The sequence below is a fragment of the Vigna umbellata genome, chromosome 2 (genome assembly GCF_029865625.1).
Source record: "Vigna umbellata cultivar VRB3 chromosome 2, Vumbellata_1.0, whole genome shotgun sequence".
In the NCBI taxonomy this organism is placed as follows: domain Eukaryota; kingdom Viridiplantae; phylum Streptophyta; class Magnoliopsida; order Fabales; family Fabaceae; genus Vigna; species Vigna umbellata.
Window position 1 is genome coordinate 26,420,215 of NC_142166.1, and position 72,089 is coordinate 26,492,303.

At 38.9% G+C, this 72,089-nt stretch overlaps 2 protein-coding genes and 1 pseudogene across 2 annotated transcripts; 1 reads left to right on the forward strand and 2 right to left on the reverse strand.

The window, feature by feature from the left end:
• Window positions 1-223, reverse strand: part of LOC148203707 (uncharacterized) — a 10,507-nt pseudogene extending 10,284 nt beyond the window's left edge.
• Window positions 224-8,220: 7,997 nt separating this feature from the next.
• Window positions 8,221-9,355, forward strand: LOC148203708 (uncharacterized). Its single transcript, XM_088106516.1, has 3 exons — window positions 8,221-8,538; window positions 8,629-8,737; window positions 8,823-9,355. The coding sequence occupies exons 1-3, from the start codon at window positions 8,221-8,223 to the stop codon at window positions 9,353-9,355; spliced, it is 960 nt and encodes a 319-aa protein (XP_087962642.1).
• A 5,850-nt stretch (window positions 9,356-15,205) lies between these two features.
• On the reverse strand, window positions 15,206-16,614 carry LOC148203709 (uncharacterized). The gene is made up of 2 exons (XM_088107561.1): window positions 15,877-16,614; window positions 15,206-15,259 (listed from the first exon to the last, which is right to left on the reverse strand). The coding sequence occupies exons 1-2, from the start codon at window positions 16,612-16,614 to the stop codon at window positions 15,206-15,208; spliced, it is 792 nt and encodes a 263-aa protein (XP_087963687.1).
• Between the last annotated feature and the right edge of the window lie 55,475 nt (window positions 16,615-72,089).

The window sequence follows — 72,089 nt, forward strand, 5'->3', positions numbered from 1 at the left end:
CTGCTGCTTTTGGATTCAGAACCATGGCTTTGTTTGTGGTGATGGATTCACGCATAGGAGAGCCACTCCTAGAACTTGAAGCATCTAAGGTTTTTTTTCCACTCTGCAATACTAGTTGCTGATCAAGGATAGATGTAAATTCCCTTCTTTTCTCTCTGATTTCGTTGCTAACCCATGTTACAATGTGGGCACCCTCTGGAATACTGTTATCATTTGGTTCCATCCCCGTTAACATCTCAAGAAGTACAACACCCAAACTGTAAACATCATTGTATCTTCTTCTGCTTTAGTTTTCAAAAGGGTTTCTTTTAGCCTTGTTTTTTAACGCAACTGATATATGAAATATTCATAGTGTATATGTTCTTAGTCCTCATTATATATATGTTGAACTGTTTTTCTTAGTCATTGTAAGGGGAATGACTGTTTAAGCTTTATTTTGGGTAAGAACTGAGTGAGAGTAACTTTGTTCTTCTTGAACTTTAATTTCACATCCCCTTCAACCATTATACCATTTTGTTTAAGCAATTGATTGATCAATAACTCAATCAGATTAAGCACATTTGTTTCTGAAAATCTTCCACCTTTGTTGATAATTCACTCAAATGTTGATACCTAACCAAATCCAATCACTGATCATTAGCAAGCACAACACATACCATCCCTACAAGCCTATATACTTCGAAGCTGATTTCTGAGATTAATTTTACAGCTTTCTCCATCTTAGAATTCTTCCATCTCTCTAACAACCTCTTCTCTTGACTAATAGGGTCTTCGACTAGCACTATCTTAGATTTATCCTTCACCCCAAACATGTGAAGAAAGGGCTTTGAATCCCTTTCAAGCTATTGTTTGATTATTTTGTTTGCCCAAATTAAATTCTGGATTATTGAATTAATGGAATGAAATCTAATGAACAAAGCTAACCACAAAAACAATTTAGAACTCTAAATTTGGCTATAGGAGTTGCCAATTTGAACATTTTTTCTTGCTGGACAGCCTCTTTGAATTGACAAATTATGCTCCTTCTCCACTTCCTAAGATGCCACATTAGTTGGAAAAGGTTTGTAAAACTAGACTGCACCTCAAAGTCTTTAGAACACCACAATTTCACACATAAATTAGCACCAAAGTAGATCAAAAACTGCACCAGAAGTGGTCACTGGACAACACCAAAATCTGACTTGAATTGGTCAATTTTAACATGCCAACAAGCTTAAAACTAATAGAAATAGGTGTAAAATAGAAGTATGCACTCAAATGGATTCTAAGAAAGGTTCTTCAACAGATGAAGAAAGCAAGAAAAACTAAAACATGTTTTACTCCAACCAAAATGGAATTTTATACCAACTTCATCAAAACAACACTTTGATAATACTTTCAGCAACTTTATTTCATCAATTTAAAGTTGTTTGAACTCTAATTGGGTTCAAAACCAAACTGTATAGCAGATTAACCCTTTTAGTTCCCAATTTCACTAAAAAATGAAGTTTGAATATGCAAATTGAACATAGATGAATTTGGCTTCAATTTGAATGTTCTAACAAGTTTAAAACAACAATTACGACTTGTTTAAACTGCCAAATAGCACAAAATCACTGCTGCACGAAAATTGACACCCAATACAACTTTTTCTTCTTCAAAATGACTACTAAAAATGCACTATAATGGTTAAAATTTGCAAACTGCACTAAACTAGCCTAAGGAACTTATAAGAAGCTGTCCTAACAAGTTTAGAATGGTAAAACGTAGCTAATTAGAAACTCACACTATAAAAACAACCTAAATGTCAAAATTTGGCAACTTAAACCCAAAAAGTGTACTAAATAGGTGAGAAAATGGGAATTTTTCTAAAGTAACCTAAGAATGTGTATTCTACACATCCTAATAGGTTTAAAGTTGTTAAAGGAAGGTAAGAAACATGTCAAAATAGACGAAGTAGCTAAATCTCAAAGTTTGCCTAGTTGAAACCTAAAATAGTAGATGAAGTAGCTAGAAATCACTACTCAAACCTCAAAAAAGGTGTACTACAATTGCAAATTGCACTAAACTAGGAAAATAAACTAGAAAGAAACTATCCTAACAAGTTTAGAATGGTAAAACGTAGCAAATTAAGAACTCACACTACAAAAAACTACTAAAACTCAAAATATGACAACTTAGAACATAAAAGTAGTACCTAAAATACACAAAAAGTGCAAAGAATGCAAATTCTATTAAAGTACTAACATCCTAACATGTCTAGAGTAGTGAAATGGACCTAGGAAACTATTGAAAAGCAAAGAATTAGGTACAACTCAAAATTTGAGTAGTTTGAACCTAAAAAGTGTGCTTATAAGGGTCTGAATTTGCACCCAGACCTAATGTACACTTATTTTAACTAATGTGAACATCCTAACATGTCTACAGTAGTGAAATGGACATAGGAAACTATTGAAAAGCAAAGAATGAGGCAAAACTCAAAATTTGAGTAGTTGGAACCGAAAAAGTGTGCTTAAAAGGTGAGAATTTGCAACCAGACCTAATGTACACATATTTTAACTAATGTGAACATCGTAACATGTCTAGAGAAGTGAAATGGACCTAGTAAACTATTATAAAGCAAATAATTCCATAAACCTCAAATACATAATGTGTGGTTCATCAAAATTTTGCATAATTGAGTCATTAAATGTCATTTTTCGTTCTGCTGTGATTCTGTCATGTTTGGAAGTTGAAACAAGTCCAAATTGTTGTATTAAAGTTGTTAGAACCATTGATATGAAGTTAGAATGACATGTATGCAATTTAGTATGTCAAACCATCATATTTGAGCCATATTCGGAACTTCCAAAGTGAATGTGAGTGGCAGTTCTGTTTTGTGCCTAATTAGAGTTCAAACAAGTGTGTTTTGAGTCAATTTTGGGAAGTAGACAAGTTATTTTGCGTAGCAGTTTGGTTGGCTTAAATTTGAGTTTTAACATGTTTGTTTTCATCAAACAAATTTCCTGAAGTGTTTAGTTTTGACCTATACCTACTGTTGTGTGATTAGCGAATCTCAAACCACCAATTTTCTACTTATTGCACTGGTCCAATTTTCCCATTTCTGAATCTGTATGGCATTTGGTAAATGGATGAACATCTTGCAATTTTATTTCCTTGCAGAAATTTGTTATCAAACCTGCAGCCCACCAGGGATTGGTTTGCTGATTGTGATTGTGTAGCTGGTTCTTCACCAAATTTGGTTTGTCACTAGATACTTTTATAACTATTTGATTGCCTAAAGGATGTTAAAATGTATTATATATCCATGCTTTTATAGATATTTGATTGCCTAAATTATGTTGATGTCTATATTGTATGTTCATGTATATTGTCTTTCATTTATTAGGCTACAACTTGATTAAGTTAAGTAGTCTTTCAAAATCCTATGGTACTACACACATTCTCAAAGCAATGAGAAGGGTAAAAATACTATAAACACTTAGAACCTACAAAATATTTGGAAGTACTCTAGATAAGAGAACTTCAGTAGTAATAAGTTGTCTTCTCCAACTTTAATACACAGCCCCTTAGGATGTCTAAGGCATTTCAATACTGAGGACTTCTCTTTGCATGCCCTTATTGAATGCCTATGACAATAGTGTTCAAATTGCCTTCCATGTTCGACTTGAGTAGTAATAGGTTTATTACTTATGTCACATGGAGTGTTGTTGTTTTGGCTAAGTTTTTATTTGTTTGGCTTGTCACAGAACATGGCCCATTTTCCCAACCATCGTGGATGGATGTACGACCGTTGTTATAGTGGAAGGAGAGGTTTGAAGGAATCTTTTGTGATTGGAGTTGAAGAGTTTGTGGAGACGGCCAGACGATATCAATATTATGCCCTTGATGGAGGGATTCGATGTCCATGCATGAAGTGCGAATGTACAAGGATTTTGAAAGATCATGATGTCAAACTTCACCTTTACCAAAAAGGGTTCATGCCTAATTACACCGTTTGGACATTTCACGGTGAAGAAATTCCTTCGACCTCCACTCCAGCTGAAAAGCGGCTTGCATCAGGTTCGAATACTATTGTACATACCTCTGAGATAGATCAATTTTCCTATATGCAAGAGATGGTCGACAATGCTCTTCGTCACCATGCTGAACAAGAAGCAAACGATAGTCATGATGAAGAGCCTCCAAATGAAACCACTCAGATGTTTTACAATTTACTGATAGAGGCAAATCTACCTGTATTTGAAGGTTCATTTGAGTCAAAATTGTCAGTGTGCATTAGACTCATGGCTGGCAAATCTAATTGGAACGTTCCCATTCAAGCAGTGGACTTCTATACAAAATTGATGTTAGATTTGACACCACCACACAATTTTATGCCGAAGAATTATTACCAAGCCAAAAAATGTGTTTCAAAGTTGGGATTGGAAGTTAAGAAGATTGATTGTTGTGTTAATGGATGCATGTTATTCTATGACAATGACAGTGGCAAAAATGATGCGTTGTTGGTTGAATGCAAGTTTTGTGGCTCACCTCGATATCATACGATGCATGCTGGACGGAGGCAAAAAAACCCAATTCCCTTAAGGTCGATGTTCTACTTGCCTATAATTCCTAGATTACAAAGAATGTTTACTTCAATGCAAACATCAGAACACATGACATGGCATGATGGTAACAAAACTAAAGGATTTTTGCGTCATCCTTCTGATGGTGAAGCTTGGAAGCACTTAAATCGTAAACATCCATCCTTTGCTAGTGAACCGCGTAACGTCAGACTTGGTCTATGCTCTGATGGGTTTACCCCGTACATTCAGGCGTCTGCATCACCATATTCATGTTGGCCCGTGATAGTTACCCCATACAATCTACCACCTGAGATGTGTATGACAAAGCCTTACATGTTTTTATCGTGTATAATACTAGGTCCATGTAATCCCAAATCATTGATTGATGTTTATTTGGAGCCATTGGTTGATGATTTGAAGAAGTTGTGGAATGGTGTTTGGACGTATGACGTTTCAAGGAAGCAAAATTTCCTTATGAGGACAGCCTTGATGTGGACTATTAATGACTTCCCAGCTTACGACATGTTATCTGGTTGGAGCACGCATGGTCGATTAGCTTGTCCACATTGCATGGAACATACAAAGTCATTCCAATTGAGTTATGGCTGGAAAAGTAGTTGGTTTGACTGCCATCGACGGTTCTTGCCCATTGATCACCCCTTTAGAAGAAACAAAAAGGCATTTCGTAAAGGGCAAGTTGAAACGGATATGCCCCCGCCAAAGTTGACTGGATCACACGTTTGGAGAAGAGTGAAAGATTATCCAAAAGTCACTGAATCTGGTCAGAATAGGATAGAAGGGTTTGGAGAATGGCATAATTGGACTAAAAGAAGCATATTCTGGGAACTTCCCTATTGGAAAGACAACTTGCTAAGACACAACCTCGATGTCATGCATACAGAAAAAAACTTCTTTGACAATGTCTTCAACACAGTTATGAATGTTATAGGTAAGACAAAAGATAATGAGAAAGCAAGAAAAGATTTACCTTTGTATTGTGGACGAAAAGACTTAGAGTTGAAGGCGCAAGGTAACGGCCGAATATTTAAACCAAAAGCAAATTACACCATGTCAAAAGACGAGTCAAGAATAGTGTGTGGATGGATCAAGGAGCTTAGAATGCCAGATGGATATGCTTCTAACTTGTCTAGATGTGCCAATGTTCAGAACGGTACTATTCAAGGGTTGAAGAGTCATGATTGTCATGTATTCATGGAGACTTTCATCCCTCTTGCGTTCAGTTGTCTGCCAATGCACGTGTTAAATCCACTGATAGAAATCAGTAACTTCTTTAAAGATTTGTGTTGCACGACACTAAAGGAGAATTCCCTTAAAAAGATGGATGAAAATATCCCAATTATTCTCTACAAATTGGAAAGAATATTTCCTCCTGCATTCTTTGATTCAATGGAGCATATTCCAATTCATCTTGCATATGAAGCTTGGCTTGGGGGACCGGTGCAATACAGGTGGATGTATCCATTTGAAAGGTTTATGGGAGAATCCAAACGTTCAGTTAAAAATAAAGCTAGAGTAGAAGGCTCAATTTGTGCAACTTACTTGCACAGAGAGACAACGTATTTTTGTTCACATTATTTCAAAAACTTCATGTTATCCCTCACTCATGTCAGAAATGAAATGCAATGGAAAGTTGAACCACGTGAAGGTGCATTATCAGTTTTCCGACAATGTGGCCGTCACGCAGGGAAAGAATTCACACATTGGTTAACTGATGTTGAATTCAATTCTGCTCATGTCCATGTCTTAATCAATTGCAGTGAAGTTAAGCCGTACCTTGAGTATGTCATCATCCATCTCTTATCTTTCCAACGACACAATTGCTATACACTAATGAATTTCATTTGTACCAGCTCATTTCTTGTGGCTGAGCAAGTCGTAGAAGGAAATACTTCTGCTAGAATACACTCTGAGTTTCCCCAATGGTTTAGAAATTAGGTCTGTAGTTTTTCCTACGTTTAGAAATCGGTTAATTTGACTCTTGCTTTTATAATTTTCTTAATGTCTTTGTAGGTTTTTAATCAGGCATTAACTCCCACACTTCAAGAGTTAAGACATCTCTCGAATTGGCCAATGAGATGTGTCAAAGAATGGCACACTTACTTCACCAATGGTTACAAATTCCATACACATGAATGGTCTAAAGGAAAGAAAACATCAAATTGTGGTGTGTATGTGAAGGGCCTAACAGAGGTTGTTATGATGATTTCTACGACATCATTCATAAAATATATGCGCTAGAGTACAACAGCACTACTTCTCCAAACAGAGTAGTACTTTTTTATTGTGAATGGTTTGATCCTTCTAGAGCTGGTACTAGAGTTGATCCACGCTTTAATATTGTCGAACTCAACCAGAGATTAAGATATAAACCGTTTGATCCTTTCATTCTACCAACTAATGTCAGACAGGTTTATTATGTGCCATATCCACCATTCCGCAATATTGACAAGCGTGGTTGGGCCGTAGCAATACAAACCAAGCCTAGAGGTCGCATTGACTCAAATGAGGTTGAGGAAGATGTTGCATACCAACTTGACCAAATGTCACAACCACAAGAAATTATTGAAGTTGAACGTATAACCGCATTGGTCGACCCTGATGGTGATGGAGATGATTTAGAAGCAACAATACAAGGTGATGAAGAACAAGAAGAAGAGGAAGAACAAGAAGAAGAAGAAGAAGAAGAAGAAGAAGATGATGATGATGATGATGACGAAGAAGAAGAAGAAGATGATGATGATAATGACGATGATGAAGAAGAAGACGATGAAGATGAAGATCATGATGACGACGATTAAATGTTGGACATCTATTGTAGCAAATTGAACTATCATTTGAATAGAGTTATCTAAAATAACATCTTAAAAGTTGTATGCAATTATTTACATATTGACTTTAAAAACCATTGATCCTTCCTTATTCATTTCTTTTTTTCCCTTTATTTGTAACCATTTCAATGCAGTAATGACAGGACAAGGTTCAGAACGTCCTGATAAAGGAAAGGGGGTAACAAGGCCTAAAAAGAGGCAACGACAGGCACCAAAGTATGTACTTAGGGTGCCTGCTAGACTACCTACCATTGCCTCCTCCGGTACATCATCTGTGGGGCCTCCTCCTACCCCTACGATACAGCCTCTTACCCATGCAGTACACCCTTCTCCTACTCCTGCAGCACACCCTTCTACTACCCCTGCAGCAGACCCTCTTCCTCCTCCTGTGATTATAACCCCCACTCCTCCCCCTGTGGTTATTACCCCCACTCCTCTCCCTGACCCTACTTCTATACCTTCCTCATCTTCTATACCGCCTTCTGAGACTGTCACACCATCTGCTGATCCAGATTCAAGTGGTGATGGTGAAGGTCTTGACCCGCCCCTCCATGATCGACCGTGGATTGAGCCGTATGGTAAAGGGTAAGATTTTAATCTCTTCATATAATTTGATCTTTATGCATTATTGTAATTGAAATGACTTTTATTATGCAGGTTTATTCCATCTAGGGTTGCTTCCCAGGCCATCACACGTTCAATTAAGCAACAGTTTTTAAGTCCATGGCCTACTTGGGGAGCAATACCTGATGACGACAGAAAGCCATTCTGGGAGCGCTTTCAGGTGAATAATCCATTAAACTAATTGTTCCTCTTATTTTAGTATGTTCATTAATCCATGTTTGTTCTGTTTAATGTTACAGATGAAGGTGCAGTGGAAACCTGAACATGAGACACAGATACACAGAAATTTCCACATGAAAGCATCTCATCGGCTCTCAGAGATGTTCAGGGATGCCCGCAATGCAGGAGAGCGCCCTTACTGGCTGGGCGAACAAATTTGGAACTCTTTACTGGCTCATTGGAATACAGTAGAGTTTCACAATAAGTGTGCCAAGGCGCAGAGAAACAGAGCATCTGAAAAGGGTGGCACCTTGCATACTGGTGGGTCGATAACCATTCATGAGCATGCCATTCGTATGGTAAAATTTCATTACATACTTTTTCTTTCATATATAAGTTATGTATTTTATATTTCATATGTACACTTGTAATTGTAAATTATGTTACAGGCACAAGCTCTGGGACGGGCGGTCCATGTTGATGAGGTCTTTGCACAGACTCATGTAAGGAAGGGCACTAATCAATTCGTTGATGAAAGATCTCGGAAGACTCATGTAAGCAAATAACACTATTACTATTACTAAGTTTTCATTTATGTTATTCTATCATTCCCTAACATTGCTTTTAATGTTTGAACAAGAAGAATTTTCTACGAGACTTTCACAGGTTAGATCTGAACATGAGTCAGCTCTTACACCGGATGATGGCAATAATGCAGAAGACGACATACGTAGGACACAGTGCTGGGTCGAGATCGTTGGTGGCAAGAAAAAGGGTCGACTGTACGGTGCAGGACAACTTGCTGCAAATTATACAGCATCGAGAGGAGGTACTCTGAAGCACCAACCTTCTTCTTCCACCACTGCTCCTGACGAGGTTGTTCTCCGCCTCACGCAGGCATTGGAGCAACGTGACCAGGAAATCACTGATCTGAGAGCAGAGTTTACAAACTTTAAGGCCCTGGTCATGAGAGTGTTGCCTGAAACATCACAGGACGTACAAAATATCCCTCCGACCCAGCCACGACCCTCCTCGTCACCCGCTGCCCCAATGCAGCCCACATCAGTCCAACCTTCATCAGTCCAACCCTCATCTGTCCAACCCACACCAGTCCAGCCATCAATAGAGGAGCAGGATGATGAAGATCATTCTGATGATAACTATGTACATTATTAGTTTCATTTCCTTATTACTCGTTATACAAACATTTGGATATTAGAACATTTAGAGTTTAGATCATTTCGATGTTACATCAACTGGGTGACTTTTGATGTTAGAACATCATTTCGTACATTGTTTTATGTTTTAACTATAAATACATGTTCCATGTTATAATGGATGTTCTATGGATTAATGGATGTTCTATGGATATTGATCAATGATTGCATCTTCGAGATGCACATTATGCAGGTCTGTATGTGCTTGAAAACTGTTATACAGGTCTGTTTGTGCATCAAAACTGTTATGCAGGTCTGTATATGTTATTGGTTTCATAACAAATAGAATTTTCCCGCACATTTCCATCCAACTTACCGAAGGCTTTTGCCCGTCGGTAAATAACCACGTTAGGTTATTACCGAAGGCTTTTGCCCTTCGGAAATTACCGAAGGCTTATGGCCCTCGGTAATTACCGAAAGGCAAAAGCCCTCGGTAATTGTTAGCGACAAGGGATTTACCGAGGGCTCGTTGGCTGTCGATAAGTGATGGACAAATTTATGAACACCAAAATATGATGTCACAAACTTGTTTTTCAATCGGCAAGTATGACCGAATCGTTCAAGTAATAAACTTGGTAAGACCAAGTATCGTTCTTCCCAAAGGACTCACGGCCTAGTTTAGTTATGTGGTTTCTTGATTAGCTAAGACTTACAGACGAAATATTTGGAGTTTAATATGCAAGACAGAAAATAAACATGTATGCATGAAGTTTTGATCAATGGCAAAAAGCAAAAGATAAACACTTTCAATGATATTAATATATGAATATGTTGTTGGGGGTCAATTTCATCTTATCCACTCTCATATATTTTAGGAATTCAACATTCAAATCATCATTGTTAATGCCACTCTCTAAAGTACCTTTCTAGAAGGCTTCTCCCTAATCACGAGTTCATACAATTCCTAGCATTCCTAATGATCAGTTCATAAGTGCAGGAGCTTAACGACAACCAATATCATATTGGGAGAAATTCCCCGGATCTAGACTTCCCCGTAAGTGCCCGTATCGACAAAACCAATAATCATGCATCGAATGAGTTAAACAATGCAAGCATTAAGCAAAGAGGAAAAACCCTAACTAATGATGAAAAGAAAGCATAAGTCTTAATTAAAAGATGTAAAAACAGATTCCATATATGAGAGTTTCACAAGATTACATTGATTCCCCAACAAACATACAGAGTTTAGTTCACCATATTCATGGTGAACCTAGATGAATTACAATGAAAGAATGAAAGAATAAACCCTAAAAAGGTGAAGAGGAAGCCTCAGCATCCAAGATCCTCCTTCAAAGGGGTGGAAGAGAGAGTGTTTGCTTCGTTCCAGCCAAAGATGCCTAACCCTAGGAAACCCTAAAGCTTATATATCATTCGTAAATTACAAAAAGTCAAGTCCAAGCCCATTAAAGTGCCGCTCAGCGGTAAAATACCGCTCAACGGTGAGTGCGTGACTTGTTTTCTCCCCTCAGCGGCCATTTTGCCCCTCAGCGGACCTCACGTGACTTCCAGAGTGCCGCTCAGCGGTAAACTGCCGCTGAGCGGTGACTTCGACTTCTCCTTTTTGCACTTTTTGTTGTCTTTTCTGATTTCAACTCTCTCCTTCTTCACTTCTTTCACCAAATTCACCTTAAAACCTGCACAAAAACACTGAAATCAAGCATAAACCTGTCCAGCTTTCTTATTTCCAAAAATATAAAGAAAAGCATGATTTCAAGCTAGTTTCTAAGTGTAAAGGTTGCTTTTAGTTTCAATTTTAATCATAAAAATAACAGTTTTTCAACTGTTATCAATAAGCCGTCTGTAAATACTATTTTCCGAGGGCTTTTGGCATTTTCCGAGGGCTTTTGGCCTTCGGTAATTCCCTACTTTTTTGTAGTGAGTAGAAGTGGTGTCACGGTAGAGGATAGTAGCAAGGTGATTAGATAGGAGTATATGTGTACGGTGACGCTGTAACGTAGAGTTTTAGCGGGTTTTCATTTTATTTTTATATGCTGGAACCGAGAAGAATTTGTCATTTTCTTTAGAATAGACACCACTTTCTTTTGATTGAAGTTTATTCCAGAAGCACATTTTATTTTCTTATTAGAAGCACACGGTGATTGATGATTTCATTCGGAGTAGTTGGCCCATTTCATTTTTAACTTTACTGTTCATGCATTTATTTTTAAGTGTTATGTCCGTGAATGATATGCGTTGTTATGTCTTCAATCAGCAATTCATTTCTTTAGTTCAATAGTTGCATTTTAATAGATTAACCGCATTCGCTGAATTGTACTTCTGCTGCGTTGAATTCCATAATGTTAAATGCATTTTCTTCCAAGCTTGATTTATGCTTTAATTAGTTCACACACTTTAGGGCAGTTGAATTTAATATTTTCACTTACTTTAATGATTTTATGTTCGGTTGTGTTTAATTTTCGGTTTCATTTTTTAGTCAAATTGCATTCACAAACCTTTCACAAAACCCCCTTCTAATGTGTTTGACCTGACACTCGAACCACATTTGGTCCTTGAGAGACGATCTAGGAGTTACTTCCTAGCACTATGATAACAGTTGAAAAACTGTTATTTTCATGCTTGAAATTGATACTAAAAGCAACCTTTAACACTTAGAAACTAGCTTGAAATCACGTTTTTATTCATATTTTCAGTAATAAGAGAGCTGGACAGGTTTATGCTTGATTTCAGTGTTTTTGTGCAGGTTTTAAGGTGAATTTGGTGAAAGAAGTGAAGAAGGAGAGAGATGAAATCAGAAAAGACATCAAAAAGTGCAAAAGGAGAAGCCGCAACTGCCGCTGAGCGGCAGTTTACCGTTGAGCGGCACTCAGAAGCTCACTGGGGATCCGCTGAGGGGCAAAATGGCCGCTGAGGGGAAGAAACCAACTCACGCACTTACCGCTGAGCGATACTTTACCGCTGAGCGGTACTTTACCGCTGAGCGGTACTTTACTGCTGAGCGGCACACTTATGGGCTTGGGCCTAAATTTTCTGTAATTTTAGAATAGTATATAAGCTTTAGGACGTCCTAGGGTTTGTATCTTTGGTAGAAACGAAGCAAACACTCTCTCTTCCACCCCTTTGAAGGAGGATCTTGGATGCTCAGGCTACCTCTTCACCTTTCTAGGGTTTTTATCTTTGATGGAACAATCGGTACCGTTATAGAGTCGCGCAGCGGAATAAAATATTTGAAAAACGTGTTACTGTCACAAATCAAGTTTTGATAGTCCGTTTTAGAAAAACAATTTTCTTAGAGAAAATTTATCAAACAGTTGATATACGTAAAATAATATGAGTGTAGAGAGCAAGAAAATTCAACACAAAATTTTTATCCTGGTTCGATTCAAAAGAATCTACGTCCAGTTGTTAATCACTATAAAAAGTGATTAACGTTTTCACTAAAAACAGTTTTACAAATTACAATAAGAGTGAATAAAAACAAATAAAAAACCTTCCTTCGACGAACGAACCGGAAGAAGAACACTCTGCCAACTCGAAGAGAACCGCTCCAACTATCGTCAAACGAAACACGAGCTTCTCCTATTCACGAGACCAGGCAAAGCACCTTGCTAACTCGAAGAGAGCTTGCTCCGACTATCGACACACGACACGCGAGCCTCTCCTGTTCACGAGACCAAGCAAGGGAACTTGAACTATAGCTTCTGAGAACTTCCTCTGACAAACAGTATTCTGCAAGAGCTTCTGTTCAACAACGTTACTAGTGATCTTCCCAGAAACCCAATATATAGCTAGCTGTTCTGAATATGTAAGGTTAAGTCTCAACTGCCACGAATAATCGATTATTGTAAGTGATAATCGATTATTCAAGTCCGTTACAGGGTTTTCAAAATGTGATAATCGATTATATGATGTGATAATCGATTATTCCTGTATGACTCTGTGATAATCGATTATAGCCATTCCATAATCGATTATTGCAGTTAAAAATGCAAGTTTACAAGGTTTACAAGAATTTCCTACTACATTTAATTTCTACAAATTGCTTTTAACTAATTCTAATATCTTCTTCAACTAAAACTTCTTGTAGCATCATCAAAACAAATTTCTTCAAGATTTACCAATACTCCTTATTGGTAACAATCTCCCCCTTTTTGATGATGATCAAAAATTCAATTTTAAAAGCAAGTTTGGCTTACCTGCAAAACATACAAGCTAACCAACAACAACAAGGTTAGCAATACCTGTAATAATTTATACTTCTCCCCTTGTATTATTCTTCTCCCCCTTTTTGATCAGAAGCAAAAAGATCGGATGTTAAAGGCTCCCCCTAAATATGATCTCCCCCTCAATTAATCAAAGGATGCATATAATCAAGAGATCATTTTATTTATGAAAATAAAGATTACATTATAAGAAGACACATAACAGACAGAATTATAACATAGATGAAATGGCAAGTAAACAACAAAACAGTCTAACATAGAACCTATATCTAAAACTCAGGACTAGGAGATCTCTCGGGAGGTTGAATGTTGAGATGATTCTCGATGTTAGATAGACGAACATCAAGATCAAGAAATTGATCAACCATGTACTCATCAACCTATATCTAGATTTGATTTCAGCAGTATTTGGGTGCAAAGGAGTGTCTAATAATCGATTATGGGGGGCTATTTATAAGAAAAATGGACAAACTAGCCGTTTATGGTCGTTTATAGCCGTTATGGGATGCTCCAACGGCTCTATTTTTGAAACTGTCAGCGTGATAATCGATTATGGCTCGTGATAATCGATTATCAGTTCAATAATTACTGCCCAGAATTGCATGATAATCGATTATGCATAATGATAATCGATTATCTGCTCAAGATTTTCCAGAATTGAATTTGATGCATGAATAATTGATTATAACTTAGTGATAATCGATTATGAAGCGTTAAGTTTACGAAAAATGCAAAAATTTGCATAGATTTTGATTCTAAGATATGTCTAACACTCCTAACTCTCTTCTAAGTTCATAAAGTAAAGATACTCCCTTAAATATGCAATTCAAATTTAGTTTTTAGCATACTCAATTAACCCACGAAATCAACAACCACTTTTCAAACAATTAAGATATCAATGATTAAGCAACCAATTTATAAACTAAAATGAATGCAACAGTAACTTAAATGGAAATGATCACAACTGCTACAGGTTTGACATGAAAGCATTTCAGCTAGCACAATTAGTTAAAAAAAATTAACTTTGACAACACAATTTACAACTTTCAAAACAACAACTATGATTCATGCACTCTCATATCCCAATCTGTTCAACCCAATGAATTCAACTCTGCATATAAAACAACATATATAAAAATTAAAACAACAATATGCAGTAATCAGATTTAATTCAATAACATTGTTTATCTTGGTTCAATGGATTTTATCCATGAAATATTGGCAAACCAGAATTTAAAACTGAAAAATTGACTCAAACAAGGAAATGCAGTTCCGACAACTGCTTTTAAAGACTATTCTACAGTGATTTTCACAATTTGAAATCAAGCTTTATGCGGAGCAAATCATAGCTCATATGGCATGCATATAAATAGATCTCCACAGAAAACATCTGTGAAACGGAAATGCCAATTCAATCATCAAATAACTTAATTATCTAAAAATGCCAATGAAAATCTATCAACCAACTCATTTAAATGAATATAACAGTAATCACATAATGGAAAATTAGAAAGATAACCAGAACAAAGTGCAATAACACAGTTCAAACAACACTTAGCTCAATCACATGGAGTTCGAACCAAGGCTTTGAATGCCATTTGATGGATTCACTTCCTGCTCTTAGATCATTATTTCCGAAAGCATAATACCATGGATCTCTCCTCTCCTTTTGAGAACTTAACCTGCAAAACAAAACAATAGAGTTTTGGTCCCCATAATCTCATTTGGGTCCTTTGAGGTTAGAGACAATTTACTTTATAACAGGAATCCAAACATATTTTCCATTTGGAACATCAAAATGTTTAATTCTACATTTGTTAGAAGTATGTCCCTTTTTCATACAATAAAAACAACAAACATCATGCACCTTGTTTTTCACAAAAGTCCCTTTCTCAACCCAAACTCTACGAGTTCTCTTAACTTTAGACTTTTTATGAAGATGCATGTTTATATTTCTAAGATTGCTCTTCCTAAAAACATTTTGAACATGTGAGATAGGCTTGATTTCTTTAGAAAGTAAATTTTCCAATATGTCAATGTCAAACATGTGACTTTTACAAGATAAACACTCAACAGGTTTTTCATTTGAATTAGATTCAGACAATTTTGTTTCAAGATTACTAACTTTGTTTCTTAATATGACTTCCTCATCTAATGTATTATCATACTTAATTTGCAATTGTTTAAATTCCTTTTTCAAATTTTTATGAGCAACATTCAATTTTTCAGATTCATCAAGCAATTCAAGAAAAGCTTTTTGCAAATCAAATTCACTAGATTCAGAATTAGAACAACTTACTTGGCTTGCAGTGTCATCAACATTAGTTGTCAAACATAAGTTTGTTTCTTCAACAGAATCACTTGAACTACTTGAGTCATTATCAACCCAAGCAATGTGAACCTTCTTTTTCTTGTGAAGTTTCTTTTCTTTTCTTTCTTTACTTCTTTTGTTGCTTGCACAGTCAGCTTTCAGATGGCCTCTTTCACCACATCCATAACATTTGAAACTTGAAGAAGAACCTTGATAGTCCTTCTTTTTCTTCAAGATTTGGCTGTCAGATGATTTAACGTTGGCCATCAAGCATAGATTTTCTTGCTCATTTGAATCGCTTGAGCTTGAGGAGTTTGATGTAGACCATGAGTTCGAACAAGTCAACTTAGCCACATTCAATACTTCATCATGAGTGACTCTTAAAAATTTCCACATTTCCTGAGCACTTTTATAAACAGATACTTTGAAAAAATCATCAATGGTTAGTGCAGATAAAATTATATTCCGAGCCTTAATATCAAATTGGGCTCGTCTATTTTCCTCAACAGTCCAGTTAAAATAAGGTTTTTCAGTCTCTACACCATCAACAGTATTCATAGGAATATAAGGGCCATTTTGTACAGCTTCCCAAATACCTCTATCAACAGACCCCATAAAAATCTCCATTCTAACTTTCCAAAAAGCATAGTTATCACCAGTAAACAATGGAGGTCTGTTAATGGAAGCACCCTCAGCATATACATGGTTTTGATTGTGACCAGCCATTTTCGCAAATTTTGAAAAACTATCAAAGCAAGCTCTGATACCAATTGATGGAACAATCGGTACCGTTATAGAGTCGCGCAGCGGAATAAAATATTTGAAAAACGTGTTACTGTCACAAATCAAGTTTTGATAGTCCGTTTTAGAAAAACAATTTTCTTAGAGAAAATTTATCAAACAGTTGATATACGTAAAATAATATGAGTGTAGAGAGCAAGAAAATTCAACACAAAATTTTTATCCTGATTCGATTCAAAAGAATCTACGTCCAGTTGTTAATCACTACAAAAAGTGATTAACGTTTTCACTAAAAACAGTTTTACAAATTACAATAAGAGTGAATAAAAACAAATAAAAAACCTTCCTTCGACGAACGAACCGGAAGAAGAACACTCTGCCAACTCGAAGAGAACCGCTCCAACTATCGTCAAACGAAACACGAGCTTCTCCTATTCACGAGACCAGGCAGAGCACCTTGCTAACTCGAAGAGAGCTTGCTCCGACTATCGACACACGACACGCGAGCCTCTCCTGTTCACGAGACCAAGCAAGGGAACTTGAACTATAGCTTCTGAGAACTTCCTCTAACAAACAGTATTCTGCAAGAGCTTCTGTTCAACAACGTTACTAGTGATCTTCCCAGAAACCCAATATATAGCTAGTTGTTCTGAATATGTAAGGTTAAATCTCAACTGCCACGAATAATCGATTATTGTAAGTGATAATCGATTATTCAAGTCCGTTACAGGGTTTTCAAAATGTGATAATCGATTATATGATGTGATAATCGATTATTCCTGTATGACTCTGTGATAATCGATTATAGCCATTCCATAATCGATTATTGCAGTTAAAAATGCAAGTTTACAAGTTTTACAAGAATTTCCTACTACATTTAATTTCTACAAATTGCTTTTAACTAATTCTAATATCTTCTTCAACTAAAACTTCTTGTACCATCATCAAAACAAATTTCTTCAAGATTTACCAATACTCCTTATTGGTAACAATCTTTCATTCTTTCATTATTATTCATCTAGTTTCACCATGAATATGGTGAACTAAACCTTGTATTGTTCTTGGGGAATCAATGTAGTCTTGTGAAACTCTCATATATGGAATTTGTGTTTAAACATCTTATTTGAGATACATGCTTTCTTTGATCATTAGTTAGGGTTTTTCCTCTTTGCTCAATGGTTGCTTTGTTTAACTCATTCAATGCATGATTATTGATTTTGTCGATACGGGAACGTACGGGGAAGTCTAGATCCGGGGAATTTCTCCCAATAGTATATTGGTTGCCGTTAAGCTCCTGCGCTAAAAGAACTAATTATTAGGAATGCTAGGAATCGTATGAACTCGTAATTGGGGATAGGCCTTCTTGAAAGGTAATTTAGAGAGTGGCATTAACAATGATGAAAAGAATGTTGAATTCCTAAAGTATATGAGAGTGGATAAGATGAAATTGATAACCCCAACAACATACTCATCCATATATTCCATTGAAGTGTTTGTATTTTGTTTTAGCCATTGATCAAATTCATGCATACATGTTTATTTTCTGTTTTGCATATTAAAATCCACTTATTTCGTTCTTAAGTCTTAAATAATCAACGAATCACATAACTAAACTAGGCCGTGAGTCCTTTGGGAGAACGATACTTGGTCTTACCGAGTTTATTACTTGAAACGATTCGGTCACACTTGCCGATTGTTCAACAAGTTTGTGGCGCCGTATTTCGGTGTTCATAAATTTGTCATCAAGTTTTTGGCACCGTTGCCGGGGACTTGTGGTTTAATTGGTTAATTTGTGTGATTAGTGATTATCTTTGACTTTAATTTTGAATTTCTATTTTTATTTTTCTGTTTTTATTTTATTTATTTTATTTTATTTTATTTTATTTTATTTTATTTTATTTTATTTCATTTTATTTCATTTTATTTTATTTTATTCTCTGAATCTTATATCTTCTCCTATATCTTTTTGTGCTAACCAAATATTCTAGGGTTTTGTGTTCTTGTGTATGCAGGAGATAATTCGAACTAGGAGCAAGATAACTGCAGAACCTCTTCTTGAAGGTTTAGACGAGAGTAGACGGAGGAGAAGAATCCGAACATCTAGAGAACTTTTCCCTCCTCCGGAAACTCTGTTGCAACCATCACCACAAGGTTCTGACCATAGCACAGAAAATATGGAGAACAATAATATCAGAAGAACTCTTGCTGATTACACCAATACAGCTGGACCTCAGCACTTTAACAGTATAGCTAGACCTAGAGTCAATGCAGCTAACATGGAGGTCAAACCAGCATTGATCCAACTGGTGAAGAGCAATCAATTCAATGGGTTATCTCATGAAAGCCCATATGAGCACCTCACTACATTTAATGAGATCTGCAACACAGTGAAAATCAATGGGGTGCCAGATGAAGCGATCAAACTTAGCTTGTTTCCTTTCTCATTAGGAGGCAATGCTAAGCTTTGGTTAAATTCTTTTCCAGAGGGAAGTTTCACAGAGTGGGAAGCAATGGTAACCAAGTTTCTAAATAAATACTTCCCACAATCAAAGGTGAATAAAGGCAAGCAAGAGATTTCTTCATTCAGGCAGGGCATGGAAGAATCACTGGGTCATGCATGGGATAGATACAAAAGCTTGCTACGAAAAACACCCACACATGGATTCAAAGAAGAGGAAGTAGTCCTAACCTTCCTTGGAGGTCTTGGTTCACAAATCAAGATGATGCTTGATGCCTCAGCAGGAGGAAACATTCAATGGAAAACTCCAGAGGAAGCAACAGAAATTATTGAAAATATGGCTACTAGTGACAACAAACTTAATATTGAAAGAGGATATCTTAGTCAGAAGGAGTTGTTACAATTAAATGATGCTTTGCTTATTCAAAATAGAATTTCTCTCAACAGTTGGAAGAAGTAATTATGAAGCTTTCACAAATACCACAAGAAATACAACAGGTCTCAATGGTTCAAGGGCAACAGCAAAAATGGCAAATGCAATCTACTCCATCTGAGAAGACAACAAAACTTGACGATACTTTCCAAAGATTCTTGAAGACGAATGCATCTTATTGTCAGAATGTGGATGCTGCATTTAAAAATATGGAGATCTATGTTGAGCGAATAGTTGACAAAATGAAACATGATAATCTCAGAAAGGAGTGTAAACCTGTTGTGACCAGAAGTGGTAAAATGTTAGAGGAGAGAAAAAAAGGAAAAGAGGAGAAAGAAAATGAGAGTGAGAGTGAAAAAGAAACATGTGAGTGGAAAGAAAGGGTTGAGAGAGAGAAAAAGAAAAAAGAAGAAGATGAGAGGAGAGAAAAAACAGAGAGAGAAGAGAGAGAGAGGAGAGACAAAAAGAAAAAGAGGGTGAAAAGCCACTTCCTTATCCAAAGAGTTATTCAAGGAAGGAGAAAGAAAAGCAGTTGGAAAGATTCATGGAGTTGTTTAAGAAGCTGGAGATCACTATACCATTCTCTGAAGCATTGCAACAGATGCCAACATATGCAAAGTTTTTGAAGGAACTTCTTACAAAGAAAAACAAGTACATTGAAAAGGAAACTATCAATGTACAGGGTAACTGCAGTGCAATCATACAGAAACTACCTCCTAAACTTAAAGATCCAGGAAGCTTCACTATTCCATGCATCATAGGAGATTTGAAAGTTGGAAGAGCATTGATTGATTTAGGAGCTAGCATTAATTTAATGTCACTATCCATGTGCAGAACAATTCAGGGTTTGGAAATCAAACCGACCAGAATGGCTCTTCGACTGGCGGACAGGTCTCTTAAATATCCATATGGAGTGGTTGAAGATGTTCTAGTGAAGGTTGATAAATTTATATTCCTAATGGATTTTATTGTGATGGAGATGGAAGGAAATAATGATGTTCCTCTTATTCTTGGGAGACCTTTTATGAAGACTGCTAGAGTTTTAATTGATGTAGAAAATGGTAAGCTTAAATTGAGAGTTGATGATGAAGAAGTCACTTTTGACGTATCCAAGGCCATGACATATCCAAATGATGACAAAGCATGTTTTCAATTTGATGAACTTGATGAAATTTGTATGGTGCAAGAAAGGATGGTGCGAAATATTTCTCCATTAGAGAAAACTCTCATTGATGCTTGTGAAGATTTAGATGAAGAAGAAGAGAAATTAATTGATGAATGTCTTATGGACTTGGAAACATTGAAAAAGAGTCCAGTGGAAGATCCAATCTTTGAAATAATTGATAAGGAAGAAGAAGTCAAAGTAAAGACGCCAGAATTAAAAAGATTGCCATCACATTTGAAATATGTTTTTCTAGAAGAAGATGGAACCAAGCCAGTCATCATCAATAACTCTTTATCTCTACAAGAAGAAGAGCAGTTGATAGAAATTTTTAAAGCCAACAAAGAAGCAATTGGGTGGTCAATATCAGATCTTAAAGGTATTAGCCCAACTTATTGTATGCACAAGATTTTTATGGAAGAAGATTATAAACCAAGTGCTCAACCATAGAGAAGGTTAAATCCTGTTGTGAAGGAAGTGGTTAGAAAAGAAGTGTTGAAACTGCTAGAAGCTGGTATCATTTATCCAGTCTCTAATAGTGAATGGGTGAGTCCAGTACAGGTGGTTCCAAAGAAAGGTGGGATGACAGTAATTCATAATGATAAAAACGAACTCATTCCTACTCGTACAGTTACTGGCTAGCGTATGTGTATTGATTACAGGAAGCTGAATAAAGCTACTAGAAAGGATCATTTTCCTATTCCTTTCATGGACCAGATGTTAGAAAGATTATCAGGTCAAGCTTTCTATTGTTTTCTAGATGGGTATTCTGGATACAATCAAATTGTGGTAGATCCAAAAGACCAAGAGAAGACGGCCTTTACTTGTCCTTTTGGTATCTTTGCATATAGAAAGATGCCATTTGGATTATGTAATGCTCCAGCCACATTTCAAAGGTGTATGCAGGCAATTTTTGCATATCTCTTAGAAAAATGTATTGAAGTGTTCATGGATGATTTCTCAGTTTTTGGAAATTCTTTCCAAAGATGTTTGGCTAATTTGAACACTGTTCTCAAAAGATGTGTTCAGACAAATCTTGTTCTTAATTGGGAGAAATGTCATTTCATGGTAACTGAAGGAATTGTTCTGGGGCATAAAATCTCTGCTAAAGGAATTGAGGTAGATAAAGCTAAAGTAGAAGTCATTGAGAAACTGCCTCCACTAACAAATGTAAGGGGGATTAGGAGTTTTCTCGGTCATGCTGGGTTTTATAGAAGATTCATCAAAGATTTCTCAAAAATTGCTAAACCATTGAGTAATCTTTTGATGAAGGATGCTCCTTTTGTGATGAATGAAGACTGTTTGAAAGCTTTTGACACATTGAAGAATAAATTATTGTCAGCTCCAGTAATTGTAGCGCCAGATTGGAATCAAAATTTTGAATTAATGTGTGATGCAAGTGATTATGCAATAGGAGTTGTTCTTGGCCAGCGAAAAGAACAAAAGTTTCATCCAATTTATTATGCTAGCAAGGTTCTGAATGATGCTCAACTGAATTATGCTACCACAGAAAAAGAATTCCTGGCTATTGTGTATGCTTTAGAGAAATTTTGACCTTATCTTATTGGATCTAAGGTGACTGTCTATACAGATCATGCAGCTATCAAATATTTGTTGACAAAGCCAGATTCTAAGCCACGTCTGATTAGATGGGTACTATTGTTGAAAGAATTTGATGTAGAAATTCGTGATAAGAAAGTGATAAAAGTTGAAAAACTGTTATTTTCATGCTTAAAATTGACACAAAAAGCAACCTTTACACTTAGAAACTAGCTTGAAATCATGCTTTTATCCATATTTTAAGAAATAAGAGAGCTGGACAGGTTTATGCTTGATTTCAGTGTTTTTGTGCAGGTTTTAAGGTGAATTTAGTGAAAGAAGTGAAGAAGGAGAGAGATGGAATCAGAAAAGTCAACCAGAAACCAGAAAAGTCAACCAGTCAACCAGAAAAGTCAACCAGTCAACCAGTCAACCAGAATACGGAAAAAGTCAACCATACGAGTTTTGGGCCAGTTTTCTGCGATTTTATGATCTGTTTGGGCTTGGACCCGTTTTCTATTATTTTTATGTCCTATTTAAAGACCTAGATGTCTTAGGGTTTGGTATCTTTGGCAGAAACGAAGCAAACACTCTCTCTTCCACCCCTTGGGGTAGATTGGGAGATGGTGACAGCTCTCCTCTTCTCTTTCTCGGGTTTTTCTATCTCTTTCATTCTTTCATTATTGTTCATCTAGGTTCACCATGAATATGGTGAACTAAACCTTGTATGTTTGTTGGGGAATCAATGTAATCTTTTGAAGCTCTCATATATGGAATTTGTTTTTACATCTTTTATTTAAGATCTATGCTTTCTTTCATCATTAGTTAGGGTTTTTCCTCTTTGCGTAATGCTTGCATTGTTTAACTCATTTGATGCATGATTATTGGTTTTGTCGATACGGGCGCGTACGGGGAAGTCTAGATCCGGGGAATTTCTCCCAATATCACATTGGTTGTCGTTAAGCTCCTGCACTTATGAACTAATCATTAGGAATGCTAGGAATTGTATGAACTCGTGATTAGTGAGAAGCCTTCTTGAAAGGTACTTTAGAGAGTGGCATTAACAATGATGATTTGAATGTTGAATTCCTAAAATATATGAGAGTGGAAAAGATGAAATTGAACCCCAACAACATATTTATACATATATTTCATTGAAAGTGTTTATCTTTTGCTTTTTGCCATTGATCAAAACTTCATGCATACATATTTAATTTTCGTCTTCTGCATATAAAATCCAAATATTCCGTCTTTAAGTCTTAGCTAATCAATAAACCACACAACTAAACTAGGCCGTGAGTCCTTTGGGAAGAACGATACTTGGTCTTACCAAGTTTATTACTTGAACGATTCGGTCATACTTGCCGATTGAAAAACAAGTTTGTGACATCATATTTTGGTGTTCATAAATTTGTCCATCAGAAAGGAAGTGAGAACTTGATTGCTGATCATTTGTCACGGTTAGTTAACAATGAGGTCACTAGCAAGGAATCCGAAATCTGGGAATCTTTTTCAGATGAAACACTCATGTATATTCAACAGAGGCCCTGGTTTGCTGATATGGCTAATTTCAAAGCTGCAAGGGTCATGCCAGAAGACTTAACTTGGCAACAAAGAAAAAAATTTTTGCATGATGCCAAACAGTTTGTTTAGGATGATCCTTATTTGTTCAAGATTGGAGTAGATAATCTTCTGAGGAGATGTGTGACAAATGAAGAAGCAGAAGGAATTCTCTGGCATTGTCATGATTCACCTTATGGAGGACATTTTAATGGAGAAAGAACAGCAGCAAAAGTCCTTCAATCAGGAATTTATTGGCCAACTTTATTTAAAGATGCCCATAATCATGCCAGAAATTGTGATAAATGTCAAAGAGCAGGGACGATCACTAAACTTCATGAGATGCCATTACAAGGCATTTTAGAGGTTGAGGTTTTTGATTGCTGGGGTATTGACTTTGTTGGACCCTTTCCTCCATCTTTCAACAATGAATACATTCTGGTAGCAGTGGATTATGTGAGTAAATGGGTGGAAGCATTAGCTTGTCCTAAAAATGATGCTAGCATGGTAATTAAATTCTTGAAGAAGCAGATATTCTCACGTTTTGGCACTCCAAGAGTGTTGATTAGTGATGGAGGATCTCATTTTTGCAATTATCAACTAGAAAAAGTACTCAAACACTATGGAGTGAAACATAAGGTAGCTGCACCTTATCATCCACAAACCAACGGACAAGCTGAGGTGTCTAACAGGGAAATAAAAAGGATCCTGGAAAAAACAGTGACTTCATCAAGAAAGGATTAGTCTCTCAAATTGGATGATGCTCTTTGGGCTTATAGGACGGCAATGAAGACGTCTATGGGATTATCACCATTTCAATTAGTCTATGGGAAAGCATGTCATTTGCCAGTAGAATTGGAGCATAGAGCGTTATGGGCTTTGAAATTCTTGAATTTTGATCCTTATGAAACTCAATGCACACGCAGAAGGCAGATTTTGGAGCTTGAAGAAATGCGATTACATGCATATGATTCATCCAAGGCTTACAAAGACAAGATCAAATTTTATCATGATAGGAAGTTGGTGAATAGAGTTTTCAATCCAGGACAACAGGTACTATTGTTCAATTCAAGATTGAAGATATTTCCTGGGAAGCTGAAGTCAAAATGGTCAGGACCATTTGTGATAAAAGAAGTGCATCCGCATGGAGCAATTGAAATATTTAATCCAGCTGCTGATGATCCACATAAAAGTTGGGTGGTGAATGGTCAACGTCTCAAGCCCTATCTAGGGGGAGAGGTGCAACAATTGTCCACAATAATGCTGTTGGTCGATCCTTGAAAGTTTGGGTCAGGCTCGTGACGTTAAACAAGCGCTTACTGGGAGGCAACCCAGTGTTCTGTACGTATTTATTTTTGTTTTAGACTAGGGTTGATGTACTCTATTGGAAACCTGGTTTGTTATGATGGTTTGCTATTGACTGTGATTGTGTGATAAGTAATGCTTGCTGATGATAATTGATTGATTGATGTTGAGATAGATGTGCACATTAAATGCTTATACAGGTGATTCACAAGCTTGTGAACAAATGCAGGATATTATGATTGTGATTGTGAGATTAAGCAGGATGTGCATGTCAAAATTTGAATGAGCCTATTTGTGAGGTTTTGAGCTCCAGAGTTTTTTTTTATTGATTGAATGCTATTACTTTGAAAGCATGAATGATTTTGCCCAGGTTTTCTATGATTGAATCAATTGCTTGTTTTGCATTATATGATCAAGGCCGTTTGTTGAAACCCTTTTTATTGGCCAAATTCATGAAGTTAGCCCACTAAAAGAGAACACTTTGTGTTCTATCCTTTGAACCATTAGCCTTGAACATAAATTGAAAACCCGTGTTGAAAAGCTTTACCTTGAGTTAAGTAGAAAATCTTTTGTGGTATTGTTAAATGTTCAAGTTTGGGGTTGTTGGGAAAGCATGAAAAAGAAAAAGGAAAAGCATTGAACTAAAAGTTAAGAATAAGAATGTGAAAAGAAAAGAAAAAGAGAAAGAAAAGAAAAGAAAAAGCAAAGCTCAATGTAAAAGAAGTTGGGAAAAATAAGAATAATTGTGTTGTTATGATTCTCTTAACTCAAGGATTTTGTGATCCAGAAAAACCAATTTTGTTGTTAGCCCAGCCACGTTATAAGCCATTGAAAAGTCCTTGTGATGATGCATGCTTGTAAATGTTTTGATTGTGGTTAAATGAAAGGCAAAGTTCATTCATGTGACATTGTGGTAGTGGAGTGAATGAGTGATTACCTCTTATACACTTGGAGTGAATGAGTGATTACCTCCTTGATCTTCAAGGACATTTCCGGTTTCATCCTTCTTAGCTTTTGCTTTACCGGTGGGCATTCCGGCTTGAGTGGGAGCTTGTGTTGTACAATATCTGTATCGAGGCCTGGCATGTCATTGTAAGACCAAGCAAACACATCCCTGAACTCCCTCAATAAGTCACGCAATTTTTCTTTCACTTCTGCTTTCATGGCTGTACCGATCTTCACCTCCTTTACCTCATCCCCATTCCCTAAATTGAGTACTTCAACATATTCCTGGTGAGGTTTCATCTCCTTACACTCTTGTTCCACTAGTCTCAACAGTTCAGGAGGGGGTTCCGGGTCATCATCACAATCATCTTCCGTATTATTGACGGGGCGCCCAAAATCAGGAATATCAACATAATTACTTTCAAAACATTCATTGTCATATCTGCATTATTTGAGTTTATGAAAAGGAAATAAATAAACGAAAAACGACGAGGAATGCAAAATGATGATAAAACACAAACAAACACACTTTGATTATCGCGCTGAGCATAACAAACTAAAAGTGTCAACCCGTAAGTCATGAATCCTAAAGCCCCGGGTAAAGCTATAGGATTAATTAAAGTTATTACATCTCATTCAAATTAAGCATCACGGGCAAATCCAGCATCTCCCAGTTGTCGAGTCGTGCATCCGGGGAGCAGGCCCACTGATAACAGTTGAAAAACTGTTATTTTCATGATTAAAATTGACACTAAAAGCAACCTTTACACTTAGAAACTAGCTTGAAATCATGCTTTTCTTTATATTTTTGGAAATAAGAGAGCTGGACAGCTTTATGCTTGATTTCAGTGTTTTTGTGCAGGTTTTAAGGTGAATTTGGTGAAAGAAGTGAAGAAGGAGAGAGATGAAATCAGAAAAGACAATAAAAAGTGCAAAAGGAGAAGCCGAAGTCACCGCTCAGCGGCAGTTTACCGCTGAGCGGCACTCAGGAGCTTGCGGGAGGTCCGCTGAGGGGCAAAATGGCCGCTGAGGGGAGAAAACGAGTCACGCACTCACCGCTGAGCGGTACTCTGGAAGTCACGGGAGATCCGCTGAAGGGCAAAATGGCCGCTGAGGGGAGAAAACAAGTCACGCAATCACCGCTGAGCGGTAGTTTACCGCTGAGCGGCACTTTAATGGGCTTGGACTTGACTTTTTGTAATTTACGAATGATACATAAGCTTTAGGGTTTCCTAGGGTTAGGTATCTCTGGCTGGAACGAAGAAAGCACTCTCTCTTCCACCCCTTTGAAGGAGGATCTTGGATGCTGAGGCTTCCTCTTCACCTTTTTAGGGTTTATTCTTTCATTCTTTCATTGTAATTCACTTAGGTTCACCATGAATATGGTGAACTAAACTCTGTATGTTTGTTGGGGAATCAATGTAGTCTTGTGAAACTCTCATATATGGAATCTGTTTTTACATCTTTTAATTAAGACTTATGCTTTCTTTCATCATTAGTTAGGGTTTTTCCTCTTTGCTTAATGCTTGCATTGTTTAACTCATTCGATGCATGATAATTGGTTTTGTCGATACGGGCACGTACGGGGAAGTCTAGATCCGGGGAATTTCTCCCAATTTTATATTGGTTGTCGTTAAGCTCCTGTACTTATGAACTGATCATTAGGAATGCTAGGAATTGTATGAACTCGTGATTAGGGAGAAACCTTCTGGAAAGGTACATTAGAGAGTGGCATTAACAATGATGATTTGATTGTTGAATTCCTTAAAATATATGAGAGTGGATAAGATGAAATTGAACCCCAACAACATATTCATATCTATATTTCATTGAAAGTGTTTATCTTTTGCTTTTTGCCATTGATAAAAATTCATGCATACATGTTTATTTTCTGTCTTGCATTTTTAACCCCAAATATTTCGTTTGTAAGTCTTAGTTAATCAAGAAACCACATAACTAAACTAGGCCGTGAGTCCTTTGGGAAGAACGATACTTGGTCTAACCAAGTTTATTACTTGAACGATTCGGTCATACTTGCCGATTGAAAACAAGTTTGTGACATCATAATTTGGTGTTCATAAATTTGTCCATCAAGTTTTTGGCGCCGTTGCCGGGGACTCGTGGTTTAACTGGTTAATTTGTGTGATTATTGATTATGTTTGACTTATTTTTTTATTTTATTTTTTAAATTTCGAATTTTTATTTTTATTTTTCTGTTTTTTTTTTATTTTCTGAATATTATATCTTCTCTTATATCTTTTTGTGCTAACCAAATTTTTTCTAGGGTTTTGTGTTCTTGTGTATGCAGGAGGCAATTCGAACTAGGAGCAAGAAAACAACAGAACCTCTGCTTGAAGGATTAGAAGACAGTAGACGGAGGAGAAGAATCAGAACATCTAGAGAACTTTTCCCTCCTCCGGAAACTCTGTTGCAACCATCACCACAAGGTTTTGACAATAGCACAGAAAATATGGAGAATAATAATTATCAGAAGAACTCTTGCTGATTACACCAATGTAGCTGGACCTCAACATTTTAACAGCATAGCTAGACCTAGAGTCAATGCAGCCAATATGGAGGTCAAACCAGCATTGATCCAACTGGTGAAGAGTAATCAATTCAATGGGTTATCTCATGAAAGCCCATATGAGCACCTTACTACATTTAATGAAATTTGCAACACAAGTGAAAATCAATGGGGTGCCAGACGAAGCAATCAAACTTAGTTTGTTTCCTTTCTCATTGGGAGGCAATGCTAAGCTTTGGTTGAACTCTTTTCCAGAAGGAAGTTTCACAGAGTGGGAAGCAGTGGTAACAAAGTTTTTGAACAAATACTTTCCACAATCAAAGGTGACAAAAGGCAAGCAAGAGATATCTTCATTTAAGCAGGGCATGGAAGAATCACTGGGGCATGCATGGGATAGATACAAAAGTCTGCTAAGAAAAACACCCACGCATGGCTTTGAAGAACAGGAAGTAGTCTTAACTTTCCTTGGGGGGCTTGGTTCACAAACCAAGATGATGCTTGATGCCTCAGCAGGAGGCAATATTAAATGGAAAACTCCAGAGGAAGCTATAGAAATCATTGACAACATGGCTACTAGTGATAATGAGCTCAACAGTGAAAGAGGAGTTCCTATGCAACAAAAAGGGGTTCTCCAATTACAGACCCATGATGCCTTGCTAGCTCAAAATAAAATTCTAACTCAACAGCTGGAGACTCTGACTAAAACTCTTGCACACTTACCTAAAGAGTTGAAAACTGCTGCACAGGTACAAACCCAGTTGTGCGAATTATGTGGAGGTGATCATATCAATGGTCAATGTGCTTTTCCAGTGGAAGCCTTGGAGGATGTTAATTTCATGGCTAATCAATTTCCATACCGTCAAGGGAATTACAATCAAGGATGGAAACCACATCCAAGCATTGGTCAAGGACAAACTGGGCAAGCAAATCAATATAATAAGCAGCAACAACCAACCTTTTGGCAGCAGTTATCTATGCTTAATGAAAAATCAACAAGGTTGGAAGAAACTCTTCAGCAATTCATACAGAAAACCGAATCTTCTCAAAAGAGCACTGAAGCTGCTATAAAGAATTTGGAGATTCAAATGGGTCAGATTACCAAGCAATTGGAAGAAAGGCCAAATAGAAATTTTGGGGCTAATACTGAGGTTAACCCTAGAGAAGAGTGCAAAGTGGTAAAGAGTGTGAATGAAGAGATAATTGAGTTAGAAGAAGAAGAAACGGAAGAAAGAAGAGAAATAGAGAGCAAAAACAATTTTCCTTTTCCAATAAATCAAGAGAAACAAATGGACTTCACAGAATTATTCAGAATGGTGGATAATAAAGCACCTTGGGAACAGATTTTACAGAAAATTGCAGTTTACACAAAATCTGATGAAGAAATTTCTACAAAGAAGAGACGTAGAGATGATGAGGCAAAAAAGTGTATAACTGTTAAGAAAGAGTCATTCCCTCCTAAAGCGTCAGATCCAGGCAGTTTTTCTATCCCTTGTACTATAGGGAAGAAAAAGGTAAAGAAAGCTCTCCTTGATTTAGGTTCAAGTGTTAACTTGATACCTTATTCTTTACTGGAGCAAATCGGCAATGTTAAAATGAAACATGCAAAGATTAAAATAGTAATGGCCGATGGATCTTCAAAGGAGCCATGTGGGATTGTAGAGGACATTATAGTTTGTGTTGGCAAACTTCAGTTCTTGGCAGACTTTGTGGTGATGAAGATGGAGACTGAGAAGATACCTATCATACTTGGAAGACCGTTTATGAAAACGGCCAGGGCTATCATAGATGTAAATGAAGGTATAGTGGTGCTCCAGGATAGAGAGGAGAGAGTGGTGGTAGATGTTTTCAAAGATGAGATGCAAGCAAAGGAGGAAGAAGCTAGTTATAAAGCTGCATTTCGAGATGCACCCATGACTAGCCGTAAAGATGAGAAATCTTGAGGTTTCAGGTAACCATTGTTTGTTGTTTCAGGTACCCAAGGAAGAAGAGATTGGAAGAGGAGAAGAAATTCCTAGAGACTGGAAGAAAAGAAGACTCCAACTTGGCACACCTGTTAGAATCAAGAACAAGTTGTGGGTTGTGAAGGGCTTTAAAGAGAAGGAGATGATAGAGATAGAGTCTCCATATTCTAGAAGAACCAAAACAGTTCAAAGGAAACAGCTGAGGAGTTGGTGGAAAGACAACATCAACTACAAAGAAGATGGAACTTGAACTTTATTGGGTCAAGCTAATGACATTAAAAGAGCGCTTGCTGGGAGGCAACCCAGTGAAATTAAAAACTTTTGATTTGGTTTTGTAATTTGTAATTTGTGAACATTATTTTTGTAATTATTTTGTTGGATATAGCATCTACTGAAGGATGCTAGGTGGTTAAGTATCTACTGAAGGATACAATGGCTGTAACACCTACTGATGGGTGTTGGTGGATTTTGGGTCAGGCTCGTGACGTTAAACAAGCGCTACCTGGGAGGCAACCCAGTTGATTGAATATTTCTGTTTGTTTATTTTAGTTAGGGTTTGCATAAGCATTTTGAACATTGAATTACAGGGAGCCAGTGAGGGGCATGTCTAGGAGGCACGTAGGTTAAGAAAAGAAGGAAAAGAGCACTTCACGAAAGTGCCGCTGAGCGGTACTTTACCGCTGAGCGGTACTCTCGCAGAATAGGGTTTTAGCTCCCCTTAGCGGGACCCGAGCCCATTAGGGTATTTTTACACCCTAAGCTGCGCATTCTTTCACACTTTCAGACTTTTCTTTGCACAAACACTCCCACATACCTTCTCCAAGGTTTTCCACATCTTTTCACTCTTCCCTCTTAAGAAAATTTCTCTTCCACTCACTTTTTCACTAGTGTGCCATCAAAGTTTGGGGTTGGAAGAGAGCATTCTAGCTTGGAAGCATTCTCATTGCATCTAGTATCTCCACCCAAGTAAGTAAAATGCATTTTGTTCATTCTAGGGTTTTTGATTTTGAATATGATTGTCAAAGCATGAAGATTTAGGGGTTTTGATTTCTTGGCATGATTTGATGATATATTTGATGTTTGAACCGATTAAACTGCATGATTATGAACTGGAAAACTGAAAATTGCATTTGGGTGGAGTTAGGAAAGCTTTAAAACAGGTTTTTCAAAAATCTGCAGAGTTACCGTTGAGGGGTAAACTGCCGCTGAGCGGCACTCTGCCAGATTTGATTTTTCAAGTTTTGTGTGATCTGGAATGTGGTACTGGTGGCGCTGAGGGGAAATTCTGGCCCTCAGCGGTGGTTTAGCTTCGAAAGGAGTTGTGTTCTGTGTTTTACTAATGATTAACATCATGTTCTGTGGTTTGGTTTTGTGTTTTGAATGTAGGAATGACATCCTCATCAGGAAAAAGATTGAAAACCATGGCAAACAAGAGAAAGGAAAAGGAACCAGAGCAAAACCCCATTCTAGCAGGTTCCTCTCTAGGAAACATGAGAAGCACTTTAAAGTGGTTCAGGACAGGAGACTTCTGATGGAGAGAAAGGTTGGAATGATACCTAACCTTGCTCCTCAATTTGGAGAGCAAGTTTTAGGGAATGACTGGGGAAAGCTAGCCACTTATCCTGCACCTGCCAACATAGCTGTGGTTAAGGAATTTTACACCAATGCAAAGAAGATTGGTGATTATCCAGCTGAGAATTATTTGGGCTATGTCAGAGGCCATGCTATCAGGTATGATCCTGATTCAATCAATAACTTTCTGGACACTGTATGGGCTGGTGAGCAGTGCCAGTTTGCTCTTTGCATGGAGGAAGGTGCTGATTATGAGGATGTGGAGAGAGTACTGTGTATACCTGGAGGACACTTCCAAAGGAATAGATCTGGCTTAGTGGTTAACATTAGGAGGACGGATTTGACTCCTCTTGCAAAGTATTGGATGGCGTTTTCACATGCCAACATTCAGCCATGTTCACATGTGTCAGATATTACTCTCAGCAGGGCATTCTTCATCTATTGTGCTATCAGAAACTTGAATGTTAATATTGGGCAGGTGATAGCTGATGAGATTAGTGTGTGTGCCAATACTTCAAACAACAAAGCACCACTAGGACATCCTTCTTTGATCACGCACCTTTGCAAGATAGCTGGGGTGGACACTTCTGCTCCACCTTTTGAGAGGCCAAGAAAAGCTATTGATGAGGCCTACTATAGACAGTACTGTGGAGGTGATGATGCAGCTCAGCCAGTTCCACCACGTCGTGCTCGTAGAGAGAGAGGGCCAGCACAGAGCCAGACATCTGTTGAGACACATGAAGCAGAGCCATTCCAGATGAGGGACATGTATATGTCTCTTATAGGGGCTCAGTTGCAGTCCATTCACAGAGGGCAGGTGGCCACTGCTGAGATGATTGTGGGGATGTATGATTGATGTGAGGGTCGCACCTCCCAACAAAAGTTGTGCATAAAAGAATGCAGTATAGACTAGGAAGTGACTCCTAGGTCGTCTCTCAAGGACCAAATTGTGGTTCAGTCGCAGATCAAACACGTAGTGGGGGGGGTATTGTGAAGATTTTGTGAATGCGAGTAAACTAAATTAAAATGCGAATGTAAACACGGAAGGAACCAAAGAATTAAAATGGTTGGTCACTAATTCAATTACGTACTTCCAATCATCGATTAATGACAATTACACACTACTATTATCCAAATCCAAGACGAATCACCCAACTAACTTAAACTAACATCTCACTTAAATTCTCACAACCGACATGGTTAAGAACATGCAAATAATTGAAAGAAACATCAAAGTTGAACGATATTGAAGTTGAGTCCCTGATGTAAGGACCGAGCGTGCAATTGATTATATATGTATCCTATGCTAAAGCAAATGGAACAAGGATCAAATATGGTGAATAAAGGCACCATCCAGGCTGTGATAAAAGATGCTAGCATAAGTAGACCGAAAGGTATATAATTTGCAATTCCATAAATGCAATTAGCGCTAACCATAAGCACAATGCGGCAGTAATTAAGCAAGAAATGTTGAAATTAGTAATTGAAATGCACCAAAAATCAATCACTTTTCCTTGCACACCAAGCTGGACGTGACAACTATGTGCCCTCCATTAATGAATCATCACTCTGCCTCGCTCCACGTTCCCACCATCAATTGAACAACGTCCTATTCTCTAAAGAAAAGAATCTCGTGTGACAAGCAAAGTGCTGCCCAACACACGTACAGGCCCAGAAACCACTTCACTTCTTCCAGCTCAACGCGCCCCTCCACCCCTCCATTGCAGCCGTGACACCTCCAGCTTTCTTCTTCTACTTGAATCAGCCGTGACACATCCCAACCGTGACACCTTGCGCGTGCAACTACTATCATGTGCAGCACTGCCCTTCTTTACCGTGTGCACTCTTTCTCAAGCCAAAAGGAAATGACTTTCACTTAGGTGGCAGCAGCACTCATCTCTTCCTACATGACCCCTACCACCGTGGCACCACATCTTTGCTACAGCTCCCTCTTGAACTCCGTAAATCTGCACACTTCTCTCCTTCACCTCACGGGTTTCTCATTCCAAAATGTGTCCCTCTTTTCTTCCAGCAATTTCTTTGTCCTAGTCATCGGCATCAAAAAAAACCAGCGTAAAACATCATATCCCTACTCTAATAACACAAGCCGAGAGTGTAAAAGTGTTTTTGCCATTTTTCCTTCCCTCCCAAATTTTGAGAATCGCCTTTTTCAGCCAACACAAAAGCCTCCCAACCTCAAAGACCGAGAGAAGAGAAAAATCAAAACAGTGCCCAAAACAAAGTGTCCAAAAAGTGGTCCGGTCAAGTGGCGGCTAGGGCTCCTCTAAGGACGTGTGTCCTCCTTTTAATAGGGATGGGGTCCACACACTAAAACCCTAGGGTCCAAGTCATTAATTTCTAATTTTGGGTCTAATCTAATTTACCAAAAATTGACCCAAAATATAAGAGTTGATACAGAAATTTTAAACTACTGAATTACAATTTAATTAATTCAAAAATGTCTGTCTGGAGAGTCTTGAATTTATTTGACATTCTTCCTGATGTCCCAAAATGTATTTCCGAAATTTTCCTGCATTTCAAAATTGCACTTAATTAGCTCAGAAAATCCAAATTAGCACAATTACAAATTTCCGACCAAATTAAGCGGAATTCGGAAAACTGGGAAATAACAAACAATTAAACACAATTCCCTGGTTTATTTAAGTGCAATAAACTAAATATAATTCAAGAAATAATGACTCATCAAAATAGACCACACTTAGTCTTTTGCACACCTGGGCAAAATCAAGACGCAGATCAGGGAATAGTTCAAAGGACATTAAGGGTATGACACAACTTAGCACACAGAAAACAAAGACTCGCAAGTAAACAAACAGAATTTACACAGTCCTCAAGAAATCTGGACAGAGAAAAGAAGTAGACAATTCCAACACAGAATGAATCAGAGAAAGCAGATACTCATGAAATCATCCAAGCAATTCAAGACATGGCAGAATGATTAATCAGCTCAAGAGGTGAATCAAAAGTAACAAAACCTCACAGATGCACACAATCAGTGTTTCTCTCAAGTGTTTAAGGTAAATCAATGTCACTCAATGCACTCAAGAAAGCAATCACAAATAGACTTGGCAAGCCTCTAATATCAACACTCCAGCACATACGCATGTTCAAATCAAAAGGTCTTTTCATGGTTGTAATGGGGCCAAGGACAAGGGAGGATATATCTGGATAAGAAGCTACAAACCATAAGGAACAGAGGAGCAATGGGGAACAAGTGTAAACACATTCAAACACACCCACAACCTCTAATTCCATCCTCTTCTTGACTCCATTATTCACAATTATTTTTTTTTTTATTTTTCTCATTTTTCTCTACTTTTTTTTTTCATCCTGTCTCTTTTCTTTTCCCTCTTTTCAAAACAAAACTGTAAAAGACAAGATACATATATTTACCAAAACAAAACAAGAAGAGGAACCAACTAGCCAACTCATCAGAAACCCCAAGGAGACCACACTTGTTCCCAAAACACTTTCAAAGCTCCAAAATTCCCTAAGGTTAAGGTAATATTGGTTTTTCACTTAGGGCTAGTGTATGAGATTCAAAACAAAGAAATGAGGAAAGTATAGGCTCAAAAAGGGTTTTCAAAGAATCAGAGCAAGGTAAGCTTATTTGGCTAGAGAGGCTCAAGAACAAAAATGCCTTTATCACTTCCAAACATGCATATCAATCAAGAATTATCAACAAGAGTCAAGCCAAGGCATATGTGCAAGCAATCAAGAGACATATCACACACAAGAAAGAACATCAAGTGGCTCAAATTCTCACACAGGGCATTTGTGTCACAATCAATTCAACTCTCAAACATCATGATCATCTTCCAAGCAAAGAAAAGCAAGGAATCCAACATCTCAGAGTATCAATGAAGTGAAGGAAAACTGACAACCTAACCACAATCCAGAATTCACGAAAAGCATGCAAAACTGTACACAAGACACAACAAAAACTACCTAGAAAAGAAAAAAAAATTTAACACGGAAAACAAAAATTAACAAAGAAAAATCAGAATCTCCCCCAATAGACCACACTTAAACTACACAGTGTCCTCAATGTGTCATAAGCATAAGATCAGAAATCATAACAGTCAACAGATCATGGACAAGTGCAATAAAAGTAGGGAAAGGGGGAGAAGAGAGAAAGAAAACTCCCCTGATCATGGTGGCAGTTGCCAATTTTGGACTTGCAGGGGGATGTCTTCCGCCATTGGATCCAGCCAGGAAGTTTTGAGGAAGAATTGCTTCATCCTCCAGATTTGATCTAGCAGGGAGATATCATCCACAGCTGGATCTAAGAAGCAAAGATTGTCGATGAGCAGGTTCAGCTGGTGCCTATTGATCTTGAAGCTTTTGTCAGTGTTAGCACCTTTATTTTCCACTGTGGGTGCATGTTGGTCAAATTCATGTGTACCTCCTGCAACATGGTTAGTGCAATGTGGCTCCAAAGAAATGGCATGCAGAGGTATAACACCCAATCCCAATTTATCAGACTGAACCTCATATACATCCTCAGAACATGAATCAATTTCAAAATCACAAGCAATATCAACTACAGACTCAGATTCATGTTCAATGCATGAAGAATAAACATTCGGATGCGACAGCAAAAATTGGTTCTCATCATGCATAGAGGGAAAATTAAAATCAGACTCAACAACAATATAATCATCAGCATACCTCTCAACAACATAATCATCAATATAATCAAATTGAGGTATGCTCACCTCCTCTTCCTTGAAGATTGCTAAAGTGTGGGAAGATGAAGGTGGTCTACCTGGTTCAGGATTACTGCTTATTTCTGCCTGCTCCTCAAAATACTCATCACTCTCCTCAGGTGCAAGGGTATGGACATAGGATGATGGGAAAGTAGATGGCACAGTAGTAAGCTCATGACTCTTCTCCCAATCTTCTATGTTGATGCCACTATCATCATCATCTGGAATCTGAACAGTCTGAAATGGTAGCTCTGAATCTTGAGACTGTTCCTCAGTGAGTTGAGTGGCCATCTGCCCTATCTGATCAGTCATACTCTGAATGGCAGCTCCTATTTCTTGCTGGAACTGCATGTTCTCTTGTTGGAACTGAAAGTTCTGCATGGTCATCTGCTCCAACAACTCCTTCAATGTAGGCTCAGAAGTAGAAGGCTGAGGAGCTATTTCGGCAGGAGCACTATACTGCTGACTCTCGTATTGCTGGACTGGTGGAGGCATAAAAGTACTCTGGAATGGTGGTTCTTGATATTGATGCTGTGGAGCATCATACCATCCCAAGGTAGGGTCATTCCATCCAAGACCGTTGCTGTAAGCATATTGCACAGGGGAAAATTTGCTTAGAAACTGATGCTCAAGATATCCCCAATCGGTAACGGATCTCAGAGGAAGAGAGTCTTTCCAATCCTTAGCTGCTCCTTGTAATGAATGCGGAAATGCGCTCAGGAAAATGTAATCAAGAGGGACATCTGGAGGTTTCATTGAAGAGCACATGATGTGGAGCTCCTCCAAATGTCTGTGTGGGCATTCTCCTGCAAAACCATGAAACTTAGGCAGCAAATGTATCAGTCCAGGGGTGAGATCGCAATGAAGATCATCCTCCTTAAGTGAAACCGGCTCACAAAGAGCACTCTCAGAAATTAAAGGATGAGTCATATTGTTCTCAACATAGAAATCAGCAGAATATGAATTACAATCAGAGTAACATGCAGAAGGAGAATCATAATCAGAGGCACTAGCAAAACAAGCAGTATTCGCGAAATCAGAATAGGTAGACATGGAAAAAGAAAAATACTACAAATTACGAAATAAATAAAACACAACACATTTATACATGCAAACACGCACACATAAAACAGAACATCACATCACATCACATCACAACACAAGACAAAACACAACACACACAAACACAACAAAAAGACCTAAGACCGAACCATTGGTCCCCGGCAGCGGCGCCATTTTGATGAGAGGGTCGCACCTCCCAACAAAAGTTGTGCATAAAAGAATGCAGTATAGTGCTAGGAAGTGACTCCTAGGTCGTCTCTCAAGGACCAAATTGGGGTTCAGTCTCAGATCAAACACGAAGTGGGGGGGGTTTTGAAATAATTTTTGTGATTAGAAACGAACTAAATTAAAACTGGGACTTAAACACGACCGAACATAATTGAAAACATTGAAACAAATGACAAAACATTAAGACCGAACGGTCCTACACATGACCGAACGGTTCTACATTGATGACCGAACGGTTTCTAAAACAGTTGAGGAAATTGTAAATGCAGGAAAATAAAAAACTCGAACAAAATAGGCATAATAGTGAACGGAAAGAGTAAACTGAAATAATAGACATCACAGTGAATTGAAAAATAAACTAAACAATGCAAGAGATAAATATCCAAATATAACTAAAACTATTAAAAATGCAACACTTAAACTGAAACATTAAATGCACAATGTTATAAGCTAAACATCAAAAGCAATTCATCACCACAAGAAGAAAACACTTGAATATTAATGGTATTAACCAAACTTGCGTAATGATGGCTATTAACTTAAAAGAAACACGACTCAATGCATTAACTTAAAACTGAAATCCAATCTGAAATGTATTTGTGAAATAACAGTATTCAACATGTATATTATATATATATATATATATATATATATATATATATATAACTCCTTCTCGGTCCACGCTACTTCAACAAAAAAAAACCCTTTTTTTTTCATTCTATCACACCGTATGCACTTCCCATTCTCAAAGCCAAAACCATTCAAATAAAATTACATCCTCCGCTGGACGTGACAGGCCGTGCTACTTCAATCAATCAGCGTGTGCTTTTCTTCATTGTGGCTGCTGCCGACGTGTGTCTCCTCTCCTTCCAGCCGAAAACCAATGCCTCCAAAGCTGCTACCGTTCTCTTCCAAACACTCCTCCACTTCAGCCGTAGCCCTCCATCCTTGGTAGCCTCCCTCTTTCTCAAGCTCTTCCCCTTTTCTATTGTCGCTGGCTGCCCTAGGCCGTGTGTGTGTTTTCTAATTTGCTGGCTGCACCTCCTACTTCTTCCCAATCTCCGCATGAAGCTCCCAGTTGAATCAGCCCATTACCTTGCGTGCTGGATGCTGGATGTGCACCCCCAAACTGCTTTTCTCTGCTGGACCGTGAAGCTCCTTCACGTGTGATGCCTCCTGGACGCTACTGGATGCACCGCTGCTGTGGATGCGTGAATGAAGTTGGACCGTGAAGGCTGCTCTATTGGGCTCCCGTGTGCTAACTTCCCAGCGTACGTATCTCCTTTCTCCAATGCTGGATGCCACCTCCAAAGTGTGGGCCGTGTGCTTCAATTCCCGTGGAGACCTGGGCCAATTGCCTTCCGCGAGTGAGGTTGCTTTCAAGCTTGCCGGATGTGTGCAGCCAAGTGTGGGCCGGAATGTTGTGTTTTTCGTTCCAGCAAGCAACATACACATCTCCAAGTGCACCCCCAAATATGAAATTCACACCTCCTCACTCATTTAGCCTCTAAATGTCCCAAATTATATTTCCAAAAATTTTCCTACAATTAATAATGCAAATAATTAGCTCAAATAATTTAAATTAATTAAAATTCGAATTTCCGATCAAATTAAGCACAATTAAGAAAAATGGGAAAATACTGGACATTTAAGCACAATTCCCTGATTAATTTCGGTACAATAAGCTAAGTGAAATTGAGAAAATATTGACTCATCAATGATACACCTCCAGCCCACAGGTGGACTATGGATGAATTCCATAATGTGGTAGCTTGGCCAGAGGAACCAGTGCATGGAGGAGGAGCTGGAGCCGCTGAAGCTTCAGCTAGAGATATGGAAGAAGATGAAGCTGATGAGGATGATGCATTTGAAGATGATGAAGATGAGGAGGAAGAGAAAGATACAGAGGACAGCTCAGATTGATGAGGAGCTGAGATAGCATTTACTGATGAATGCTATCATGTGCTTATGCTTTGTGGTTTAAGTTTTCTGAACTTATTTGTTTTTGTTTTTAGATTAGGGTTTGATGTACTCTATTTGAAACCTGGTTTCTTGTGATGGTTTGCTATTAACTGTGATTGTATGATAAGTAATGCTGAATGATGCTTATGATTGATTGATGTTGAGATAGATGTGCACATTAAATGCTTATACAGGTGATTCACAAGCTTTGTGAACAAATGCAGTATATTATGATTGTGATTGTGAAATTAAGCAGGATGTGTATGTCAAATGTGAATGAGCTTATGTGTGAGATTTTGAGCTCCAGAGTTGTTATTGTTGAATGCTATTACTTTGAAAGCATGAATGGTTTTGCCCAGGTTTTCTATGATTGAATCAATTGCTTGTTTTGCATCATGTGATCAAGGCCATTTGTTGAAAACCTTTTTATTGGCCAAATTCATAAAGTTAGCCCACTAAAAGAGAACACTTTGTGTTCAATCCTTTTGAACCCTTAGCCTTGAATATACACTGAAAACCCTTGATTGAAAATCTTTACCTTGAGTTAAGTAGAAGATCTTGTGTGGTATTGTTTAATGTTCAAGTTTGGGGTTGTTGGGAAAACATGAAAAGCATTGAGCTAAGAGCTAAAAAGTAAGAATATGCGAAGAAAAAGAAAAGAAAAGAAAAAGAAGTAAAGCTCAATGCAAAGGCAAAAGAAAGTTGGGAATGAATAAGATGATTGTGTTGTTATGATTCTCTTAACTCAAGGATTTTGTGATCCAGAAAAACCAATTTTCTTGTTAGCCCAGCCACATTATAAGCCATAGAAAAGTCCTTGTGATGATGCATGCTTGTGAATGTTTTTGATTGTGGTAAAATGAAAGGCAAAGTTAATTCATGTAACATTGTGATAGTAGAGTGAATGAGTGATCATCTCTTATACACTTGAGTGTGAGTGAAACACTTGACTTAGTGAGGAAATATCACATGAACACATGAACATCCATGTTTAATTGATTGATCATTCATGAAAATAGCATTTGTTGGAATTTAAATGACTTTGTGAACACTAAAGCATGTGCACATCTTGATTGAACTCTTGGTCATAAGTTTGAGTGAAGTTTTTGCTTATCTTGAAAAGAAGATTTTTGAATGAAGTGAACCATCATATGAATTGGTTTAAAGATGGAGTTACATCTTATTTGCTTGAGGACAAGCAAAGTTTTAAGTTTGGCGTTGTGATAACAGTTGAAAAACTGTTATTTTCATGATTAAAATTGACACTGAAAGCAACCTTTACACTTAGAAACTAGCTTGAAATCATGCTTTTCTTTATATTTTTGGAAATAAGAGAGCTGGACAGGTTTATGCTTGATTTCAGTGTTTTTGTGCAGGTTTTAAGGTGAATTTGGTGAAAGAAGTGAAGAAGGAGAGAGATGAAATCAGAAAAGACAATAAAAAGTGCAAAAGGAGAAGCCGAAGTCACCGCTCAGCGGCAGTTTACCGCTGAGCGGCACTCAGGAGCTTGCGGGAGGTCCGCTGAGGGGCAAAATGGCCGCTGAGGGGAGAAAACGAGTCACGCACTCACCGCTGAGCGGTACTCTGGAAGTCACGGGAGATCCGCTGAGGGGCAAAATGGCCGCTGAGGGGAGAAAACAAGTCACGCAATCACCGCTGAGCGGTAGTTTACCGCTGAGCGGCACTTTAATGGGCTTGGACTTGACTTTTTGTAATTTACGAATGATACATAAGCTTTAGGGTTTCCTAGGGTTAGGTATCTCTGGCTGGAACGAAGAAAGCACTCTCTCTTCCACCCCTTTGAAGGAGGATCTTGGATGCTGAGGCTTCCTCTTCACCTTTTTAGGGTTTATTCTTTCATTCTTTCATTGTAATTCACTTAGGTTCACCATGAATATGGTGAACTAAACTCTGTATGTTTGTTGGGGAATCAATGTAGTCTTGTGAAACTCTCATATATGGAATCTGTTTTTACATCTTTTAATTAAGACTTATGCTTTCTTTCATCATTAGTTAGGGTTTTTCCTCTTTGCTTAATGCTTGCATTGTTTAACTCATTCGATGCATGATAATTGGTTTTGTCGATACGGGCACGTACGGGGAAGTCTAGATCCGGGGAATTTCTCCCAATTTTATATTGGTTGTCGTTAAGCTCCTGTACTTATGAACTGATCATTAGGAATGCTAGGAATTGTATGAACTCGTGATTAGGGAGAAGCCTTCTGGAAAGGTACATTAGAGAGTGGCATTAACAATGATGATTTGATTGTTGAATTCCTTAAAATATATGAGAGTGGATAAGATGAAATTGAACCCCAACAACATATTCATATCTATATTTCATTGAAAGTGTTTATCTTTTGCTTTTTGCCATTGATCAAAATTCATGCATACATGTTTATTTTCTGTCTTGCATTTTAAACCCCAAATATTTCGTTTGTAAGTCTTAGTTAATCAAGAAACCACATAACTAAACTAGGCCGTGAGTCCTTTGGGAAGAACGATACTTGGTCTAACCAAGTTTATTACTTGAACGATTCGGTCATACTTGCCGATTGAAAACAAGTTTGTGACATCATAATTTGGTGTTCATAAATTTGTCCATCACCCACACGCAACTGGAGCCTTCCGATCCATCTTCATCTCCCACAGCTGCTATGTGGCCAGCGTTAACCCAACCAGCACTGCGAAAGCTCTCCTTGAGGTCACAGATACGAATTCTTCCCACTTTGGGCTCCCGTCTTTCCATCCGAGCCAGACTGCGCTCTCTCCTTTCTTCTATCAGCCTTCTCCTATCCTCCTTGGTGGGCTTGTATCCCAGGCCATACCTATTCTTGTTCTCGACGACCTCCACATACCTTCTCAAACCTTTCCCATGCATATAACCTTCTTTTAACATGACTTTGGCCATCATGATAGAAGCACGCGACAGATGTGGGTTGACCGCAAATGGCTCCACGTAGGTGTTTCCCACGATCTCCAGAGATTGGAAAGTTGCCTCGAGACAAATGGCGACCAGACCCTTTTTGACTAGGTTAGGTAACAATTCAGTGTAGGTCATAGGGATTGGGGTGAACCTAACAAATTGATTTCCCCTTGGGTTGTTGTTGTGACCCACATTCAGATTTGGGCCCATGTTTGCGACCGGTCTTGCAGCTTCGGTTGGGATACGCTGCGGTGGATAATACGCTTGTTGCTGTTGAGGCCTAGCTTGGTGAACAAACGTGGTGTTAGCAGCATAAGGAGGCGGGCTTAAGTATGGTCGATAATTAGGATTGGGAGCTCGTCCTCTCCACGCAGGCATTACCGACGCAGCATGTACCTCCCCCTCTTTTTTCTTCCCCTGATTGAAGCTGGGCTTTTTGTAGTTTGTAGCTGCAGGTGGGCCATATGCTATCTTCCCGTTTTTCAATCCAATTTCTATCCTCTCACCAATGATGATGGTGTCAGCAAAATTGACAGATACATTCCCAACCATATGCTCATAAAATGGCGGCTGGAGTGTGTTTACGAACATCGACACCATCTCCTTATCAAACAACGGCGGCTCAACTTGCGCAGCCAACTCTCTCCATCGCTGGGCGTACTCTTTGAAAGTTTCATTGTCCTTTTTTGTCATATTCTGTAGCTGCAGACGGTCCGGAGCAACATGAGTATTGTATACATATTGTTTTACGAAGGCGTCAGCTAGATCCGCCCAACAACGAATTCGGTATGGCTCCAGGTGGGTGTACCAGTTCAATGCCACCCCAGCCAAACTTTCCTGGAAAACGTGGATGAGTAGCTGCTCATCATGAGCATACGCAGCCATCTTTCTGTAGTACATGGTCACATGGCTTTTAGGGCAAGTGTTACCCTTATATTTTTCAAACTCCGGCGCCTTGAACTTAGGCGGGATTTTCAAGCCCGGAACCAAACTCAATCTGGCCGCATCTCCAAACCCGTAGCTCTCAACTCCCTCAACAGCTCTCAACCTCGCCTCCAGACTTTCCAACCTACCCGTAGCTCCAACGAGGCTACCGAATCCCCCAACCATTGTGGCGTGCTGTGCAGCTTCGGCTGAAGAATCCTCCCTAGCAACCACACGCGGTACTGGGGTCACCCGAATTCCATCAGTTGTGTTGGTATCATTCATTCCCGTGCCCACCATGGGAGCCGACACTAAGACAGGTCCCTGAGTGCCGGTGGTTGGTGGTATATTGACAGTCGCGGGGAACGAGAATGCAGCGTGCTCAACTTCTGAGTACTCTCCTACAGGAGGAGTGTAACCCGGAGGTAAACCATACAGTGGGAAAGGAACAGATTGGCTCGCAGCGTTGAGCATTGGGGGATAAGGGTGAGCATTCCCCCCAACATGCGTAGATGAAGACTCTCCAACAGTCTTCATGGATTCAAGCGTCGCCAAGATCTGGCCGATCTGGTCCTTCAACTGGCCAACATCCGTTTTGAGAGACTCCTGTGACTCCTCCCAGCTTGCCATGGCTTTTGAGTTTGCCCGGGTCCGGTAGGGATGTCGTGGAAATTTGGTCGTCGTTTTTTCTCACGCGTACTGCTTTATTATTTTAATTAATTAGATGGAAATGAAACATGCTGAACAAAAGAAAAGATGATGCATGCTAGTAATAGGGGGAAATCACAAGATTGTAATGACATCACTGATGGAAATTAACACAAGCAGATGCTAAACAACATCCCACACCTTTCATTTAAAGGGAAACAAGTTCATTACATTTCTTAAAGGAAACAAACCATAAAGATCCCTAAATACATCAATTCCTAGTCCGAGTGATGAGGGATTTCATCTCGTCTATCAACCGTTTACAGTGATTAATAAAAAGCTCTATCTCTACTGGTGGGCTATAAAAGTGGGTACTCGCTTCAGCTTCCGACACCATTCTAGGGATGTCTTCAATCGCCCCATTTGCCAAAGCAGCCAACTGAGAGAAGCTTTCCTTCCAATGCTTTACGGCCGTTTCTTGCTCTGCGATGTGCTCTTTCATTCGCTTTATCAAGGCCTGATGCCTTTCTTCAAATTCCACCGACCTCCATCGCTCCTCCTGCTCCTCGATGTAATCCTCCATCTGCTTTAACATGGCTCGATATTCCCCTTCAGCCTCTGCCAGCTTCCAGCGCTCCTGATTCAACTCCGCTTCAAATGATGTAGCCATTTCCTTCATTTGATACCCCGATTCTTGTACTTGGACTTGCGCTTCCCTTAGTCTTTTTAGGGCTTCCCTCTTATCCCTCTTGGCTTCTTCATACAGTTGTTTCCACTGTCTGCCCTCTTCTAGAGCCACATTCTTCTCATTCACCCTCATGGATAACTCCTTACTTGCGGCCGCAAGATCCTGTTTTACTCGGAATGTATAATCTCTCTCTGCCTTCTGGCTTTTGACAATGTTTTCATAAGCCCGTGACTTTTCTTCGTTATCATTCCTCATATCCACAAAATCATTGCGAGCTTTCTGTAATTCATTTTCCAACCTAGCATTCCTCACCCTCAATTTCTCCACCTCAACCTTCAGCTGTTTCACCTCTTCACTTTCTGGGGCTTGGGATGTTTCTTCACTTGCCGATTGATCATTGATGGGCTTAAAAGGCAACTTGACTTCTCTTACCCTCTCCAGAATCCAGGTATGGTAACTAACCCTGCTATCCATCACTCCACTCCTCAGGTCCTTCTCTGCTCGCACCACATTTTCCCAGGCACTTCTGACTCTCCTCAACATTTCAATACAATGTCCGTCCTCATAGTAGATTGTCGCAACCGGAATCGCGACGGGACGACGATCCAAAAAAGGAATGGGTTTTGGAAAAGAGATTTTGGAGTCGCCACCATAGTTTATTCTGGAAAACTACGGAAAAACCATAAAATGATAAGGCATGGTCTACAAGAACCAGATTCTAGGCTCGGGAGTCGGTTACGTGTAGGGAAGGTATTAGCACCCTACAACGCCTGCCCTAAGGCAGTACCTTTAACTAAATACGCGAATATGATGTGCTTTTCAAAATGTTTAACTATCCCCTAAAATACAACTCTAAAGAAGCAAAATATATTTTTTTAGTTTTTTGGGCCCGACAAGGATTGACCTTGCTCCTACGTATTCTCATTCAGAATGAGAAATCAGGGTTACGTAGTTCTTTTGGAGATTGGAAAGCTTGTTTGAGAAATTGTTTAGAAAATTTGTTTGGAAAATGATTACGGATAAATTTGGATTTTTGGGAAAGTGAACCTGACAAGGTCTAGCCTTGCTCCTACGTATCTCCACTTTTGATGGAGAATCAAGGATCACGTAGTTCTGGCTAGAAATATTGTTTGTTTGCTTGAAAGTGTTGTTTTTAGTTTTTGAAGATTTTTATATTTTTTGATATTTTTATAAAAGACAAAGAGAGGTTTTTAACACGAGGACGATGCGAGCGATCACACACGTGCTTAACCTTCAAAACATATGTTTGGTATTTTTTTTATTCAAGAAAGAGAAAAGGTTTTTAGCACAAGGACGATGCGAGCGATCACACATGTGCTTGACCTTTAAAATATATTTTGTATTTTTATAAAAGAAAGAGAAAAGGTTTATAGCACAAGGACAATGCGAGCGATCACACATGTGCCTAAACCTTTCAAATATATTATTATTATTTGAGAAAAGAAAAGGTTTTAGCACAAGGACGATGCGTGCGATCACACATGTGCCTAAACCTTTACAATATTTTTGTGAATTTTGTATATATATAAATATTTTATTATTTTTTTTTATGTATTATTAAATATGTATTTTAAAATAAATAAATGTTTAGAATAAATAAATAAAAATAAAATAAAATAAAAACAATAAAAACAAAACAAAAATAATAATAAAAATAAAAAATAAAAAACAAATAGAATATGATAAATAAGGGAACAAAATAAAATAAATAAAGAAAAGCAAATAAATAAATGAGTAATAAAATAAAACAAATAGTGGGGGTGCCTAAATGAGAAACTGGGGTGTCTAAACTATTTTTTTTCTTTTGGAAATGAATTGGGCCAAAACCCAAGCTGAAAGGGGGTGTGGAAGTGTGAAACGGGGGCTGCGGGAGAAAAAAGGTTTTTTTCTTCTTGGACTTGACCCAGCACTGGCCCGGGGGTGGTATGGGGGTGCGAAATATGAATAAAGGGGGTGCAGAACAACAAATCTTTCTTTTTTGCTTGGCCTAGTGCTGGCCCGGGGGCTTTCTTCTGATCCCTGACCTAGAATTCCCTAGGGGTTTCCCTTCTTCCTCCCCATTTTCATATTCAACTCTGAAGCGCATGAGACCCAAGGTCTCTTCTCTGAGCAAGAAACCAGAGGCGCTCACCTCCGCCCAAACGGCCACCGCGCCACCAGCCTCTACCAGTCTCGACGTCGGCGATGACCCCAAACGCCACTTGAACCACTGTCGACCGTGGCGCCACCGCCTTCCCTCTCTTTCGTTTCCCTTCGAAAATGGCAACCCGGGGGGAGGGGTTCGCCTCCGCCAGCTTATGCACACAGGCCGCGGCCTCCATCGAAACCGCCCACTGCGAGTCACGGCTGAACGGCGCAAGCACTCCCGCTCACCACCATCCATCACCGGAGCCACCGTCAGCCACCGCGCTGGGTTCGTCTTTTCCTTCGTGAATCGCCTCTTGGGCGAGTTCGGCCACCGCGCCGGCCAGGGCTCCCGCTAACATCACCGGTTGTCGCCAGGGTTGCCTCCGGTCACCACCTCGACGTCTCATTTTCTTCTTTGTCTATTTTCTGTTTCCGCGTTTTGGTTTTGTTTTGTGTATGTATGTTGTGCTGTGATCAGTGTCTGATTCTGATCCTCTGCAATGGGTCTCTCAAATTTTCCAAGTGCATCTGAAGGGGTGTTCCCTATGATAAACACGGTTCTCTCTGTGGCTTGCGAGGGAGGGAGACGAAGGTTGGAGTCTCTGTTGTTACCGTGGGAAAAGACTAGGAAAATGAAGATATAGGTTGGGGAATGGCAGGTTTCCGGTGATGTGCGTGATAGAGGGAGTTGTCTTCTGTTAAGTTCAATGGGGTGAGGATGATGGGTGGTGAAAGGGGTATCCGACGAGTGAATGGAGGCAAAGAGACTTATTATCTGAATGTGGTTGCCGCAATTGATTCTCTGGTTTTCTGGTTTTCAGGTGATGGGATACAGCAAAGCCATGTCTATGGTGTTGGAGTGGTGTTAGTGATGGAGTTCTACGTGATGGGGAAATGGTGGGTTCGAAGCTGGCCAAAGAATCTACGTTGGTGATGGATGAATGGAAAACAAGAAAACAAGGGTAACAGAACCAGACCAGACGTAACAGGCAAAGTAACCTCTCAATATAATTTCATGTTTAATTCAAACACCATCAGACAAACCAAACCAAGCATCATCAAATCAAATGCAAACCAATAACAATACTATGATCCCAAGATTGTAACATTTACGCTAGTGACCAGCGAAGCTTGAAGCTTGAAGGATGAGGACTTACCTTTTACGTTTTCCCCTTGTAGTTCCTCGTGTCTCTCCTCCTCTGATCAAATTTCTCCTCCTTCTACTCCCTCCGATTATACTCCTTCCTCCTATCTCCCCCGATCTTGTGTTTTCTCTCGGTTCCCCTAATCCCCCCGAAGCTGGACAAATAGAGGCTGGTTTTTGAAGGTCAGAATAGTTGAGATTCCCCTCTCCCTTCTTTGTGCTTCAGACCCCTCAGAGTCAAAAGTCTGGCTTTGCTTCCTGCCACAGACTCTGTTCTGCTCACCTAAGACAGTGCAGGTGCAGCATGCATGGCGAGCAGAAGATTTCACCAGAATGGGAGATGGCGTGAAAAAAAGCAAACAGAGAAAGTTGACCTTTTTCATTGTTTGTTTCTTTTTTTTTTTTTCTTAGATTTTTTGTTTTTTAACGTTTAACTAAAGAAAACATATATAAATATATATATATAAAATAAAACTTAAACAACAAAAAGAAACTAACATAAAAATAATAAAACGAAATAACTCTAAATAATAAAATGTAAAATAAAAATTAAATTAAATTAAATTAAATAAAACAAAATAAAATTAAATTAAAATTAAATAGTATAAAATGAAACAAAATGATGAAAAGATATAAAAATGAGATAAAATAAAACAAAGCAAAAAGTAAGAAACATTTTATTTAGTCACCCGGACGAAATTGGGTGTTGACAGCTGCCCCTCTTTACTTAGATATTACTAGATAATATGAAAATTTAAAATTTCCATATTATCAAAGTAAAAGCTAAGTAAAGATATAAACACTGATTTCGTCTGGGTTTCAAAGGAGGCGAAAAGAAAGAGGATTAGTACAAAGCAAATTCAAGAAAAATGTGAGATTATAGAAGAATTCGACTATTTCCTAGCAGAGGACAGAAATGAAAAGAAAAACTTGAGCGCAGAATGCCAAGTAAACTGGGCTTCGGGGCCAGTGTGGAAACTGGGCTTGGGGGCCAGTGTAGAAATTGGGCTTTGGGGGGCAGTGTTGAAACTGGGCTTTTGGGGGCCAGTGTAGAAACTGGGCTTTGTGGGCCAGTGTAGAAACTGGGCTTTGGGGCCAGGCGGAAATTGGGCTTTGGGGGCGAGTGTTGAAACTGGGCTTCGGGGCCAGTGTGAAACTGGGCTTTGGGGCCAGGCGAGCTGGGCTTTGTGGGCCAGTATGGAAACTGGGCTTTGGGGGCCAGTGTAGAAACTTGGCTTTGGGGGCCAATGTGAAAATTGGGCTTGGGGGCCAGTGTGAAACTGGGCTTTGTGGGGCCAGTGTCGAAACTGGGCTTTTGGGGCCAGTGTGGAAACTGGGCTTTGTGGGCCAGTGTGGAAACTGGGCTTTGTGGGCCAGTGTGGAAACTGGGCTTTGTGGGCCAGTGTAGAAACTGGGCTTGGGGGCCAATGTGAAAATTGGGCTTTGTGGGCCAGTGTGGAAACTGGGCTTTTGGGGCCAGTATGGAAACTGGGCTTTGTGGGCCAGTGTTGAAACTGGGCTTTGTGTGCCAGTGTGGAAACTGGGCTTTGTGGGCCAGTGTGGAAACTGGGCTTTGTGGGCCAGTGTGGAAACTGGGCTTGGGGGCCAATGTGAAAATTGGGCTTTGTGGGCCAGTGTGGAAACTGGGCTTTTGGGGCCAGTATGGAAACTGGGCTTTGTGGGCCAGTGTGGAAACTGGGCTTTGTGTGCCAGTGTGGAAACTGGGCTTTGTGGGCCAGTGTGGAAACTGGGCTTTGTGGGCCAGTGTGGAAATTGGGCTTTGTGGGCCAGTGTGGAAACTGGGCTTTGTGGGCCAGTGTGGAAACTGGGCTTTGTGGGCCAGTGTGGAAACTGGGCTTTGTGGGCCAGTGTGGAAACTGGGCTTTGTGGGCCAGTGTGGAAACTGGGCTTTGTGGGCCAGTGTGGAAACTGGGCTTTGTGGGCCAGTGTAGAAACTGGGCTTGGGGGCCAATGTGAAAATTGGGCTTTGTGGGCCAGTGTGGAAACTGGGCTTTGGGGCCATGATAACAGTTGAAAAACTGTTATTTTCATGCTTAAAAGTGATACTAAAAGCAACCTTTAGACTTAGAAACTAGCTTGAAATCATGCATTTTGTTTATATTTTCAGAAATAAGAGAGCTGGACAGGTTTATGCTTGATTTGAGTGTTTTTGTGCAGGTTTTGAGGTGAATTTGGTGAAAGAAGTGAAGAATGAGAGAGAGGACATTAGAAAAGACAAGAAAGAGTGCAAAAAGAGAAGTCGAAGGCACCGCTCAGCGGCAAACTACCGCTGAGCGGCACTCAAGAGGTGGCGTTGGAACCGCTGAGGGGCAAATGGCCGCTGAGGGGAAGAAAGAAGACGCGTAACCACCGCTGAGCGGTAAATGGCGCTGAGCGGCACTTTTTGGGCTTGGGCTTTTGTAATCTTTTGTAACTCTAGATTAGTATATAAGGGCTTGCACGTCCTTTAGTTAGACATCTTTGGCAGAAACGAGGCAAACACTCTCTCTTTCACCCCTTTGAAGGAGGATCTTGGATGCTCAGGCTACCTCTTCACCTTTATTGGGTTTATTCTTTCATACTTTCATTGTTATTCATCTAGGTTCACCATGAATATGGTGAACTAAACCTTGTATGTTTGTTGGGGAATCAATGTAATCTCTTGAAGCTCTCATATATGGATTTGTTGAATACATCTTTGAATTAAGACATATGCTTTCTTTTCATCATTAGTTAGGGTTTTTCCTCTTTGCTCAATGCTTGCATTGTTTAACTCATTCTAATGCATGATTATTGGTTTTGTTGATACGGACACGTACGGGGAAATCTAGATCCGGGGAATTTCTCCCAATATTTTACTGACAACATTATATTGGTTGCCTTAAGCTCCTGCACTCATGAACTAATCATTAGGAATGCTAGGAATTGTATGAACTATTTGATTAGGGAGAAGCCATCTAGAATGGTACATTAGAGAGTGGCATTAACAATGATGATTTGAAAGAGGAATTCCTAAAATATATGAGAGTGGATGAGATGAAATTGACCCCCAACAACATATTCATTCATTTAATCCATTGAAAGTGTTTATCTTATGTCTTTGCCATTGATCAATTCATGCATACATGTTTATTTTCGTCTTGCATATTAAAATTTCAATTATTGTTTTCTTAAGTCTTAGCTAATCAAGAAATCACATAACTAAACTAGGCCGTGAGTCCTTTGGGAAGAACGATACTTGGTCTTACCAAGTTTTATTACTTGAACGATTCGGTCATACTTGCCGATTGTGAAACAAGTTTGTGACATCATATTTTGGTGTTTACAAATTTGTCCATCAAGTTTTTGGCGCCGTTGCCGGGGACTCGTGGTTTAACTGGTTAATTTGTGTGATTATTGATTACCTTTGACTTTAATTTTGAATTTCTGTTTTTATTTTTTCTGTTTTTATTAGATTTTATTTTTTTTAGATTTGATTTTATCTTTTAGGTTAGATTTTATTTTATTTTCGAATTTTTATTTTATTTTTCTGTTTTCTGTTTTTCTGTTTTCTGTTTTTTATTTTTAGGTTAGATTTTATTAGATTTTATTTTTATCTTTTAGGTTAGATTAGATTTTTATCTTTTTAGATTAGATTTTATTTTATTCTTATTCTATCTTTTAGGTTAGGTTAGATTTTATTTTTTAGATTAGGTTTTATTCTATTTTATTTGATTCTATCTTCTAAATCTTTTATCTTCTTATATCTTTTCAATCTTTATTTTCTTCTATATCTTTTTGTGCTAACAAATCTTTTCTAGGGTTTTGTTTTCTTGTGCATGCAGAAGGCAATTCGAACTAGAAGTAAGAAAACAACAGAACCACTACTTGAGGGGCTAGACGAGAGTAGAAGGAGGAGAAGAATCAGAACGTCCAGAGAACTTTTCCCTTCTCCTGAAACTCTCCTACAATCATCACCACAAGGTTCTGTTCACAGCACAGGGAGTATGGAGAACAATAATAATGCTAGAAGAACTCTTGCAGATTACACTAATCTTGCTGGACCTCAGCACTTCAATAGCATAGCTCGACCTAGAGTCAACGCAACCAACATGGAGGTCAAACCAGCATTAATTCAACTGGTAAAGAGTAATCAATTTACTGGGTTATCACATGAAAGCCCATATGAGCACCTTACAACATTTAATGAGATCTGCAACACGGTCAAGATCAATGGGGTGCCAGACGAAGCTATCAAACTTAGCTTGTTTCCTTTCTCATTGGGAGGCAATGCTAAGCTTTGGTTGAACTCTTTTCCAGCAGAAAGTTTCACAGAGTGGGAAGCAGTGGTTACAAAGTTTTTAAACAAATACTTCCCACAATCTAAGGTGACTAAGGGAAAGCAAGAGATATCTTCATTCAAGCAGGGCATGGAAGAATCACTTGGACATGCATGGGACAGATACAAAGGATTGTTACGTAAAACTCCTATGCATGGTTTCAGAGAAGAAGAAGTAGTCCTAACTTTCCTTGGAGGGCTTGGTTCACAAACCAAGATGATACTGAATGCTTCAGCCGGAGGCAATATCAAATGGAAGACTCCAGAGGAAGCAACTGAAATTATTGAAAATATGGCTACTAGTGACAACGAACTCAATATTGAAAAAGGAGACCTTCATCAGAGGGAGTTGTTACCATTACATGATGCTCTGCTAGAACAAAATAAAACTCTCTTTCAACAGCTTGAGGAAGTAACTATGAAACTTTCTCGAATACCACAGGGAATACAACAGGTCTCAATGGTTCAAGAACAACAAAAATGGCAGATGCAAGTTACTCCAGTTGAGAAAACAACAAAGCTTGAAGAGACTTTCCAGAGATTCTTGAAGACAAATGCGTCTTATTGTCATAATGTGGATGTTGCATTTAAAAAAATGGAGGTTCATGTTGAGAGAATAGTTGACGAAATTAAACAGGATAATCTTGGAAAGGAGTGCAAAACTGTTGTGACTAGAAGTGGTAGAGTGTTAGAGGAGAGACAAAAAGAGAGAGAGGAGAAAGAAAATGAGAGTGAGAGTGAAACATGTGAGAGAGAGAAAAAGAAAAAAGAAGAAGAGGAGAGGAGAGAAAAAAATGAGAGAGAAGAGAGACAGAAAGAAAAAGAGTATGAAAAGCCACTTCCTTATCCAAAGAGTTATTCAAGGAAGGAGAAAGAAAAGCAGTTGGAAAGATTCATGGAATTGTTTAAGAAGTTGGAGATCACTATACCATTCTCTGAAGCATTACAACAGATGCCAGCATATGCAAAATTTTTGAAGGAACTTCTCACAAAGAAACACAAGTACATTGAGAAGGAAACTATCAATATACAGGGAAATTGCAGTGCAATCATACAGAAACTACCTCCTAAACTTAAAGACCCAGGAAGCTTCACCATTCCATGTACCATAGGAGATGTGAAAGTTGGAAGAGCATTGATTGATTTGGGAGCTAGCATTAATCTAATGCCGCTATCCATGTGCAGAACAATTCAGGGGTTGGAAATTAAACCAACCAGAATGGCTCTTCAATTGGCAGACAGGTCTCTTAAATATCCATATGGAGTGGTTGAAGATGTTCTAGTGAAGGTTGACAAATTTGTATTCCCAGTAGATTTCATTGTGATGGAGATGGAAGGAGCTAGTGATGTTCCTCTTATTCTGGGGAGACCTTTTATGAAGACTGCTAGAGTTTTGATTGATGTGGAGAATGGTAAGCTTAAACTGAGAGTTGATGATGAGGAAGTTACTTTTGATGTATCCAAGGCCATGACGTATCCAAATGATGATAAAGCATGCTTTCAATTTGATGAACTTGATGAAGTTTGTATGGTTCAAGAAAGAATGGTGCGTAATATTTCACCATTGGAAAAAACGCTCATTGATGCATGTGAAGATTTGGATGAAGAAGAAGAGAAATTGATCGATGAATGTCTGATGGACTTGGAAACATTGAAAAAGGGTCCAGAGGAAGATCCAATATTTGAAACAATTGATAAGGAAGAAACAATCAAAGTACAGTCGCCAGAATTGAAAAGATTGCCATCACATTTAAAATATGTGTTTCTAGAAGAGGGTGGAACAAAGCCAGTCATCATCAACAACTCTTTATCTTTACAAGAAGAAGAGCAGTTGATAGAAATTCTGAAAGCCAACAAAGAAGCAATTGGGTGGTCAATATCAGATCTCAAAGGTATTAGTCCAACTTATTGTATGCACAGGATTTTTATGGAAGAAGACTATAAACCAAGTGCTCAACCGCAGAGAAGGTTAAATCCTGTTATGAAGGAGGTAGTCAGAAAAGAAGTGTTGAAACTGCTAGAAGCTGGTATCATCTATCCAATCTCTGACAGTGAATGGGTGAGTCCAGTACAGGTGGTACCAAAGAAAGGAGGGATGACAGTAATTTATAATGATAAGAATGAACTTATTCCTACTCGGACAGTTACTGGCTGGCGCATGTGCATTGATTACAGGAAGCTGAATAAAGCTACCAGGAAAGATCATTTTCCTCTTCCCTTCATGGATCAGATGCTAGAAAGGTTATCAGGGCAGGCTTTCTATTGTTTTCTGGATGGATATTCTGGATATAATCAAATTGTGGTAGATCCAAAAGACCAGGAGAAGACGGCTTTTACTTGTCCTTTTGGTATCTTTGCATATAGAAAGATGCCTTTTGGATTATGTAATGCTCCAGCTACGTTTCAGAGGTGTATGCAGGCAATCTTTTCTGATCTTTTAGAAAAATGCATTGAAGTATTCATGGATGACTTCTCAGTTTTTGGAAATTCTTTCCAAAGATGTTTAACTAATTTGAACACTGTCCTCAAAAGATGTGTTCAGACAAATCTGGTTCTGAATTGGGAGAAATGTCATTTCATGGTAACTGAAGGGATTGTACTGGGGCATAAAATCTCTGCTAAAGGAATTGAGGTGGATAAAGCCAAAGTAGAAGTCATTGAGAAACTGCCTCCCCCAACAGATGTAAGGGGGATTAGGAGTTTTCTTGGTCATGCTGGGTTCTATAGAAGATTCATCAAAGATTTCTCAAAAATTGCTAAACCATTGAGTAATCTTTTGATGAAGGATGCGCCTTTTGTGATGAACGAAGATTGTCTGAAAGCTTTTGATATATTGAAGAAGAAGCTAGTGTCAGCTCCAGTAATTGTAGCACCAGATTGGAATCAAAATTTTGAATTAATGTGTGATGCAAGTGATTATGCATTGGGAGTTGTTCTCGGCCAAAGGAAGGAACAAAAGTTTCATCCAATCTATTATGCTAGTAAGGTGTTGAATGATGCCCAATTGAATTATGCTACTACAGAGAAAGAGTTTCTTGCCATTGTATATGCTCTAGAGAAATTTAGACCCTATCTTATTGGGTCTAAGGTGATTGTCTATACAGATCATGCAGCTATCAAATATTTGTTGACAAAACCAGATTCTAAGCCACGTCTGATTAGATGGGTACTACTATTACAAGAATTTGATGTAGAAATCCGTGATAAGAAAGGAAGTGAGAACTTAATTGCTGATCATTTGTCACGGTTAGTCAACAATGAGGTCACTAGCAAGGAGTCTGCAATCTGGGAATCGTTTTCAGATGAATCACTCATGTATATTCAGCAGAGGCCCTGGTTTGCTGATATGGCCAATTTCAAAGCTGCAAGAGTCATGCCAGAAGATTTAACTTGGCAACAGAGAAAGAAATTTCTACATGATGCCAAGCAGTTTGTTTGGGATGATCCATATTTGTTCAAAATTGGAGCGGATAATCTTCTAAGGAGATGTGTTACAAATGAAGAAGCAGAAGGAATTCTCTGGCATTGTCATGATTCACCTTATGGAGGACATTTTAATGGAGAAAGAACAGCAGCAAAAGTCCTTCAATCAGGATTCTATTGGCCAACTTTATTTAAGGATGCTCATAATCATGCTAGGAATTGTGACAAATGTCAAAGAGCAGGGACAATCACTAAACGTCATGAGATGCCTTTACAAGGTATTTTAGAGGTTGAGGTCTTTGATTGTTGGGGTATTGACTTTGTTGGACCCTTCCCTCCATCTTTCAACAATGAATATATTCTGGTAGCAGTGGATTATGTGAGTAAATGGGTGGAAGCATTGGCTTGTCCTAAAAATGATGCTAGCACGGTAATTAAATTCCTGAAGAGGCAGATATTCTCACGTTTTGGCACTCCAAGAGTGTTGATCAGTGATGGAGGATCTCATTTTTGCAATTATCAGCTAGAGAAAGTACTCAAACACTATGGAGTAAAGCATAAGGTAGCTGCACCTTATCATCCACAAACCAATGGCCAAGCTGAGGTGTCTAACAGGGAGATAAAAAGAATCCTGGAAAAGACTGTGACTTCATCCAGAAAGGATTGGTCTCTCAAATTGGATGATGCTCTTTGGGCTTATAGGACAGCAATGAAGACGTCTATGGGATTATCACCATTTCAACTAGTCTATGGGAAAGCATGCCATTTGCCAGTTGAACTGGAGCATAGAGCATTATGGGCTTTGAAATTCTTGAATTTTGATCCTTATGACACTCACTGCACCCGCAGACGGCAGATTTTGGAGCTTGAAGAAATGCGCTTACATGCATATGATTCATCCAAGGCTTACAAAGACAAAATAAAATTTTATCATGACAGGAAGTTGGTGAATAGAGTTTTCAATCCAGGACAACAGGTATTATTGTTCAATTCAAGATTGAAGATATTTCCTGGGAAGCTGAAGTCAAAATGGACAGGACCATTTATGATAAAAGAAGTGCATCCGCATGGAGCAATTGAAATCTTTAATCCATCTGATGATCCGCAGAAAAGTTGGGTGGTAAATGGTCAACGTCTCAAGCCCTATCTAGGGGGAGAGGTGCAACAATTGTCCACCATGATGTTGTTGGTGGATCCTTGAAAGTTTGGGTCAGGCTCGGGACGTTAAACAAGCGCTTACTGGGAGGCAACCCAGTACTTTGTAAGTTGTTTTTGTTTTTAGATTAGGGTTTGATGTACTCTATTGAACACCTGGTTTCTTATGATGGTTTGCTATTAACTGTGATTATGTGATAAGTAATGCTTGATGATGCTTATTGATTGATTGATGTTGAGATGATGTGCACATTAAAATGCTTATACAGGTGATTCACAAGCTTTGTGAACAAATGCATAATATCATGATTGTGATTGTGAAATTAAGCAGGATGTGCATGTCAAATGTGAATGAGCTTATATGTGAGGTTTTGAGCTCCAGAGTTGTTATTGTTGAATGCTATTACTTTGAAAGCATGAATGACTTTGCCCAGGTTTTCTATGATTGAATCAATTGCTTGTTTTGCATCATATGATCAAAGGCCGTGTTTTTGAAACCCTTTTTATTGGCCAAATTCATAAAGTTAGCCTTCTAAAAGAGAACACGTTGTGTTCTATCCTTTGAACCCTTAGCCTTAAACATACACTGAACACCCTTGATTGAAAATCTTTACCTTGAGTTAAGTAGAAGATCTTGTGTGGTATTGTTAAATGTTCAAGTTTGGGGTTATTGGGGAAACATGAAAAAGGAAAAAGCATTGAGCTAACAGCTAAAAAGTAAGAATATGCAAAGAAAAGAAAAGAAAAAAAAGCAAAGCTCAATGCAAATGCAAAAGCAAAGGCAAAAGAAAGTTGGGAATGAATAAGAAGATTGTGTTGTTATGATTCTCTTAACTCAAGGATTTTGTGATCCAGAAAAACCAATTTTCTTGTTAGCCCAGCCACATTATAAGCCATTGAAAAGTCCTTGTGATGATGCATGCTTGTAAATGTTTTTGATTGTGGTAAAATGAAAGGCAAAGTTGATTCATGTGACATTGTGATAGTGGAGTGAATGAGTGAAACACTTTACCTCTTATACACTTGTGTGTTGAGTGAAACACTTTACCTAGTGAGGAAAGATTCCATAAGCACATGAACATCCATGCTTAATTGATTGATCATTCATGAAAAATAGCATTTGTTGGAACTTAAATGACTTTGTGAACACTAAAGCATGTGCACATCTTGAATTAACTCTTGGTCATAAGTTTGAGTGAAGTTATTACTTATCTTGAAAAGAGGATTTTGAATGAGTGAACCATCATATGAATTGGTTGGAGATGGAGTTACATTTTATTTGCTTGAGGACAAGCAAAGTTCTAAGTTTGGGGTTGTGATAACAGTTGAAAAACTGTTATTTTCATGCTTAAAAGTGATACTAAAAGCAACCTTTAGACTTAGAAACTAGCTTGAAATCATGCATTTTGTTTATATTTTCAGAAATAAGAGAGCTGGACAGGTTTATGCTTGATTTGAGTGTTTTTGTGCAGGTTTTGAGGTGAATTTGGTGAAAGAAGTGAAGAATGAGAGAGAGGACATTAGAAAAGACAAGAAAGAGTGCAAAAAGAGAAGTCGAAGGCACCGCTCAGCGGCAAACTACCGCTGAGCGGCACTCAAGAGGTGGCGTTGGAACCGCTGAGGGGCAAATGGCCGCTGAGGGGAAGAAAGAAGACGCGTAACCACCGCTGAGCGGTAAATGGCGCTGAGCGGCACTTTTTGGGCTTGGGCTTTTGTAATCTTTTGTAACTCTAGATTAGTATATAAGGGCTTGCACGTCCTTTAGTTAGACATCTTTGGCAGAAACGAGGCAAACACTCTCTCTTTCACCCCTTTGAAGGAGGATCTTGGATGCTCAGGCTACCTCTTCACCTTTATTGGGTTTATTCTTTCATACTTTCATTGTTATTCATCTAGGTTCACCATGAATATGGTGAACTAAACCTTGTATGTTTGTTGGGGAATCAATGTAATCTCTTGAAGCTCTCATATATGGATTTGTTGAATACATCTTTGAATTAAGACATATGCTTTCTTTTCATCATTAGTTAGGGTTTTTCCTCTTTGCTCAATGCTTGCATTGTTTAACTCATTCTAATGCATGATTATTGGTTTTGTTGATACGGACACGTACGGGGAAATCTAGATCCGGGGAATTTCTCCCAATATTTTACTGACAACATTATATTGGTTGCCTTAAGCTCCTGCACTCATGAACTAATCATTAGGAATGCTAGGAATTGTATGAACTATTTGATTAGGGAGAAGCCATCTAGAATGGTACATTAGAGAGTGGCATTAACAATGATGATTTGAAAGAGGAATTCCTAAAATATATGAGAGTGGATGAGATGAAATTGACCCCCAACAACATATTCATTCATTTAATCCATTGAAAGTGTTTATCTTATGTCTTTGCCATTGATCAATTCATGCATACATGTTTATTTTCGTCTTGCATATTAAAATTTCAATTATTGTTTTCTTAAGTCTTAGCTAATCAAGAAATCACATAACTAAACTAGGCCGTGAGTCCTTTGGGAAGAACGATACTTGGTCTTACCAAGTTTTATTACTTGAACGATTCGGTCATACTTGCCGATTGTGAAACAAGTTTGTGACATCATATTTTGGTGTTTACAAATTTGTCCATCAGGCCAATGTTAAAATTGGGCTTCGTGGGCCAGTGTAGAAACTGGGCTTGGGGCCAATGTGAAAATTGGGCTTTGGGGGCCAGTGTGGAAACTGGGCTTGGGGGCCAATGTGAAAATTGGGCTTTGTGGGCCAGTGTGGGAACTGGGCTTCGGGGGCCAGTATGGAAACTGGGCTTGAGGGCCAGTATGGAAACTGGGCTTGGGGGCCAGGTAAAACTGGGCTTTCAAATTTTGAAATTCTTGAAACTCGTAACTTTGTGAAATGTTTTGTAATTTTGACAGAAATTTGATTTTTGAAAAGACATCAAGGTGTTGAAAACCTTCATTACAAATTGTTAAAATCTTGATGCAGGATCAGGATGTCGAGAAAAAGCTTGATCGACATGAAACAATATGGCTTGGTTGAGAAAATCTGAATGTTATTTTTTGTGTTTTTGAAGGATTCAATAACCATTCATATGAATGAAGATAGTTTCGATCAGAAAGACTTTCTTTTTGAGTGGATTGACGCCACATATGAAAACATTTGTTTTGTTTTGTGTGTTTTTTTTTTTTCGCTTGAGTCAAACGTCTTACTTGCAATCATCAAACTGGTCATTATTTCCAATGGTTCGAAAAGCGAGGAATGTCATACATCCGAGATCTAATTTTGAGACGATTACATTTTGACTTTTTCTTCCGAGACTTTAGTGCACACATGTTTGAAATTACTGGCAAGTGAAGGATGAGAGTTGTTTAGAATGGTTTGGAAGAGAATGGGATAGCCATGTGGGCATGTCACCTCATATGCTCCTTAAAGGAGGTGAGGGCCGAAGCGAACACGAGGTACTTAAAAGTTGCCCCGGTTTGGTGTGATGAGTATGGTGACGAATCCATGATAATTCAGGTGGAAAATTCAAGTAAGATCTGCAAAGCTGCCCCAGTCTTGAGATTACGGGCTAATGAATTTCAAGGAAAAGGCGTGCGGTGAGATCCGCCAAGCTGCCCCAGTTTTGTTGTTGTTGTTGTTTTTTTCTTGGCATGAGGTTTTGTTTGGAAGAGGTAGTGGGCATGAAAGGATCGGCTAAAAGGATGGCCTAAATTGGTTTGATTTTCTTTTGTATGCTTCTGGCTAGTTGGCAAAGAGATCCCTTCTTCCTGAGACATTACTTTTTTCTTTTTTTTCATTCATTTTCAAATTTTTTTGTTTTTTTTTATTTTTTTATTTTTTTGGACACATTGCAAGTCATTTCGTCTTATCGCAAAATTAAGCTTTATGAAAATTTGAGCAAACATTATTCAATCTGTGTGGACTTTATTAGGCTTGTAATGTGGCTAGGGCTAGAAGGTATTGAAAGAAAGGGTTAAAGGCCCAAATGAATGCTTATCGGATACATTTTTTGAAACAAGGGTTGTCATCTAGCATTGTGTCAACTATTTGACCTTTTGAGCACTTTGTTTTTCTTGAATCTCCATTTTTCATTTTTTTTCCATCATCACTTTGTGATTTTTTGTTCTTTTTGTTTTTTCTTTGTTTACTCTTCTTGATGAAATTTCTTCGTTTGATCATTGAGTGTTCTTCATCTGCTTCTCGAGTTGACTCATACTGATGATAACCCTTACTTGGGAATAATTTTGAAAAAGAATTTATTTTTGGCTCAAACGGGGTAACAATGGTTATAGTTTTTGCTTTTTGGATAAAGAAAAATGGCCACACATCATTTCAAATTCTGATTGCTTTATTTTCAGAAGATTAATTCTACAACTAGATGACCTCAACATGAGTTCTTTTTTCCTTTCTAGACTGCCCTTTCAGGTTTTCAATCTAGTGGGCTTATTTTCTTTTTGAAAGTTCTTTTGTTCGTCTCAATGGATTCAGGGATCACCCAATTAGCACCAGCGAGAGAAATTTTGGCCAGGCCAACCTGCCCCAGTGTAAAGGTTCACTTTGTTAGTGAGGGCAGTGATAGTGTTTGTTGGGGAAAATCCTTTATTTTGGAAAAGGTAAATGGTGAAGGTTTTCAAGCAACATGCGCACAAACGTCTCGACAAAAAACGTCAAATTGTTATTTTTGATTCAACATCTGACCTCGGAATAATCTGACACTGCAACTTTTGTTTTCGATTATCATTTTTTATTCCTTTTTTGCTATTTTTTGAAAAAACAAGAGTTTGATGATTTACAAGAAAGACGAGTGACTCGAGATTGCCTTCATCCTTTTTGTTTTTTCAATTTGTTCTTTGCGGCTTTCGTTCTCCACGACACCCTATTAGGACATGATTTCCAGTAAACCTTGGAGATACCTCGTAATGAAAGTTCACATTAAAAGTCATGGATGGAAACATGATATCAATGGGCATTGCCCTCATAGCAAGACAATTCAAAACACGAGCAAAACAACATCAATTTCGCCTTTTACAATAACCTATGCTTTCCCACATAGTCCTAGAGTCCTCATCATTTGTTCATGGCATTTGTAGAGGCGAACCCGCGCCTTGTCAGAGCGCTGGATTGACTTTCTTCAAACTTTAAGCATCCTGAATCGATTAAAGATTGCACTTTATGCTTTAGAGCCTTGCATGCCTCTGTTGAATGTCCACGCGCTCCTTCATGATAATCACACCTGGCATTTATGTCATAGTTCTTTGGGTAAGGAGGTCGTACAGGCCTGGTGGGACAAACCTCTATGAGGTTGTTGCGGAGAAGATCTGGTAGTAGCTCTGTATAGGTCATGGGCATAGGAGTAAAGTTGACGACCTTTTCATCACGATTGTAATTTCTTCGCTGAATAGCTTGATTGGACCCATAGGAATGTGACACTTGAGGATAGGCAGTAAAATGTGAATTAGCTCTTCGTTCTTCATGTCTAGGACCATACTCATTTAAACTTGCTACTAGCTCTGGGCCTAGTGCAATTTTTCCATTTCTTATGCCACCCTCAACCCTCTCTCCAATTACTAATATGTCAGCAAAACTTGAGGAGACACTGCTTATCATGTGTTCATAAAATGGTGGTTGTAGAGTATTCAGAAATATGGTAGTCATCTCCTTGTCACTCAGAGGCGGTTCTACTTGAGCAGCAATTTCTCTCCACCTTTGGCCATATTCTCTGAATGATTCAGACTCTTTCTTCAACATGTTCTGCAATTGTACTCTATCAGGTGTTAGATCTTTATTATATTCATACTGCCTTAGGAATGCATCAACCAGATCTTTCCATGAGTAGATGTGAGTCGTTTCTAAGCGCATGTACCAAGTTAAAGCCACGCCAGTTAAACTTTCTTGGAAGAAGTGAATCAAAAGTTTTTCATCGTTGGCATAAGCTGCCATTTTTCTGCAGTACATGGTTACATGGCTCCTTGGGCAAGTATTTCCCCGATATTTCTCAAACTCTGGCAACCTAAACTTTAGAGGTATCACCACATCAGGAACTAAACATAGTTTTCTAGCATCTCCAAATTCAAAACTTCCTTCGCCTTCTATGGCTCTCAACCTCTTCTCAAAGACTTCTAATTTAATCTTGTCGTCCTTAAAATCTGCTGGTGTAACGACATAAGATGAAGACTTCGTCTCGGGTTGTTCTTTCATTATCATGCTCTCAATACCTGGTTGGATCGTCTTCTCCGGAATTGTGAAAGTGGTTGCCCCAGGCTCGTCTTCTACTTCAACTGCATTATCTTCGGCCTTTTGAGCGTCAAGATGTTCCAAGTCCACTCTTGAGGGTGGAGTGTAATTCGGGGGAAGACCATAGGAAGGGAAGGTTGGTGCCTCTGGAACTCTTTGTTGTGGTCGTTGTGCGCACGAATCTCCAGGGCTTTGTAAGGCATTCAGAGCCTCTAAGATTTGACTCATTTGTCCCTTCAGCTGTTGGATATCGGCTTTTATCCCCTCTTGAACTTCTCCTTGGTTCTCCATGATTTTTCCACTGGTTCGTGTCCCTTAGGGTGTTTTGGAGACTTAGCCGTATTATTATTTTTAAATCTGAATTTCATTAGATGAAATAAATTAAGAAAAAGAAAATAAAAATGAAAAGAAAAAGAGAAAAGACAAAGTAACGCGGTTACTATAGTAAGAAATTATAAAGATGTGAAAACATTGCCAAATGTATAATCTGGAAATTAACATGAAACAAAGCCAATAGGACAATTCATCCACAACATTTAAGTTCACCACATGTGAGTTATGCAAAATCACGATCAATTATCACGAGCCTTAGCCATCACATTCTTCATTTCTCTCATCAGTTTCTTGCAGTAATTGAGGAAAGTTTCGACCTTCTTAGGCGGATTAAAGATCGGCATTACAGATTCAGCATCAGCTAATAACTTAGGGACATCCTTAATGGCTTCATTAGCAAGGGAAGCTAGTTGTGAGAAACTTCTCTTCGAGTTTTCTATAACTCGCCCTTGTTCAATGGTATACTCCTTCATCTGATTCATCAACTCTTGATGTTTCTTCTCTGATTCAGCCCGATGCCAACGTTCCTTCTTTAGTTTTGTCACCGCTGCTTTCGCCTGTTGTTCGGCGTCGTCCATTCTAATATGCATTTTGTGCAGCTCCTCTAGTGCTTTTTGCTTGTCCCTCTGGAATTGGTCACACAATTGCTTCGTAACACGCTCTGATATCTCAATTATACCATATTCCCGGTCTTTCAAGGTCAGCTCAATGTTGGCCGCTACCAGCTCTTGCTTTTTTCTTCTTAACAACTCCTCGTATGCTTCGCTGGTTTCCACACTATCTTGCTTAAGAGTCACGTAATCATGTTGTAGGTTCTGAAGATTACTGGTCAACTTGATATTTTCTAGCTTCATTTGCTCGAGTTCTGCCTTCAACAGTTTTACTTCCTCATTTTCAGCCTCATGAAATTGTTTTCCATAATCTAGGTTATGAGAAATTAACCTGAAAGGCAACTTCACTGTCCTAACCCTCTCTGCAATCCAATGGCTGTAAGGAATTCCTTCATTGATAGTCCATGGTCTGGGGTCCCTTTCTGCACGAACAATGTTGCCCCAAGCGTTCCTAACTTGATGAAGTACTTCAACAAAGGTTCCTTCCTCATAATAGATTTGCAATATGGCAAGAGATGCAGGGGTAGGTGATCCTCTCATAGGACGCCCAAATTGCCTTTGTGCTAACACAGGATTGTAATTAATACAACACCTGATACCCATGAGGGGTACATTAGGGTACCTCCCGCAATGATATATGATTTGTGATCTACGCTGCCAAGGGACACACCATTTAATCTGCTTCTCATTTAAACTTGCACAAAGTTGCGCCCATTCATTTGCCCCTTTCACATTTGGTTTACACTGCAGTAGCTCATCCATGGGACACGTGGCATTCAAGGCGTCCTCACTCACACGAGAGATGAACCATGTATACAACACTGGTAGACAACATAACATTTTTCCTCCCTTTAGCTCATAACAACGATTAAGGGTCCCATAAACTTCAGCCAGGATAGCAGTGACCGGATTCTCACAGCGCTCTTTGTATCCCACAAATGCATTCATGGCGGCATAGTCGACGAAATTCTTGACATTAGGAAAAAGCATGACACCATAGAGGAGAAGAGCCAATACATCCATAAATGTTTCCCAGTTTTCCTCTTCAGCCAAACGATGCAAGTATCCCTTTAAGTATGCTTGAGAAAGGACCCTCACTTTGTCCTTGATTGTAAACTTGGTCTCCAACTTCATAGGGTGTACTTTTATGATCCTCGCTAGCTGCAAGACAGGGGTATACTGCCCAAGGTAGTTGTATGGAGCTTTTCCCTCGAGAGGTATGTTTAAGATTTGCTCGAATTCTTCCACTGTTGGCACTAATTGGAAATCCCGAAAAGTGAAACATCTCAGTGGTGGATCATAGTACTGGGCTAAAGTAGTAATTGCTGATGTTTGGACCTCCACCTCTAACAGGCTCAACAAATTCCCATACTCCTTCTTGAATGCATCTTTTTGGGATGTCGTCATTTTTTTTACTAGTTCTCTCAGACCATCCATATTTCCTTCCTCGGCTTCAACGGCTATCCTTTCCTTTAAAATGTTTGAACTTGAAGGCCGGTCAACTTCAAATCTCATGTTAATTTCCATTTTACCTCAAGGGCTTAGTCACAAAATTATAACTTCCTACCTAGAACCAACAACAAGACCATAAAGTGCATGAGAAAAAGAAAGAAAAGAAAGGAAAAAAATGTATCAAAAGATATGGTGATATGTACAAGGTGTTTAATTTTATTAAGCAAAAATAACGATTACAAGACAACACACATCCCCCTTTGTGCCCTCGGAGGGTTCAACGGTCAAGATTCAAGGTTAGGTACATGCAATCTCACAAGGATGGTTCCCTAAGCCTAAAGATCAATGGTCACTAGAGCTATGGCCCCCTTCACAGCATCTCCACAACAGTCGAGTAATCAACTAGATGTGAAAACACAAATGAAGAAAACAGACTCTAGCTGGGGTTCTCACGATAGCCAAACAGGAAGTATGTCCCAAATGGCACCGCTACACAACCCCTCTATTTCTAAGTTACACTCAGGCCCGGGTATAGGGTCCCACTCATGATATGCATAAAGTGTGTGTGTGTGAAGGGAGAATGCAATGCATACCCCAAACCCTTACCTGCAAAACAACCAGAAGATTCCCAGGCAGATATAACACGTTTTCTACCCTAGGGTTCAATATCCAACAAGCAAATTTATTCACATGCGATTATTCAAATATCAAAGACAGATAAAGAAAAAGGGAAGAAAAACATAAAGAAAAACCACATTGAATTCGCGCATATAGTTAAATGGCTTGACTCTCTAAAAAGGTCCCCAGTGGAGTCGCCATCTGTCGCAACCGGAATCGCGACGGGACGACGATCCAAAAAAGGAATGGGTTTTGGAAAAGAGATTTTGGAGTCGCCACCATAGTTTATTCTGGAAAACTACGGAAAAACCATAAAATGATAAGGCATGGTCTACAAGAACCAGATTCTAGGCTCGGGAGTCGGTTACGTGTAGGGAAGGTATTAGCACCCTACAACGCCTGCCCTAAGGTAGTACCTTTAACTAAATACGCGAATATGATGTGCTTTTCAAAATGTTTAACTATCCCCTAAAATACAACTCTAAAGAAGCAAAATATATTTTTTTAGTTTTTTGGGCCCGACAAGGATTGACCTTGCTCCTACGTATTCTCATTCAGAATGAGAAATCAGGGTTACGTAGTTCTTTTGGAGATTGGAAAGCTTGTTTGAGAAATTGTTTAGAAAATTTGTTTGGAAAATGATTACGGATAAATTTGGATTTTTGGGAAAGTGAACCTGACAAGGTCTAGCCTTGCTCCTACGTATCTCCACTTTTGATGGAGAATCAAGGATCACGTAGTTCTGGCTAGAAATATTGTTTGTTTGCTTGAAAGTGTTGTTTTTAGTTTTTGAAGATTTTTATATTTTTATAAAAGACAAAGAGAGGTTTTTAACACGAGGACGATGCGAGCGATCACACACGTGCTTAACCTTCAAAACATATGTTTGGTATTTTTTTTATTCAAGAAAGAGAAAAGGTTTTTAGCACAAGGACGATGCGAGCGATCACACATGTGCTTGACCTTTAAAATATATTTTGTATTTTTATAAAAGAAAGAGAAAAGGTTTATAGCACAAGGACAATGCGAGCGATCACACATGTGCCTAAACCTTTCAAATATATTATTATTATTTGAGAAAAGAAAAGGTTTTAGCACAAGGACGATGCGTGCGATCACACATGTGCCTAAACCTTTACAATATTTTTGTGAATTTTGTATATATATAAATATTTTATTATTTTTTTTTATGTATTATTAAATATGTATTTTAAAATAAATAAATGTTTAGAATAAATAAATAAAAATAAAATAAAATAAAAACAATAAAAACAAAACAAAAATAATAATAAAAATAAAAAATAAAAAACAAATAGAATATGATAAATAAGGGAACAAAATAAAATAAATAAAGAAAAGCAAATAAATAAATGAGTAATAAAATAAAACAAATAGTGGGGGTGCCTAAATGAGAAACTGGGGTGTCTAAACTATTTTTTTTCTTTTGGAAATGAATTGGGCCAAAACCCAAGCTGAAAGGGGGTGTGGAAGTGTGAAACGGGGGCTGCGGGAGAAAAAAGGTTTTTTTCTTCTTGGACTTGACCCAGCACTGGCCCGGGGGTGGTATGGGGGTGCGAAATATGAATAAAGGGGGTGCAGAACAACAAATCTTTCTTTTTTGCTTGGCCTAGTGCTGGCCCGGGGGCTTTCTTCTGATCCCTGACCTAGAATTCCCTAGGGGTTTCCCTTCTTCCTCCCCATTTTCATATTCAACTCTGAAGCGCATGAGACCCAAGGTCTCTTCTCTGAGCAAGAAACCAGAGGCGCTCACCTCCGCCCAAACGGCCACCGCGCCACCAGCCTCTACCAGTCTCGACGTCGGCGATGACCCCAAACGCCACTTGAACCACTGTCGACCGTGGCGCCACCGCCTTCCCTCTCTTTCGTTTCCCTTCGAAAATGGCAACCCGGGGGGAGGGGTTCGCCTCCGCCAGCTTATGCACACAGGCCGCGGCCTCCATCGAAACCGCCCACTGCGAGTCACGGCTGAACGGCGCAAGCACTCCCGCTCACCACCATCCATCACCGGAGCCACCGTCAGCCACCGCGCTGGGTTCGTCTTTTCCTTCGTGAATCGCCTCTTGGGCGAGTTCGGCCACCGCGCCGGCCAGGGCTCCCGCTAACATCACCGGTTGTCGCCAGGGTTGCCTCCGGTCACCACCTCGACGTCTCATTTTCTTCTTTGTCTATTTTCTGTTTCCGCGTTTTGGTTTTGTTTTGTGTATGTATGTTGTGCTGTGATCAGTGTCTGATTCTGATCCTCTGCAATGGGTCTCTCAAATTTTCCAAGTGCATCTGAAGGGGTGTTCCCTATGATAAACACGGTTCTCTCTGTGGCTTGCGAGGGAGGGAGACGAAGGTTGGAGTCTCTGTTGTTACCGTGGGAAAAGACTAGGAAAATGAAGATATAGGTTGGGGAATGGCAGGTTTCCGGTGATGTGCGTGATAGAGGGAGTTGTCTTCTGTTAAGTTCAATGGGGTGAGGATGATGGGTGGTGAAAGGGGTATCCGACGAGTGAATGGAGGCAAAGAGACTTATTATCTGAATGTGGTTGCCGCAATTGATTCTCTGGTTTTCTGGTTTTCAGGTGATGGGATACAGCAAAGCCATGTCTATGGTGTTGGAGTGGTGTTAGTGATGGAGTTCTACGTGATGGGGAAATGGTGGGTTCGAAGCTGGCCAAAGAATCTACGTTGGTGATGGATGAATGGAAAACAAGAAAACAAGGGTAACAGAACCAGACCAGACGTAACAGGCAAAGTAACCTCTCAATATAATTTCATGTTTAATTCAAACACCATCAGACAAACCAAACCAAGCATCATCAAATCAAATGCAAACCAATAACAATACTATGATCCCAAGATTGTAACATTTACGCTAGTGACCAGCGAAGCTTGAAGCTTGAAGGATGAGGACTTACCTTTTACGTTTTCCCCTTGTAGTTCCTCGTGTCTCTCCTCCTCTGATCAAATTTCTCCTCCTTCTACTCCCTCCGATTATACTCCTTCCTCCTATCTCCCCCGATCTTGTGTTTTCTCTCGGTTCCCCTAATCCCCCCGAAGCTGGACAAATAGAGGCTGGTTTTTGAAGGTCAGAATAGTTGAGATTCCCCTCTCCCTTCTTTGTGCTTCAGACCCCTCAGAGTCAAAAGTCTGGCTTTGCTTCCTGCCACAGACTCTGTTCTGCTCACCTAAGACAGTGCAGGTGCAGCATGCATGGCGAGCAGAAGATTTCACCAGAATGGGAGATGGCGTGAAAAAAAGCAAACAGAGAAAGTTGACCTTTTTCATTTTTTGTTTCTTTTTTTTTTTCTTAGATTTTTTGTTTTTTAACGTTTAACTAAAGAAAACATATATAAATATATATATAAAATAAAACTTAAACAACAAAAAGAAACTAACATAAAAATAATAAAACGAAATAACTCTAAATAATAAAATGTAAAATAAAAATTAAATTAAATTAAATTAAATAAAACAAAATAAAATTAAATTAAAATTAAATAGTATAAAATGAAACAAAATGATGAAAAGATATAAAAATGAGATAAAATAAAACAAAGCAAAAAGTAAGAAACATTTTATTTAGTCACCCGGACGAAATTGGGTGTTGACATAGATGAAGAAGGCTGTGAGATAATCTGGTGAAGGCGCTCCCTTCATAGGATATCCGAACTGTCTTTGGACCAAAATAGGGTTGTAGTTAATACAATACCTAGCGCCTATGAGAGGTATGTTAGGGAAGTTGCCACAATGATGGATAGATGGTTTAGTCTCAAGCCAAGGAAGGCGCCATTTTACGTTCCCTCTCTCAAACCGGCAAAGAAAAGAGCCCACCCATTACCTCCTTGATGCGACAGATTCTCAGGTGAACTTCTAACATCGACTACCCCCTTAAATACTCGTGCCGTCATCCACGCATATAACGCCGACAAACAACAAAGAATCCTCTTCCCTTTTCTCTCCTGGCAAAAACTCATAGTCCCATACACATCTGCGAGGACTGCTGTTACGGGGTTTTCTGATCTCGTCTTTTTTGCCACAAAGACATCAATAGCAGTGTAATCTACAAAGTCTTCCAGCTTGGGAAACAGGACAATGCCAAACACAGTGAGGGCTAGTACATCCATGAAGGTCTCCCATTCTTCCCTATCGCCCAGGTCGTGCAAATATTGTTCAAGGTAACCTTGTGTCAGCCCCCGAATTTGATGTCTCGTTATCAACCGGTTCTCCAATTCATTGGGCTGTAATTTCATTATAACAGCAAGGGTAGAAACAGAGGCATGATGCTCCAAGTGCTGATATGGCTTGGTACCCTCTAATGGCAAGCCCAAAATATGCTCAAATTCTTCTACAGTTGGCGCCAGCTGGAAGTCCTGGAAGGTAAAACATCTCAGGGGAGAATCATAATACTGAGCTAGAGCTGTAATAGCGGGCAACTGTACTTTCACCTCCATTAAACTCAACAAATTCCCATATTTCCTCCCGAAGGCTTCTCTCTGTATGGTCTTGAGTCTTCGGCCTAAATTTATCAACCCGGTCAAATTTCCAACATGTGTCCTTAGGCTAGACTTCTTTTTTAAAATGGCGGAGTTGGTATGCAGTGTAGCATCAGATCTGGCGTCAACATCCATCTCGTGTGAAGTCAAGTGTATACCTGTGATTTCCCCTAAAACCAACATGTTACTAAATGATGCATGAATATGATGCATGATAATAAAACAACACGATGAATCAAATGCATGCATGGCATGAAAATGCAATAACATAATTTTCGAAAGAGAACGAACAGCGTGAGGATTACAAGAATACACGTTTCTCCCTTTGTGCCCTAATAAAGGTTCAATGGCTTGGATTCGAGGTCAAGTACATGCAATTTCACAAGGATGGTCTCCTGAACCTAGAGGTCAATGGTCACTAGAGCTATGGCCCCCTTCATAGCATCTCCACAACAGTCGAGTAATCAACTAGATGAGGGGACACAAGTGAAGAGAACAAACTCTAGCTGGAGTTCTCACGATAGCCAGACAGGAAGTACATCCCAGAATGACACCGCTACACAACTCTTCTAATTCTAAGTTGCGCTCAGACCCGGGTATAGGGCCCCATCATGATATGCACAAAGTGTGTGTGTGAAGGGAGAATGCAATGCATACCCAAACCCTCACCTGCAAAACAACCAGAAAAAATTCCCAGGCAGATATAAACATGTTTTCTACCCTAGGGTTCCATATTCAACAATTCACATGCAGTTATTCCAACTATCAAACACAAAAAAAGAAAAAAAACAGGGGAAGAAAAACACAAAGAAAAATCATGTCAAATTCGCGCATCTAATTAAATGGCCTGACTCTCGACGTCCCCAGTGAAGTCGCCATCTGTCGCAAC

What these genes read in the sequence shown, in the direction of transcription:
- LOC148203708 (XM_088106516.1), top strand. Translation starts at nt 8,221, where the DNA reads ATGTTCATTAATCCATGTTTGTTCTGTTTAATGTTACAGATGAAGGTG. An exon ending in ATGAGCATGCCATTCGTATG is followed by an intron (nt 8,539 to 8,628) that starts GTAAAATTTCAT and finishes ATTATGTTACAG; the next exon opens with GCACAAGCTCTGGGACGGGC. An exon ending in ATCTCGGAAGACTCATGTAA is followed by an intron (nt 8,738 to 8,822) that starts GCAAATAACACT and finishes TTGAACAAGAAG; the next exon opens with AATTTTCTACGAGACTTTCA.
- LOC148203709 (XM_088107561.1), bottom strand. Translation starts at nt 16,614, where the DNA reads ATGGCTGGTCACAATCAAAACCATGTATATGCTGAGGGTGCTTCCATT. An exon ending in TTGATGACACTGCAAGCCAA is followed by an intron (nt 15,260 to 15,876) that starts GTAAGTTGTTCT and finishes TTTGTTTTGCAG; the next exon opens with GTTAAGTTCTCAAAAGGAGA.